Here is a 72,089-nt window from a genome sequence, read left to right on the forward strand (position 1 = left end):
TCTCTCATGAACTTAGCGAGGAATCGCTTCATCCTGAAGGTTTTGTGGGATGGCATGGCCGCACGTCCACTCTGGGAGGAGGGATCGGCCGCAGACTGGCAGCGGACCCCCCCCCCCCCCCACCGCTGTCAGATCACCCCTCAGTTCCAAAGAAAGAAATCCTAGCCTGTCCAATTTCTTCCTGTAACTCAGTCCCTTCAGTCCTGGCAACATCCTTCTAAATCTCTTCTGCACTTTCTCCAGTTTAATAACATCTTTCCTATAGCAAGGCAACCAAAACTGAACACAATACTCCAGGTGTGGCCTCACCAACGTCCTGTACAACTGCAACTTAACTTCTTAACTTCTATACTCAATGCCCTGCCTGATGAAGGCCAAAAGCCTCTTCACTGCCCTATCTACTTGTGATTCAACCTTTAGAGAACCATGCACCTGAACACCAATGTTCCTCTGTTCCACAATACTCCCTAAGGTCCGTCCTACCATTCACTGTGAAAGTCCTACCTTGATTTGACTTACCAAAATGCAACACCTCACACTTACCCGTATTGAACTCCCTTTGCCATTTCTCAGCCCAGCTGATCAAGATCCTGCTGCAATTTTTGATAACTTTCCTCACTTTCTACAATACCACCTATTTTATTGTTAAGGAGTCAAACATCTGGTAGCTGACTTTGAACCAAAGCATGTTGGGGGAGGCAAGGGTGATTAATCTCCTCTCAGGACTGGATCCTTCACTAAGTTGAGTCTAGATGCATGTATTTGCCTGGAGGTTTAATTTTAAAGATGGCAGGCAGAGTTTACCAAGACTTTGGGAAACCCAGGTTCTGAATGGAGGCAGGAAATTCCAGACGCATCAGTTAAATGCCTTTTCTTCCCTGCTTGTGGATTAGGGGGAGTGGGGAGGACCCTTAGCACATCACCTACCACCTTAGCTCATCATCTACCGATAGGGTCCCAGACCAGAACCCTGAGTTACATGAGGAAGCCAGACTAGACCCCAACAAGTTTTCTATTTTTGGCATACACATGAGGATAGGATGTTTTAATCCAGAAGTAGTTCCACTGACCAATTAGGAATATTTTATAGTAAAATAAACTTTATTTAATAGCACAGTTTAAATATAATTCTAACAAATGAAGCAAAGTAAAGTAAAGTTTATTTATTAGTCACAAGTACACTTACATTAACACCGTAATGAAGTTACTGCAAAAATCATCACAACTTAACTATTAGCAATTGAACAATATTTAAAAATGAAAGAAAGACTATTTCCTCGGGTGGATGGAGCTATTACAAGGGGGCATAACTATAGGGTTCGTGATGGGAGATATAGGAAGGATATCAAAGGTAGGTTCTTTACGCAGAGAGTGGTTGGGGTGTGGAATGGACTGCCTGCAGTGATAGTGGAGTCAGACACTTTAGGAACATTTAAGCGGTTATTGGATAGGCACATGGAGAACACCAGGATGATAGGGAGTGGGATAGCTTGATCTTGGTTTCAGATAAAGCTCGGCACAACATCGTGGGCCAAAGGGCCTGTTCTGTGCTGTACTGTTCTATGTTCTATGAAACAACTTCAATTTCTAACTTATTACTGTTTCAGTTCCAAATAAGCAACATTCCTCTTACCAACTTAAATGCCACTTTAAATACAGTTAGGACCCATAAATATATTTGCTATAATAAGTGAAAACAGCCTTGAAGCTTTCAGAGACATTTTTTGGAGCAGCTTGAGTGAGAGAACAGCTTGTAGAAAACCCCCATCTTCAAACAAACCCGAGGCAGAACTGAGAAACTGTTTCTGCTATAGATGTAACTTTTCCCATTAATCACATTATCATATGACCCTGTCAATCAACCTAATCAAAAACCCCAAGGAAAATCTTCATCTCTAAACAATGATCCATTCACTCTATCCTAAGTAAACACTACATGGCTAGAATGTGTGATTGATTTGCTCTCCCAGCAGTAGAGCTGAATCCATGCACAGCCCTCTTAAACATTATATATACAGAAACATAGAAACATGGAAGATAGGAACAGACAGAGACTATTTGGCCCTTCAAGCCTGCTCTGCCATTCATCACGATCATAGCTGATCACCCAACTTAATAGCCTAATCCTGCTTTTTCCCCATAACCTTTGATCCCATTCACTCCAAGTGCTATATCTCGCCGCCTCTTGAATACGTTCAATGTATCTGTATAGGAATTGCCGACTATCATCGCATCTCCCCCTTAAAAAAATGAACCAACAATATGAAAACATGGCTTTGTTTTCCTAAAGCCCAAGATATATTCCTTATTACGTCTAAGCATGCAAATTTAACAGTAGTATAGTCCAGTTCAGTCTTTCAGTATCGCTGATCTTCAGCCTCCCTCTCAATTCCACAATGTCTTCTCAATTCCAACTCGATGTCACATACTTCCAGCTTAGCCAGCTTCTAAATGTCGCAACACCACTCCCCTACCTGGCCTCGCCACTTCCTTCTCACCTCACTGCTATTAATGGCGCTGACAACTCTCCAACAAGTACAAGTGAACAGCGGTTACTGGATCTAAAAAGTTCATTCTCAGCTTTATTTTGGTTCCCATGTAGTAAAACATTTAAAAGTCTTTGGCTTCGGGCAACTCCTGTCCTTGGTTAATCTCCTTTTGACTTCGCTGGACAGTCTATTTGCCATTTACACTCCTGTTGGGCACAAGCTGGAACATATGGGCTAGTTAAGTCTACTGTGATAACACAGAGACTTTGTTTTTGTGCTACGGAACCTCAATTTTTTTATTTGTTCATGGGGAGTGTCACTGGTAAGGCCAATATTTATTGCTATCCCTAAGTGCCCTTGAGAAGGTGGTGTTAAGCCATCTTCTTGAACGACTGCACTCCCCTGATGCCAACACAACTTGTCATATCACCGGAATTCGTCAACAACTCACATTTGACAGTTATGTCCTCCAGCCACTCTCTCGTGTTGTCTAACTGTTCAATTCCATTTGGAAATCCGTCAGCCAAAGTCATGAATTTAGTTAGGCTCATAGCTATCTTCCTGCATTCCACAGTGGAGGACTTCTGGTGAGTTTTATTCTTCCACTTCATGCAGCCAATCATTTCAATAGCAGCAGAAGCATCAGGGCAGAGTTTCTGAGCTACAGTGATGACTTGTATTTCTATGATGCTTGAATGTAACAAAATGTCCAAGGCACGTCACAGGAGCATTATAAAGCAAAAGTTGACCCTAACCCCTATAACACGGTCTGATGAACAAACACTTGGTCAAAGTGGTAAGTTTTAGTGAGCATTTTGAGGGGTGTCATGGTGGCACAGTGGTTAGCACTGCTGCCTTACAGTGCCAGGGACCCGGTTTGAATTCTGGCCTCGGGTCACTGTCTGTGTGGAGTTTGCACACTCTCTCTGTGTGGGTTTCCTCCGGGTGCTCTGGTTCCCTCTCACAGTCCAAAGATGTGCGGGTTAGGCGGATGGGCCATGTGAAATTGACCTGAGTGTCAGGGGATTAGCAGGGTAAATATGTGGGGTTACGGGAATAGGGCCTGGGTGGTCAGTGGTGACCCAATGGGCTGAATGGCCTCCTTTTGCACTGTAGGGATTCTATGATTCTATGAAATGGATGTAGAATGGTTTGAGGAGTGAGTTCCAGAGCTTAGAGGCTATGCAGAGGAAGATCTAGCCAATAATGGTGGAGAGTTTAAAATGCCCAAGAAGCTATGGAAGGAATTCTGTTACCTTCCTGCTTACAATGATTCTTGGACCCTGGAATTAAAGAACAAAATGGACATGGCAACAGGTTATGGCTCAACCATAAATTAGTTGGTTTATGAAACAAAAAACGCCAGTACAAATATTTTTATGATTTGATTGAAACTTTCAGTCATCCATGCAGCTGATAGTTATTGGTGTTGATTGTTGGCCTGGATCTGGAGATGACCAGTCCACATCCTCCTTCACCTGAGCGCACTGTCACACTTCGATCTGGTCCTTTACTCACAGTCTCCCAGTTACACTATCAGGCATTAGGGCATTGGCATGTTGGATCCCCTGACCCTTCCCACCGTAGAAACATAGAATCCCTACAGTGCAGAAAGAGGTCATTTGGCCCAGCGAGTCTGCACCGACTCTCCAAAAGACCATCTTGCTTGGCCCTCCCCTCTGTCCTGTCCCCGTAACCCCACATAATTACCATGGTGAATCCATCTCACCCACACATCTCTTGACACTAATTCATTATGGCAAATCTACCTAATTATTGGACTGTGGGAGGAAACCAGAGCACTTGGATAAACCCATGCAGACACACCGAGAATGTGCAAACTGCACATAGACAGCCACCAAAGGCCAGAATCGAACCTGAGTCCCTGTCGCTGTGAGACAGCAGCACTTAGTCACTCTGCCATCATGCCACCTGTACCAATTTATCCTGGTCTTTTATTATTCTTCTCAGATATGCAGAAGAGCAAGGTGAGAGACAATTCCTTATCTCCTTCCCTGCTCTTTACACAGCAGAAGATAAGATGGCGATGGGCACTTGGCTCACAGCATTGTTCAGGTGTCAATGCCTCTTCCAGTCGTGCTGGAAAATGATTGTAATTCATAATTATGGTATTGTCCGTTTGTAACTGTTCCTTAAACCGATCATGAGGCAGGCTTTCTTTTAATTCATTCCTTCTGTGAATCGAGGTTAACTGTTTCATGCCATTCAACCAGGATGAGGGAAGTAGAGGTGCAGAACTGGAGGAGATCAAAGTTTATTTATTTATTAGTGTCACAAGTAGGCTTATATTAACACTGTGATGATGTAACTGTGAAAATCTCGTAGTCGCCACACTCCGGCGCCTGTTCGGGCACACTGAGGGAGAATTTAGCATGGCCAATGCATCTAACCAGCACATCTTTCGGACTGTGGGAGGAAACCGGAGCACCCGGAGGAAACCCACGCAGACAGGAAGAGAACACGCAAACTCCGCACAGACAGTGACCCAAGCTGGAAATCGAACAAAGGTCCCTGGCGCTGTGAGTCAGCAGTGCTAACCACTGTGCCCTACATTATTGGATTATGTGTCAAATTTTAAGGAGAGATTAAATAGAGCTGGTGAGTTGGCACAGCATGTGATGAAACAGGAAGAGGATAAGAAATCAAAAAATTGTAGTTTTACTAATGGGGAAAAAGTGGTAAGTGGCCCTTTAAAAGCAAGGTTTAAGGGCCTTATTAAATTAATAGGAAATTGAGTGAGGTGCATTATTTGATAAGAACGGCAGATTGAAGGAAAACTCACACAGTATGCCATGTGAATATGTTTAAATTGTATTTTTTTAGGAAAGGAAAGCCGAAGCAGGATGTGTTTTTGGTTATAACTCACACTGAAGAACCGAATCCAGATGATTCTGAATTTGACATTCCTCAAATTAAATTGGATAATGAGGAAGTTATCAAAACTTGGAATAAGTTATTGAGTTATCTTCTGGAGGAAAATCAAAATGACCTACTAAATTCACAGGGAGAGATATGTGGGAATAAGCTGGGAAGTTCTAAAATAATTGTGCATGAGATAGTTGTAGAAAATGCTGTTCCAATTGAGCAATATTTATATAGACTTTATCCTCTCAATTTGGCACAGGATCAAATGGAGAAGCTGATGTTTGCTCAATCTGATCGCAATCGAACATACATAACTGGTGACGGCGGAAAGGGAGAACCAGGTGTTGGACAATGATGTGAATAAGGAAAGTGAGCAGGTGCAGAGATAAATGCAAGAAAAGTGGATGAACTTGGAACCTGTTCCCGAGTTGTTGAAGGTACCTGAACATGAATTGCGGAATTTTCAAAATCAGCTCATCACCTTTGTGAAGGAAAACATAGATGGATCAAGAGTCATGTGTGATCTCAACATGGAAATTGAGGAGCTGAAGTATTGTACTACTGCAGACAAAAGAAGTAGACAACAATGTGGAATGAGACTGTTTGCTGAAACTGTACCATCATTCGAAATGAACTGCTAGGATAATGCATCTGATGTGGAGATGCCGGCGTTGGACTGGGGTAAACACAGTAAGAAGTTTAACAACACCAGGTTAAAGTCCAACAGGTTTATTTGGTAGCAAAAGCCACACAAGCTTTCGGAGCCTTCTTATAATTTATTATAACTTCTTATAACATTAACTTATAATGCATCTGTACAGTTGGCAGAGACTTGTATACCCAGTGAAACAGTACTGTTCGCAGCTGGTGTTTGAATAAATTACAAACATTTTCGCAATAGTGTAATTGCCACAGTGATCTTTGGAACCATGATTACAACAGGTTCTGACACCAAGGAGGACAATCTGCCATGTATCTTTGCCAAGGAGTACCTAACATTGTTCCTCAGTTAAAGAAGGACAGAAGAGACAATCCAGGAAATTAAAAGCCTTACATCAGTGTTGGGGAAATTATTGGAGAAGATTTATAGGAACAGGATATACTGGGGGTGTGGGGAAGGCCTTGGCGAGATGTTCGTCTTCATCAATGACATGTTGAAGGCTCTGGAGGAGATGCCGTAGCTTCTCCGCTCTGGGGAAGTACTGGATGACAAAGGGTACTCTGTCCACTCTGTCCCGTGTTTGTCTTTTGAGGAGGTTGGTGCGGTTTTTCGCTGTGGCGCGTTGGAACTGTTGATCGATGAGTCGAGCGCTATATCCTGTTCTTATGAGGGCATCTTTCAGCGCCTGGAGGTGTCTGTTGCGATCCTCCTCATCCGTGCAGATCCTGTGTATACGGAGGGCTTGTCCGTAGGGGATGGCTTCTTTAACGTGCTTAGGGTGGAAGCTGGAGAAGTGGAGCATCGTGAGGTTATCCATGGGCTACCTTAGGCATAGAAAGCAGAGAGTAGCAGTGGGAGGGTACTTTTCTAACTGGAGGTCTGTGACTTTGTACAGTCAATTGGCCAATGGATCATGAGTTGACGGGTGTCCATGCCAATGCTACAAGCAAGATGCAAAGAAGATAGATATTGACACGGACAGTGGGGAGACAGTCAGGTGATGGCCTTGTGGTCTTATCGCTAGACTATCAATCCAGAAACTCAGCTAATGTTCTGAGCACTTGGGTTCGAATCCCACCACGGCAGATGGCGGAGTTTCAATTCAATAAAAAAAATCAGGAATTAAGAATCTACTGATTACCATGAAACCATAAAAAAGAAGGACTTGATGGATGATGAGTCTGGGAAAGGATGTGTAGATATCTGAGTCATGTTGAGATCAAAAAGGAGGAAGTATTGGGGTTCTTGAGAAACATTAAGGTAGGCAAGTCCCCAGGGCCTGATGGGATATACCCCAGAATGCAGTTCTTTTGTTTAAGAAGGGTAGCAAGAATAATCCAGGTAATTTACAAGCTAGTGAGCCTTACGTCAGTGGTAGGGAAATTATTGGAGAGGATTCTTCGAGACAGGATTTACTCCCACTTGGAAATAAGTGGACGTATTGGCAAGAAGCAACATGGTTTTGTGAAGGGGAGGTCATGTTTCACTAACTTGATCGAGTCTTTCGAGGAAGTGACAAAGATGATTGATGAGGGTAGGGCATAGATGTTGTCTACATGGACTTCAGTAAGGCATTTGACAAGGTCCCTCATGGCAGACTGGTGCAGAAGGTGAAGTCGCATAGGATCAGAGGTGAGCCGGCAAGGTGAATACAGAACTGGCTTGGTCATAGAAGACAGAGTGTAGCAGTGGAAGGGTGCATTTCTGAATGGAGGGCTGTGACAAGTGGCTTTCCTCAGGGATCAGTGCTGGGACCTTTGCTGTTTGTAATATATATAAATAATTTGGAGGAAAATGTAACTGGTTTGATTATTATGTTTGCAGACGACACAAAGGTTGGTGGATTTGCGGATAGCAATGAGGACCATCAGAGGATACAGCAGGATATAGATCGGTTGGAAACTTGGACGGAGAGATGGCAGATGGAGTTTAATCTAAACAAATGTGAGGTAATGCATTTTGGTAGGTCTAATACTGATAGGAAATATGCAGTAAATGGCAGAACCCTTAAGAGTATTGATAGGCAAAGGGATCTGGGTGTACAGGTACACAGGTCACTGAAAGTGGCAATGCAGGTGGAGAAGGTAGTCAAGAAGGGAGACGGCAAGCTTGCCTTCATCAGCCATGGCATTGAGTTTAAAAATTGGCAAGTCATACTTTATAGAACCTTTATAGAACCTTAGTTAGGCCGCTCTTGGAATATAGTGTTCAATTCTGGTCGCCACACTACCAGAAGAATGTGGAGGCTTTGAAGAGGATACAGAAAAGATTTACCAGGATGTTGCCTGGAATGGAGGGCATTAGCTATGAGGAAAGGTTGGAGAAACTTGGTTTGTTCTCACTGGAACGATGGAGGTTGAGGGGCGACCTGATAGAAGCCTTCAAGATTATGAGGGGCATGGACAGGATGGATAGTCAGAAGCTTTTTCCCAGGGTGAAAGGGTCAATTACTAGGGGGCATTGTTTAAGGTGCGAGGAGCAAGATTTAAAGGAGATGTATGAGGCAAGTTTTTTTACACAGAAGGTGGTGGGTACCTGGAACTCGATGCAGGGGAGGTAGTGGAAGCAGATACAACAGTGACTTTTAAGGAGCGTCTTGACAAATACATGAATAGGATGGAAATGGAGGGATATGGTCCCTGGAAGGTTTGGGGTTTAGTTCAGTCAGGCAGCATGGTCGGTGCAGTCTTGGAGGGCCGAAGGGCCTGTTCCTGTGCTATAGTTTTCTTTGTTCTTTGTTCATTGCGATTGTTGATAAACCCATCTGGTTCACTGATGTCCTATAGGGAAGGAAATCTGCCGTCCTTACCTAGTCTGGCCTACATGTGACTCCAGAGCCACAGAAATGTGGTTGAATCTCAACTGCCTTTGGGCAACTAGGGATGGGCAATAAATTCTGGAGCCAGCCAATGGTGCCCATGTCCCATGAATGAATAAAAAAGAAAGTCACTGAGGCTGTGACCTCTGGAAGAGGTGAGCAATTGGCTGAGAAGAGGGCCCATAGAAACCAGAAGCCATTGCAAGAAGTGTGACCTGAGCCACACCATATGGGCAGCATGGTGGCACAGTGGTTAGCACTGCTGCCTCACAGCGCCAGGGTCCCAGGTTCAATTCTGGCCTCAGGTCATTGTCTGTGTGGAGTTTGCACATTCTCCCCGTGTCTGCATGGGTTTCCTCTGGGTGCTCTGGTTTCCTCTCACAATCCAAAGATGTGCGGGTTAGGTGGATCGGCCATGCTAAATTGACCCTAATGCCGGGGGGATTAGCAGCGTAAATGTGTGGAGTTACGGGAGTGTAGGGTCGGGGTGGGATTGTGGTCGGTGCAGACTCGATGGGCTGAATGTCCTCCTTCTGCACTGTAGGGATTCTATGACACGATACTTAGCACGGAATAGACCACCATGACTCACATTAGCATCAATTTTGAAATAACATGTGCAGCTACAACACTGTAAAGACTGCTTCAGATTGCCGGAAAACCTGTTTGCCGTAGAAATCTGATATACAGTTCAATCTGAAATGAAGCTCAGCCTAATAGAATGGCAAGGCAGCTTACGAGGGAAAGAAGATATTTGACACAAACCATTCCACGTCACCTATAGAGCTTATAAATAGATAACATGTAAACAAATATCTTAGAGCACCAGAGAGGCACTGGAATGAAATGCTAATCATTCTAATGGTGAGCTTTTTTCCTCACGATTTGCATTAATATTCAGCAACGTAAAAGAATAAATATTCCTGTGTCAGCCTCCAGGGATTAATTAAGCAGCTTAAAGATAGGAGTGCAATTAGACTCGAGATTTTTAGCTTATCAGGGATACTTCATTTACAAATTTATGTCAGATATCAAATACAAACACACAGACAAATTCAGTGATCAAAATTATGCAGATTTTGTGGTCAGTGGCAAAAGAGCCAGAGGTGAGATGAGGAGAAATTTCTTTTTAACGCAGCGAGTTAATATGGTGTGGGCGGCAGAACCACATTCAAAAGGACTTGGATAAATAACTGAAGGTGAGACAATTGTAGTGTGATGTGTAAGCTGCAGGCAGGAGTGGGAAGAAAGGGAGAGCTCTTTTATCAAGTTGGTGCAGGCACAATTGACCAAATAATCACCTTCTGCGCTGTAAGCTTCGGCACAATGGGTTAGACCTTGACTTTGAGTGATGGTGGGAGTTTGCAGCCTGTTCGATGTTTCTGCTGTCTTCAATAAGGAGAGATCTCAAGTTGAGCATTTATCGTCATCCATTTTAACAGATACTGTATCTGCCCCTATTAAAAAGCATTTTTCCAGTGTGGAATATCGCAGTGAATGATAGCCCAGAATTACTCTTCATTTGCTTTGTTTTTACCAGTGTAATTCCCCAGAAACTGGTCCAACATGTACAGATATCACAGAAATCCAATCATGGGCGGCACGGTGGCACAGTGGTTAGCACTGCTGCCTCACAGCGCCAGGGACCCGGGTTCGATTCCTGGCTTGGGTCACTGTCTGTGCGGAGTCTGCACGTTCTCCCCGTGTCCGCGTAGGTTTCCTCCGGGTGCTCCAGTTTCCTTCCACAGTCCGAAAGACGTGCGGGTTAAGTCCCTCAGTGTACCTGAACAGGCGCCGGAGTGTGGCGACTAAGGGATTTTCATAGTAACTTCACTGCAGTGTTAATGGAAGCCTACTTGTGACTAATAAATAAACTTTAACTTCATTTTAATTCTCACCAAGCATCACTCTGGAGTTTTTGTGATTCTTAGGATTGGTTTTAAAAAAAACATGGTGAAAATGGGCAAACAGCAGTAGACCCAGCCAAGACTGACATAATCAGGTGGCAGGTTTTCACCAATTGCTCCCGTTTGCAACCGTTCAAGGAGGCTCTTCAAATTTAGATTTTTATCACATCCCTTTGCATGATAATCAGCATCTCAAAACACATTGCAATCGATGAAGCGCTTCTGAAGTCTCAGAATTATAAAGCAGTAAATGTGACAGCCAATTTCTTTTATTCATTCATTAACAGGATGTGGGTGTCGCTGGCAGGGCCAGTATTTATTGCCCATCCCGAATTGCCCTTGAACTGAATGGCTTGCTCAGCCATTTCCAAGGGCAGTTAAGAGTCAATGGCATTAGCACTGCTGCCTCACAGCGCCAGGGACACGGGTTCGATTCCCGGCTTGAGTCACTGTCTGTGTGGAGTTTGCACGTTCTCCCCGTGTCTGCGTGGGTATCCTCCGAATGCTCCGGTTTCCTTGCATAGTCCAAAAGATGTGCTGATTGAGTGCATTGGCCACACTGAATTCTCTCTCAGTGATTGAATGGCGGAGCAGACTCTGTTGGGCCTAGTGGCCTAATTGTGCTCCTATGTCTTATGGTCAGTGTACCCGAACAGGCGCCGGAGTGTGGTGACTGGGGGATTTTCACGGTGACTTCATTGCAGTGTTAATGTAAGCTTACTTATGACACTAATAAATGAACTAAAAAAAAAATTGTGGATCTGGAGTCATGTGGAGGCCAGACCAGGTAAGCATGACAGATTTCCTTCTCCAAAGGGACAGTAATAAACCAGATCCATAGAATCTCTACAATGCAGGAGGAGGCCATTAGGTCCATTGAGTCAGTACCGGCTCTCCGAAACAGCACCTTACCAAGGCCCACCACCTCCCTATGCCATTAACTCCCTGCATTTACCATGGTTCATCCCTAACCTCAACATCTTGGGACACTAAAGGGCAATTTAGCATGACCAATCCACCTAACCTGCACATCTTTGCACTGTGAGAGGAAACCGGAGCACTCGGAGGAAACCAACGCAGACACGAAGAGAACGGGCAAACTTCACACAGGCAGTCACTCAACCCGGAATTGAACCTGAGTCCTTGGCACTGTGAGGCAGCAGTGCTAACCGCTGTGCCACTCAAATGACAATCCACAATAGTTAGACTTTTAATTCCAGATTTTTTAAAAAAATTCAAATTTCACCATCTGCCCTGGTGGGATTCGAACACAGGTCCCCAGATTATTTCCCTGGATCTCTCGACTAACTTGGCCAGTGACAACCTCACTACACCATCACCTGCCCCACAACAGCAATTACCCAGAAATAGCAATGTCATAATGATCAGATAATTTGTTTTCACAATGTTGAGTGAGGTCTAAATATTTGCCAGGACTCTGGGGAGAACTCACTGCTCTGTTTTTAAACAGTGGTGTGGAATCTTAAAATTTCCCCTCAGAGAATAGACTTTGTTTCACATCTGATTAGAAAGGTGGCACCTCAGACAATACGGAACCTCCTCAGTACTGCCCTGGCGTGCTGACTTAGATTTCTGTGCTCAAGCCCTGGAGTGAAACCTTGTGAATCAGAAGTCAGCTAACACATGAATCATAGCAGACAGTGTAAAAGCAGTGCTATCGCACTTAAAGTTATCAAAGAATTAATTTGCTCAGAAATTGAAGTCGCTTTAAAGCCTATTATTGAAAAATAGAAACATAGAAGATAGGAGCAGGAGGAGACCATTTGGCCCTTCGAGCCTGCTCCGCCATTCATCACGATCAAGACTGATCATCCAGCATATGGTGTCTTGGCGTTTATTGGTAGGGGGATTGAATTTAGGAGTCGTAGCGTTATGTTGCAACTGTACACAACTCTGGTGCGGCCGCACTTGGAGTACTGTGTGCAGTTCTGGTCCCCACATTACAGGAAGGATGTGGAGGCTTTGGAGAGGGTGCAGAGGAGGTTTACCAGGATGTTGCCTGGTATGGAGGGGAGATCCTATGAGGAGAGGCTGAGGGATTTGGGATTGTTTTCGCTGGAAAGGCGGCGGCTAAGAGGGGATCTTATTGAAACATATAAGATGATTAGAGGTTTAGATAGGGTGGATAGTGATAGCCTTTTTCCTCTGATGGAGAAATCCAGCACGAGGGGGCATGGCTTTAAATTGAGGGGGGGTAGTTATAGAACCGATGTCAGGGGTAGGTTCTTTACCCAGAGGGTGGTGAGGGATTGGAATGCCCTGCCAGCATCAGTAGTAAATGCGCCTAGTTTGGGGGCGTTTAAGAGATCCGTAGATAGGTTCATGGACGAAAAGAAATTGGTTTAGGTTGGAGGGTCACAGTTTTTTTTTTTAACTGGTCGGTGCAACATCGTGGGCCGAAGGGCCTGTTCTGCGCTGTAATGTTCTATGTTCTATGTTCTAACTCAATAGCCTAATCCTGCTTTCTCCTCATAACCTTTGATCCCTTTTGCCCCAAGGGCTATATCCAGCTGCCTCTTGAATACATTCAATGTTTTGGCATCAACTACCTCCTGTGGTAATGAATTCCACTCACCATTCTTTGGGTGAAGAAATGTCTTCCCACCTCCATCCGAAATGGTCAATCCCAAATCCTCAGACTGTGACCCTTGGTTCTGGACTCCCCGCCATCTGGAAAATCCTCCCTGGATCTACCCTGTCTAGTCCTGTTAGAATTTTATAAGTCTCTACGAGATCCCCCCCTCATTCATCTGAATTCCAGTAAAAACAATCCTCACCTAGTCAATCTCTCCTCATACATCAGTTCCGTCATCCCCGGAATCAGCCTGGTAAACCTTTGCTGCACTCCTTCAAGAGCAAGAACATCCTTCCTCAGAAAAGGAGACCAAAACTGCACACAATATTCAAGGTGTGGCCTCATCAAGGCCCTGTATAATTGCAACAATGCATCCCTGCTCCTGTTTTTGAAACCTCTCGCAATGAAGACCAACATGCCATTTGCCTTCTTTATCGCCCGCTACATCTGCATGCTTACCTTCAGTGACTGGTGCACAAGGACACCCAGATCCCACTGCCCACTCCCCTCTCCCAATTTACAGCCATTCTGCCTTTTTGATTTTGCTTCCAAAGTGAATAACCTCACATTTATTATTAGTGGTGTGAAAATTTCACCATCTTATCACACAACTATTTCATGGAATATTTGTTTAATCCAAGGATAAAAATAAACATTTACATTTTAATACTTTGTTCCACAGATTTTGTATTTGCGATGATGCAACTGAGTTTGAACAGAAACCTGAACCAACGTTTCACTTGGAAAGCCAGCACCCAGCTTGTCGATTTCTCCCCAGAGCAGAAACTCTGTCTGAGTTAATAATTTCTTCGCACCATTACTGCTGGTAAGTGGCATTACTCACCCAGAGTCCAGTGTTCGTGCTAAGATTCCAATGTACTTAACCTGGCCCCACTGCTTCAAGGTCACTTGGTCAAGTGCTATTGATGTGGAAGTTGTCTCAATAACTCAATAATGGAGGCAGTCAGCACATTAATACTGTCTGTGCTTAACAACTGCAGCTCACCTTTCGCCACATTAAGCCAGGAGTCAATTATAACAGGATGCCATTTATACCGTATTGAACACTTTAACTATAACAGCCAGATCAATAACTCCTCGTCCTGTGTTTATCTGTTTCAGGAGCCCTTCCGATTTCAGACAAAATTGGGTGTTCAGGCATTTTCAATTAGCTGCTCATTAGAATGCGATTACTTTCACAATGATATTTTGGATGCAAAATGTGAACAATTAGGAGAGGCAGTTGCTAAGTGGGCCTTTCAAGTGTTTGTTTCGAGCCTGTGTTGGTTATTTCACTTTTTGGCTTTGCCATCTGCTGCACGCAGCAGGCAAATCACCAACACGATCACCGGACACGATTGCAGACTGCAATTCAGGAGTAAGATGTGAAGGAGAGATCCCCAGGGATAAACCAATACAGCTAGTGGGCTGAAGTGAATGCATTTGCTATACCACTATCTGTTTCCCAATTGACAATCATAGAATCATAGAATCCCTACAGTACTGAAGGAGGCCATTTGGCCCATCGAATCTGTACTGACCACCAAGTAGAAAAAAAATGCTGCCATTGATTTATTTAAGTGAAAACACAACAAAGTGGTAGAAATTCTGCTTTTGCGCCCACTTTTCCACAATGCTACACCCACTTTAGTCAACGGGGTCGCCAATAAAAGTCTTTCTCGTTCAGTATTTTGTTCTGAACTTAAAAATCTAAAGTTCTCACCCTTGTTGAAATTCTATCAAACGTCTCACCCCATTCCATTTTGTAATCTTGCCTGGAAGAGTCCAACTCCAATGGCACTCCAGAAATTCAACACCAATGCCAGCCCACTTGATTGGCACCCCACCCACTAACATTCACTCCCTCCTTCACTGAAACACAGTAGCATTAGGTGGACTATCTGCAAGAGACACGGTAGGGACTCGCCAAGGCTCTTTATTCAGAACTTTACAAACCTACAACCGCTATCTTCTAGAAGAACAAAAGACAGCAGGTAGATGGAACGGCCCTCCAAGTCACTCACCATCCTGACTTAGAAACATATCTCCATTCTTTCACTGCCCCTGGGTCAAAGTCCTGGAACTCCCTCCCTAACAGCACTGTGGGTATACCTACACCACATGGACTGGGAAATTAGGAATAGGGACTAAATGCTGATCTAGCCAGTAATGCCTACATCCCACGAATTAATTTTTTTTAAAAATCTCTCCAGCCTGACAATTCCCTGAGATACCTGTACTCCTTTAATGTTGGTGCCGAGAACAAAACCAGATTTTCACCATGACACCATTGCTGGCCCCGGTTCAACTACCTCGGCCTTAAGCTCTGTTATCCCCGTTAAGCTTCCCCACCTCTCTTCCCTCTGCCAAGACACTCCTTAAAGCCTATCGCTTACACCGTGACTCGAGTCAGCTACTCCAATTTGTCTTAGTGTCAATTCTTTTTGTCTGATTAGACTGCTGTGAAGTGCCATGGGGTCTTTTACCACATTGAAGGCACTATATAAATGAAAACTAGTCTTGAATTAGCGACCAATTGTCACAGTTTTATGGAACAACCAAGTAATTGGCTTTACTAAATACTTTGTACTTGTAATTTATTTCAGACCTATTCTTAGGAATCAAGATTCATGTGTAAATTTTAAGTTAATTTATTTCAAATCATAATTCGACATCCTGTAGAATTAAAAGTGGCTAATTAGGAATATTTATGTCAAACCCCGGTGAAGAAATAAACCTATTCACTAATACACCAGACTAACGAACCAAGATAAAATCCAGAGACCAGTGATTATAACATGTTGCTGAAGGATAATTTTGAAAAAAACATAATTAGCTCAACATTCTCGTGGCATTGAGAAGATGTAATCGAATTTACATGTCTATAAAAAGGAAGAAATGTTATTCTCTGTACCATTAAACATGGCATGAGGTGAAATGGAAACAAAGCGATCCATTATCATATCCTCAGAAAACAAAGATATTTGGAATTTTTCCACTTAGGTTAGATGTTGGAAAGGTGTACTTCTGTCTGGCAACTTTCAAGGTTATATGGGGCTTGTTAAATCCTGTTGCACAAGAGGCTTCCCCTCAATAACTGCTCCAAAGTCAGGCATTAAGGAAAATTATTCAGTCTACTGGCTCCACGTTCCAAACGTTGACTGCCTACACAGGACGGTTCCCAACCAGCTCACCCTATACCCCAGGTCACATAACGCGTTCCCTTAAAAGGGCTATGTCCCAACATACATAGTAGGGCTGTTGTTTCTTTTCCTGAAGACACATGTATTTATCACAAGAGTGCCTTTAAAATCAATGCAGATATATGTGGCTCAGTTTTTTCCGGCCCAATAGAGATGATGTTGTAGGAATGAGATAAATAGGTTCTTGATTAACAGGGGGATCAGGGGCTATGGGGAAAAGGCAGGAGAATGGGGATGAGAAAAATATCAGCCATGATTGAATGGCCGAGCAGACTCGATGGGCTGAGTGGCCTAATTCTGCTTCCTATGTCTTATGGTCTTATGAATGGTGCCGGGAAAGTAGAAGGGATCTAAATGGGTTGGACCCCCAATGCATTGCTGCCTCTGGAGGCCCATTTGAGACCAGGAAGGGATCGACCATGATCTGGTTGCATGGTGGAGCAGGTTCGAAGGGCTGAATTGCGTACTTCTGCTCCTAATTCCTATGTTTCTATGTTCCTATCCCACAGTGGGCACCAGGATTTGCTGCTCGCTCCTCAGAGATGGGCAAGCAATAAAGGCAATCTCTTTGTGTCCATTTGGTAATGGCACCGGTACATCCCCCCCACAATCAGTGTGGTCTCCAGGCATGTGCAGAGGTTGCCAGCTCTATGGAGGCTGTTTCCCGATAGCAGGCCGGTGGGGTGTCACTGGAGCCAAAGGCACCTTGTCCCGTTGATCACGGTTCCAAAGGTGAAAGGCTGCAAATGCGTCCGTCATGACACTCTTGTTGAGGGGTTTCCATCCCAATGGCCCTACCGGCTTCTCTTTTTTCAGCCTACTCTCAAGGCAACCAGTTGAGGTGTCCTCCCAATTACCTGCCTGCCTCAGCAGCACCCACAGTTCCACAGGGGTTTTAATTGATGGTATTTATTATTGTCGTATGTATTGATAGACGGTGAAAAGTTTCTGTGCACTATACAAACCATACCATACATGGAGAGGGAAAGGAGAGGGTGCAGAATGTAATGTTACAGTCAGAGCTAGGGTGGAGAGAAAAATCAACTTAATATAAGGTAGAACGAGTCAATCAAGTGTCCAATGTGATACTTCTTCCGTTCTGTCCCTGTCTAATTTTGCTCCGTTCTACTTTTCCAGAAGTAACCTGATTATTTCTGCTCTGATTTTGGGAGTGTTAATGAGGCTGTTTTTGATGGCTTCAAACAATTTGTGAGCAGCTTCTGCCCCCGCCGCCCACCCCACAAAGATATAAGGTTCTAATAACCTCAGGGGGAATAAGACACATTGAGCTTATTTCATCTTTGCTGCAGTGAGGATCATGAGGCATCAATGGCAGGCAGCAGGAACTCAGTCTTCTTTATGTCATGTTGTTAATCTGCATCCTTCTTAATGTCAAAGTATTATTGGTGAAGGTGCTTCAGAGATTTCTCCTTTCCCTTATCCAGAGACTTCACATGGTGACATTTACATGTGAAATTTGATTTGATTTGATTTGATTTACTATTGTCACATGTATTAGTACAGTAAGAAGTCTCACAACACCAGGTTAAAATCCAACAGGTTTATTTGGTAGCAAATACCATAAGCTTTCGGAGCTTGCTGCTCCTTCGTCAGATGGAGTGGACCACTCCATCTGACGAAGGAGCAGCAAGCTCCGAAAGCTTATGGTATTTGCTACCAAATAAACCTGTTGGACTTTAACCTGGTGTTGTGAGACTTCTTACTGTGCTTACCCCAGTCCAAAGCCGGCATCTCCACAACATGTATTAGTATACAGTGAAAAGCTTAATTTCTCATGCATGATACAGACAAAGCATATCGTACATAGAGAAGGAAAGGCGAGAGTGCAGAATGTAGTATTACAGTCAGAGCTAGAGTTCAGAGAAAGATCAACTTAATGTGAGGTAGGTCCACTCAAAAGTCTGACAGCAGCAGGGAAGAAGCCGTTTTTGAGTCGGTTGATACGTGACCTCAGACTTTTGTATCTTTTTCCCGACGGAAGAAGGTGAAAGAGAGAATGTTCGGGGTGCGTGGGGTCCTTGATTATGCTGGCTGCTTTGCCGAGGCAGCAGGAAATGTAGACAGAGTCAATGGATGGGAGGCTGATTTGCGTGATGGACTGGGCTACATTCACGACCCATTGTAGTTTCTTGTGGTCTTGGGCAGAGCAGGAGCCATACCAAGCTGTGATACAACCAGAAATAATGCATGGTGCATCTGTAAAAGTTGGTGAGAGTCGTAGCAGACATGCCAAATTTCCTGAGAAAGTAGAGGCGTTGGCGGGCTTTCTTAGCTATAGTGTCGGCATGGAGGGACGAGGACAGGTTGTTGGTGATCTGGACACCTAAAAACTTGAAGATCTCGACTCTTTCTACTTCATCCCCATCGATGTAGACAGGGGCATGTTCTCTTTTCCACTTCCTGAAGTTAATGACAATCTCCTTCATTTTGTTGACATTGAAGGAGAGATTATTGTTGCTGCACCAGTTCACCATATTCTCTGTCTCTTTCCTGTACTCTGTCTCGTCATTGTTTGAGATCCGACCCACCACGGCGGTGTCATCAGCAAACTTTAAAATCGGCTTGGAGGGGAATTAGGCCGCACAGTCATTGGTGTATATGGAGTAATAAGGGTTGCCGGCCATGCAAACCTCGGGATCCTGCCCTCCTGTCATTAATGGAATGGTGAGTACGGAGACAGTCAATTAGGAGACCCACTCCAGGAAGGTTGTTGCGAGAGTGAACACAGAAGATCAGGGCCCCGACACCGACCGGAACTTCAACACATAGCTTTCAATTCACTGCTCACAGAGGGATTTTCATTCCTATTTTCATGACTGCATTTTCCATACAAAAAAATGGAAGTTGCTTTTGGGACAAATTTTAAAAATAAAAATTTCCTGCAACGCAACTTCTCAAATTGCAAATCGGCACACAACTTATGATTGGAATAAATTTAATCAGATAACGTCATTAGATACTTTGCAAAATAATTAAATTGGTTTAAAGACTGATGGTGTGCTCCTTGCAGTTTGGCAGAGATAGATTGCTCTATGATACCATTATGTGTCTATGTGTAACCTATTTTAATACCTCGTACTCTTTAATTTGACTGAATAAAACATCAGTGGAGGCAGCTTTGAATCCTGGGCCTTTGTTAGTGCATCACATGAAGATAACTGATAACAGTTTGGTTCCTAAAAAGAAGAATTTGAATTTCTATACCGCCTTTAACCATCTCAGAAAATCCCAAAGAGCTTTGCAACCAAGGCTCTCAATTGACATTTAGTCACCATTGCAATGCGTAGGAGAGTGACACAGTGGCACACTGGTTAGCACTGTTGCCTCACAACACCAGGGACCTGGGTTCGATTCCTGGCCCAGGTCACTGTCTGTGTGGAGTCTGCACGTTCTCCACGTATCTGTGTGGGTTTCCTGCGGGTGTTCCAGTTTTCTCCCACAGTCCAAATGATATGCTGGTTAGGTGCATTGGCTATGCTAAATTCTCCCTCAGTTACCTGAACAGGCGCTGGAGTGTGGCAACTAGGGGATTTTCACAGTAACTTCATTGCAATGTTAATATAAACCTACTTGTGACACTAATAAATGAACTTTAAGCAGAATTTGGCAGCCAATTTTCAGACTGCGAACTCCCCCAAGCAGCAAATGACAAATAAAAACAGGAAAATGCTTGAAAAAAACTCCAGCATTTCCTGTTTTTATTTCAGATTTCCAGCATCCGCAGCATTTTATTTTTATTCCAGCAATGTGATAAACTGGTGTTGATTGATGGAGGAGAAGATCTTCTGAGCTTTTAATCGGAACAGTGCCATGGCATCTTTACATCCAGCCGAGAGGATAGTCAGGGCCTTTGTTTAGCATCTCTGCACTAAGGCACAGCAGACGTGCCATGCTAGAGCGCCCTCGTTGCTGGCACTGGGAGAATCGCCCCAGATGTTGCGCTGAAATCTCTGGAGAATAACTCCAAACCAGTAGCCATCCAATCAGAGGTGGGAAAACCACCCATGGCTGACAGGGTAACTCAGGATAACTGGGAATGGGGATTCAATGTTGGATCACCTAAATCATCAACGTCCCACAAACAAATAGGAGGAAACAGGTCCGTTTAAAGCAGACTAAATAACTCAAATCAATTTTTTTCCCCTGCATCATAAATTTAATGGTGGAAACTTGTGCCATGCCCATTGGTGGGTTTGGTGTCAGGATGACTTTCTCAAGGGCAATTTGGAATGGGCAATAAAGCCTACACCCTCCATGAAAGAATAAAATAAAATTTAAATTGTCTGGGAAGGACGCTGCCGAAGTTCCAATTCCACTCCGATTAAGTCCCGGGAAAGAAGGCCTCTGGGCAGCCTTCTCACCCCACTGCCAATCAAAACCTCCAGTTGGGAAACTCGTGATGGCCATGGTGCCCAGCGGGAAACCCGCAAAACGGCCTCCGCTGATGTCTCCCAGCCCATTGCACTGTTAGAGCAGCACAGCAGCCTGGGAGAATCGCCCCCATTTTTTTCTCCCTGCACTTTAAATTTAAGGGTGGAAACGTGTGTCCTGCCCAGTGGCAGGCTTGAATCATAGAATCCCTACAGTGCAGAAGGAGGCCATTCAGCCCGTCGAGCCTGTACCGATCACAAACCCACGTAGGACCTATTTCCGTAACCCCACATATTTACCCTGCTAATCCCCTGACACTCGAGTCAATTTAGCATGGCCAATCAACCTAACCCGCACATCTTTGAACTGTGGGAGAAAACCATTGCACCTGGAGGAAACCCAAGCAGACACGGGGAGAATGTGCAAACTCCACACAGACAGTGACCCGAGGCCAGAATTGAACCTGGGTCCTTGGTGCTGTGAGGCAGCAGTGCTATCCACTGTGCCACCGTGCCGCCCAATGCCACTGTGCCACCGTGCCATTTGGTGTCAGGTTGACATTCTCAAGGGAAATTTGGAATGGGCAATAATTTCTACACCCCTGAAAGTTTAAATAAAATTTAAATTGTTCAGGGAGGACCCTGCCATATTCCCTCTTCTACTCTGATTAAGTCCAGGTTAAGAAGACCTCTGGACAGCCTTCCCATCCCACTGTCAATCAAAACTTTCAAAGTGGGCATTTGATGCCCACTTAAGGGTCTATCCTGTCACTGCTGGTGTTAACCTCATGGTAGGTGGGGGGATTACCATGTGGAGAGTATGACAAGGAAACCCTGGCACATTTGCTGGAGGAGTCCCCATGCAAAGGCACTCTGTCCCTGATCGGAGCCCAGCACAAGGGAAGACTGGCCTACTGAGGGCCACCACCTACCCTTACTGCTGACCCACCCCCTCCCCCCCCCCATCCACCCTCCGAAAACCCTCAATCTGCAAACCTCTTCCCCATATCACTTACCCATGCCTGAATCCCCATTCCATTCGAAGTCTTGGGTAGGTGCAGCACGAGCAACGACCAGTACATCCCTGATGGCATTGCTGGGCACAAAATAGCTACCAGACTCTGACTGGCCAGTGATAATTGCTCCATCCCCTGACTTCTCGATCCCAGAGGAACATTCGTCAATGGTCTGTCAAGTGCCCAAGTGGCACAAGATGTGGTGGATCTTCCCACAAAGAACAAAGATCAAAGAACAAAGAACAGCACAGCACAGGAACAGGCCCTTCGGCCCTCCAAGCCTGTGCCGATCAAGTTGTCCTATCTGGACCAACCACTTATATCCCTCTATTACCCGTTTGTTCATATGCCTATCAAGATAAATCTTAAATGTGGCTAACGTGTCTGCCTCAGCCACCTCGCTTGGTAGTGCATTCCAAGCCCCCACCACCCTCTGTGTAAAAAACTTCCCCTGTACATCTCCACTGAACCTTTCCCCCCTTATCCTGAACTTGTTCCACTTTGTAATTGTCATTTCTGCCCTGGGAAAAAGCTTCCAACTGTTCACCCTATCTATATGTACCTTGCATAATTTTATAAACTTCTATCAGGTCACCCCTCAGCCTCCGTCTTTCCAGGGAGAACAATCCCAGTTTATTCAATCTCTCTTCATAGCTAATGCCCTCCATACCTGGCAACATCCTGGTAAATCTTTTCTGCACTCTCTCCGAAGCCTCAACGTTCTTCTGGTATTGTTGTGACCAGATTTGGACACAGTATTCCAAATGTGGCCGAACCAATGTTTTGTACAACTGTAACATAATTTGCCAACTTTTATACTCGATGCCCCATCCGATGAAGGCAAACATGCCATATGCCTTCTTCACCACCTTTTCCACCTGTGCTGCCACTGTCAAAGATTTGTGGACCTGTACTCCCAGATCTCTCTGTGTCTATGCTCCTGATGGTTCTGCCATTTATTTTACAGCTCCCACCTGAATTGAATCCATCAAAATGCATCATCTCACATTTGTCCAGATTAAATTCCATCTGGCATTTCCCTGCCCAATTTTCTAGCCTATCTATATCATGCTGTATTCTCTGACAACGTTCATCACTATCCGCAACTCCACCAATCTTAGTATCATCCGCAAACTTGTTAAACAGACCAGCTATGTTTTCTTCCAAGTCATTTATATATATTACAAACAACAGAGGTCTCAGCACTGATCCCCGCTAGTTACAGACCTCCATTCAGCGAAACACTTGCCTCTGTCTTCTATGGCCAAGCCAGTCCTGAATCCATCTAGCTAGTTCAACCCCGATCCCATGAGATTTAATCTTTTGCACCAGCTTGCCATGAGGGCCCTTGTTGAATGGTTTACTAAAATCCATGTAGACAACATCCACAGCCCTTCCCTCATCAATCATTTTTATCACCTCCTCAAAAAACTCAATTAAATCAGGGAGACATGACCTCCCTTGCACGAAACCATGCTGTATATCGCTAACAAGACCATTCAGTTCCAAATGCTTTAGATCCTATTCCTAAGAATCTTCTCCAACAATTTCACTATCAGTGACATCAAGCTCACTGTCCTATAATTACCCGGGTTATCCTTGCTACCCTTCTTAAATAACAGGACAAAATTGGCTATCCTTCAATCCTCTGGGACCGCGCCAGTGGCTAACGAAGAAACAAAGATTTCTGTTGGAGGCCCAGCAATTTCATCTCTTGTCTCCCTCAGTAATCTGGGATAGATGTCATCTGGCCCTGGGGATTTGTCTACCTTAATGCTTTTTAATTCACCTAACACTTGCTCCCGCGTAATAATGACTTGTTCTCCAGGATTTACACACCCCTCCGAGACACCATCAATCGACTTTTCCCTCTCCTTTGTGAATGCCGAATAAGTGGTGATGCAGAGGTCTCTCCAGGTGGATTGTCAATCGTTATTGCCATCTCTAGATTCTATCTTAAATACCTAACTTGACATCAGCCAAAAGTAGCAACTAATAGCTTCATATCTGGGGCATTGCTTAGCACATAACATTAGCAGATACCGAGATGAAAATATTTTATTTATTATTATTTAATTATTGAAAACACAAGCAGTTCCCCAAGGTTTTATTTCTTCCAAAATAAAGTGTTGTGACATTGCTAGTTTTAAACAATTAAAATGTCCTAGGTTTGGAAAAAAATACATATTCAGAGCTTTTTGAGAAAGTTTTGTGTCTGCACCCTTGATAAATGTGATTAAATATGCATGCTTTAGCAACATTTTCTGATACATTATACATCAATCTGATTCAGTTATAGAACATAGAACATAGGACAGTACAGTACAGAACAGGCCCTTTGGCCCACGATGTTGTGCCGAGCTTTATCTGAAACCAAGATCAAGCTATCCCACTCCCTATCATCCTGGTGTGCTCCATGTGCCTATCCAATAACCGCTTAAATGTTCCTAAAGTGTCTGACTCCACTATCACTGCAGGCAGTCCATTCCACACCCCAACCAGTCTCTGCGTAAAGAACCTACCTCTGATATCCTTCCTATATCTCCCACCACGAACCCTATAGTTATGCCCCCTTGTAATAGCTCCATCCACCCGAGGAAATAGTCTTTGAATGTTCACTCTATCTATCCCCTTCATCATTTTATAAACCTCTATTAAGCTCTATTATTATACCATTTTCTTCTGAGTCAAAAATGATATCCTTTCGGATACCCCTCAGTTGAGGGCGGCACGGTGGCACAGTGGTTAGCGCTGCTGCTTCACAGCGCCAGGGACCCGGGTTCAATTGCAGCCTCGGGTGACTGTGTGGAGTTTGAGTGTGCTCCCTGTGTCTACGTGGGTTTCCTCCCACACTCCAAAGATGTGCAGGCTAGGTTGATTGGCCATGCTAAATTGCCCCTTAATGTCAGGAGATTAGCAGGGTAAATATATGGGCTTATGGGGATAGGGCCTAGGTGGGATTGTGATCAGTGAAGGCTCAATGGGCCGAATGGTCTTCTTCTGCACTACAAGGATTCTATTAAAAAAAAGGGGTGACACAGTGGTTAGCACTGCTGCCTCACAACGCCAGGGACCCAGGTTCAATTCCGGCCTCAGGTAACTTACTGTATGGAGCGTGCACGTTCTCCCCCTACCTGCATGAGTTTCCTTCGGGTGCTCCGGTTTCCTCCTACACTCCAAAGATGTGTGAGTTAGGTCGACCGACCATGCGAAATTGCTCCTTAGTGTCAAGGAGACTAGCAGGGTAAATACTTGGGGTTACAGAGACAGGGCCTGGGTGGGATTGTTGTCAGTGCAGACTCAAAGGGCCAAATGACCTCCTTTTGCAAAGGGGATTCTATGATTCTATATATTCAAGGCTAATGCTTCAATGTAAAGGTAAGAAGGAAACTTGCCATCGTCACAGATGATCATAGGCCGATCTCCACTTTGAGGGGGAGAGCTGACTGGTGGTGATTTAACCTGAGGGTCACCACACTTCTGGCAAGGGGTAAGGCTGAGCAGGCGGGGCCTTCATAAATGTATGGTGTGGGAGTTCTATCTTTAAGATTAGATGTTAAAATGAAGCTCTTGCTCCTGGGTCAGGTAGACTTAAAAGATATTGATGCACTATTTCAAAGAAATGCCAGCATTCCTTCTTAAACCAATACACCAGAACCAGTTCATCATTAATTTGCTGTTAGTCTGACCATGCTAATTATTGGTAAGATGTGCATGTTTCCAATCCAAGATACAATTCCTGAATCGAACTTTATGAATAACACTTTGCTTGGTTCCTTGAGCTCTTGAAATTGGAAACAATCAGATCCTGAAGATTCTTTTGTCTTAAGTCCCATTATTTTCTTCACTACCATCGGGCAGCACGGTAGCACAGTGGTTAGCACTGCTGCTTCACAGCTCCAGGGTCCCAGGTTCGATTCCCGGCTCGGGTCACTGTCTGTGTGGAGTTTGCACATTCTCCTCGTGTCTGCGTGGGTTTCCTCCGGGTGCTCTGGTTTCCTCCCACAGTCCAAAGATGTGCGGGTTAGGTTGATTGGCCAGGTTAAAAATTGCCCCTTAGAGTCCTGAGATGCGTAGGTTAGAGGGATTAGCAGGTAAATATGTGGGGGTAGGGCCTGGGTGGGATTGTGGTCGGTGCAGACTTGATGGGCTGAATGGCCTCCTTCTGCACTGTAGGGTTTCTTTAACTCATTAACTGCCACTGAGTTCCACCCTGTTACTTAGTTTTAGGATTTGTTGTACCACTGGTAATTAGTCCTCTCCCCACACTGTGAAAACATTCACAAAGTAAAGTTAATGTTAAAGTACTTACATAAGGCATTATGTTATTATCCATTATATTGTCACCTGCACCTGCTTTTAAGGACCCAAGGGGAGGTGATGGTCTAGTGGTATTATCGCTAGACTATTAATCCAGAAACTCAGCTAATGTTCTGGGACCCTGTTCGAATCCTGTCACGGCAGATGGTAGAATTTGAATTCAATAAACAGTACCTGGAATTTAGAATCTACTGATGACCATGAAACTATTGTCAATTGTCAGAAAAACCCATCTGGTTCACCAATGTCCTTTGTGGAAGGCTGTCCTTACCTGGTCTGGCCTACATGTGCCTCCAGATCCACAGCAATGTGGTTGACTCTCAACTGCCCACTGAAATGGCCTAACAAGCCACTCCGTTCAAGGGCAATTAAGGATGGTCAATAACTGTTGGCCCAGCCAGCGATGGCCACATCCCATGAACGAATGAAAAAAAAGCATTTCTCTCTTCTGTGCTTATTCTCTTGGTTTTATTTTGCTCTGACTTGATCCCGGTGAGATTCCCAAAATGTTGCTGATCTGAACGAGACCCCTTGATTCATCACAGGCCAACTGGGATATCCCTACAATGCCAGAAACCCGGGTGAGAAGGGACGACTGATTCCCTCCCCACAGCAACCACCACCACCATCCCTTCTGGCAGCAACAGAGATTTAATTTAACAACTAATAAGGTTCCTCTTCCATTGGATGCTAATTATGATGGGCCGAAAGGGCACAGGGGATCATCAATAGATCTCCCTATGGGGAGTACAAAACCCCTCACTGAGCCAACGGACACTTGCCCAATGGGAAGTGAGCAGCAGGGAGGTTACAACCCAGTGCTTCAACCCTGACTGATCTTCTGTCGGTATTGATCTGATTTCTGTAAGCTGTGGGTGCGGCACTTTGTGTTATCATTAAGGAGTTGTGGTGATGGAAGCCTGGCCTTGGTGGAATTATTACAGGTATCTTTTCTAGACCCAGTTCTGACAGAGTCATCCCAAACTCGGAAAGTTACCTCTATTCTCTCTCCACAGATGCTGTCAGACATGCTGAGATTTTCCAGCATTTTCTGCTTTTCTTTCTTGGGTTAAGGTAGAGTAAGGTTATTAACTGGTAAAAAGGTAAAGAGAAATGGTAAGACACATGCATCGACATGCATACAGATGGAGTCCAATAGTGCATAAAAATAAATAAAGTTATGTGGAACGGTCCTTGAGTTGTGTTGAGTAAGTGATGATGTGTGCAGCTCTTATAGATTGATTCCAGAATAACTGCTCACCAGTATCGCTGGTGAGCAGTTGATTCTTTGATCCCAGTATTTTCGAAACAGAGTTTTCAGTTCCTTTTCCAGCTGCGATCCTTCTGCTGGCTGATTGGCTTCCACAACGAGAGAAGTAATTATTGTTTCGTACACCTTCAGCATGGGAAGCTGTGCTGAAGTTTCCCATGTTCTGGGACCCATGTGCATGTGCACACACACACACACACAAACTAGCTATTAACCCCTTCTTGTATATTCCAAGAGGAAACTGGAATACACCCAGTTTTGCCTCAGCAATTATACCCAGTGTCTTCGAAATGGGATGGCAATTATGTTCCTGTGTCTTTGCCAGAGATAGTAGAATCCCTCCAGTGCAGAAGGAGGCCATTTGGCCCATTGAGTCTGTGGTAAACCACTGTTAAGTTATTGCCTGTGTGTGTGTGGCATGCTTGGACACACCCCTGCTGGCCCTTCGTGAGACTCCTCCCCCCCCCGGGTATAAAGGTGACTGCTCCTACCCCCCTGCTCAGTCACCGGACCAGTTCTGACCAGTTCATCAGCATGGATGTGCTCCATGTCTTTCTTTTGTGAATAAAAGCCTGTTTGTTTTCGCGTACTCACTAGTCGTCTCATAATTGATAGTGCATCAGAGTCTACGTCGACCACAATCCCACCCAGACCATATCCCCATAACCCCATGCTTTTACCCTAGCTAGCCCCCTGAAACTAAGACGCAATTTAGCATGGCCAATCCACCTAACCCGCACATCTTTGGACTGTGGGAGGAAACCGGGGCACCCGGAGGAAACCCACATAGACATGGGAAGAACATGCAAACTCCACACAGACAGTGACCTGAGGCCGGAATTGAACCCGGGCCCCTAGTGCTGTGAGGTGGCAGTGCTAATCACTGTGCCACCGTGCCGCGTTTTGGATGCTTCTGGAAGAACCTTGTTTGGAAAAACAGGGAAGGGATCCATTGTCACCCTGCAGCCATTCCAGTTAATTGCTAACTGCAAAAGATTGACAATCCTCAGGGTGCGTGCTTATTTTGTAAATATCTGAGTTTTATATTTTGAAGTCCAATATTTCAGTGTATAATTCCATGTTTTCTTTCCTCTATCATAAGACCATAAGACACAGGAGCAGAATTAGGCCACTCGGCCCATCGAGTCTGCTCCGCCATTCAATCATGGCTGATATTTTTCTCATCCCCATTCTCCTGCCTTTTCCCCATAACCCCTGATTCCCCTTACAATTTACAAAAGTTTTGCTGTGAGGCGATATCGCTTATAAAGTTTTAAATTCATATTTCCTTTGTGCAACTCCTCATTGTCTCTCTCTGTTGATTTTCAGAGCTCCTGCAGTGCACGGAATTTCTACATTTCCTTGAGTGTGTGTAATCTCATATTCTATCCATTCATTATTTTCATTAACTTCTCATGTGATGTATAAAATTAACAAAATTCTTAGATGCCTTGTTGTTTCTCTTATGAACTCACACTGCTTATCCGTAAATAATTAACAATACGTTGCATTCATATAGTACCTTTAAAATGTTCCACGGTGCTTCACCGATGCATAATCAGTTCAAAGATGCGAAAGTTAAATGGATTGGCCATGCTAAATTCCCTCTTCGTGTCTCAAGGTATATAGGTTAGGGGGTTTGGCCATGCTAAATTGCCCCTTAGTGTCCCAAAGTGTGTAGGTAAGGGGGATTAGTGGGGTAAATATGCGGGGTTATGGGGTTAGGGCCTGAGTAAGATGCTCTATCAGAGAGTCGGTGCAGATGGGGTGAATGGCCTCCTTCTGCAATGTAGGGTTTCCATGAAAAGATGATGCCAAGCCAAAGAACAATAGGTTAGGACAGGTGGCTAAAAGTTTGATCAAGAAGATAGATTTGTAAGGAAGGGCCTTAAAGCAGGAAATTGGGGTGGAGCCAGAAAGCTTGAGGGAAGAAAATCCAGAGCCAGCTGAAGTAAAAGGGACATCAATATGGAGCGGTGGAAATTGGGAATGCTCAACAAATCATAATGGGAAGGACAGAGCTTTCGGAGGACTATTGCGTTGAAGCAGTTTTCAGGGATAGGGAAGGTCAAGGTTATGAAGAGATGTTTGGCAGATCATCCCACAATTCCATGGTAAGTTTTTGTATGTGCAATGCTGTACCAGCAATGAGGGGCCTCAGACTCTTTTGTCCACAGACTTGGCCATAACACAGGTAACCAACATGAAACATTTCACTATGAAGATATGTTATGCTGTGTTATATGGAGTCCATATTCTAAACTTGCGCTCAGGACGCAGACTAGCTGCGAAACTCTGCCAAGCAATTTGCATCTCCACATCATGCTGTATTATTCCAGAGGACTAAGTGATAAAGGTAAAAAGCCAATTAGATGAACAATTGACAGTAGCATTTGCGAAGGCAGGGACACAATCTGTCAAACTACTACTGAAGCATTCATTATGTGCATAAACTGCAAATGCTGGCCATTGAAATTAAATTAGGCTTCTTAGTGTACATTTACGAGAATTAGTTTCTGTAAGATGAATGGGGAATGCTGTAACAGATATACTCTTTTAGGTATATTCAAGTTGCATATTAAAAACTGAAGGTTTGTGCAGGACAGGTAAAGACCATTTCCATCAATCTGGAACCTAAAAACCAAGTACACAGTTCACAAACCAATATGACTCAATTGATTTTCTTGTCAAGGGCCGTCCCAATGCCTTCTTAAAATTATGGATGTTAGCAGCCTTAATTGTCTCCTTTACGAGTCTATTCCAAACATTTAAATCATCCTCTGTATAAAGCTATGTTTGATTAGACCTTTCACCTTCCCTTTGCAGTTTCATCCAAATGTCTGAATGCTATTTGATTATTGGATCAAACTAATTGCATTGTGGTTACATCAACACAACATGGCCTGCAGCAGTTCAAGAAGGTGGCCTACCACCACATTCGTAAGGGTAATAAATGCTGGTCCTGCCACCAACACCCACATCTCATGCACAAATGTGAAAAAACACTGCTTACCATTTGGCTAATGGACATTATGGGTTCACTTACCACTAAGGCTAGTAGAGATTTGGTGACATGAGGGTTGGAAGGCACCCAGAGATTGTCTTAACACCCCACATGAAAGATTGTAATTTAACTATGAATATTTAACACCACCATTGAACCTCCTGCTGCTATTTTTTGAAAGCATGTGTTACCGCAAATATCATTGATGTGTTGAATTATTCACCACTTCACACATTGTCTGATTACATTCATGTCACGGCTTTGGGCTGGACATTTTTGCCAATATCACCATTACTCTCATCCTTGCTGCTTGTGTCCCCTACACTCTAGAATATATCTTTATCTAACCCAAAATTCGAGGTAAACGTTAACTAGAAACTGAAAAAACTCACAGTTCAAGACTTACTGGAGTCTATCCAGTGATGTCAGGGGATTCTGCACTCCTTCAAAGGGGGACTGAAAGAAAGATTTATTGGACTTTACATTTTGGGTTGGTGAAAGAAGCAAAGCAGAAGCATTAAATGACATTAATGAATCCCAAGCTGGTCGAGGGACGAAACGAGACACTCATTCTTTTCCTGCTAATAGATTTATTTCTGGAGAACAGCATTACGTGCACCTACTTCCCATCAACTTTATTTTATTTATTAGTGTCGCAAGTAGGCTTACATTAACACTGCAATGAAGTTACTCTGAAAATCCCCTAGTCGCCACACTCCGGCGTCTGTTCGGGTACACTGAGGGAGAATTTAGAACGGACAATGCATCTAACCAGTGTGTCTCTTGGACTGTGAGAGGAAACCGGAGCACCCGGAGGAAACCCATGCAGACACGGGGAGAATGTGCAGACTCAGCACAGACAATGACCCAAGCCGGGAATTGAACCCGGGTTACTGGCACCATGAAGCAGCAGTGTTAACCAATGTGCCACCATCTATCCCCATAGCCCAGAAGCTTCTCTTTGTACTCTTTTGAGTCCCGGCTTAACAAATTGGCTATTTTGTAAAAAGCCAATCAGGCCAATTGATTACCCTTTAAAGGACATGAGGAGGACATTGGTGAACATGGACTTCCATTGGATTGGTCCATGATTATGCTGGGCAAAGTACTGCCTTTGCCTTCTTCAGTATGGCTGAGCAGGAAACTCTCCCACTCTTATTGCCTGCCGTCAGATGTATTGAAAGGATTTACAGGCTAATTATCAACCTGTTTGGCCACATTATGAATGCACCTTCCATGGCCATCAAGTCCTGGAGTGGGACTTGAACCAAGAGCTACTGGCCCAGAGATAGGGATGATACCAAGTAGAGCAGTAAATTTACATGTTGCGCGTGATCTGCTGGTTCTTCATGATCCAACGGCACCCCTGCCGGCGATGGATTTTCATAGGTCATAGAATCTATGATAGAGTCTTCACAGTTCAGAAGGGGGCCATTCAGCCCATCAAGCCTGCACCGACAACAATCCCACCCCCGCCCTATGCCCATAACCCCACGCATTTACCCTGCTAATCCCCCTGACATTAAGGGGCAATTTAGCATGGCCAATCAACCTAACCTGCGCATCTTTATAGTGTGGGAGGAAACTGGAGCAGCCGGAGGAAACCCACGCAGACACGGGGAGAATGTGCAAATTCCACACAGTCACGCGAGGCCAGAATTGAACCAGGCCCTTGGCGCTGTGAGGGAGCAGTGCTAACCACTGTGCCACCGTGCCATCCACACTTTCAGAAGGCACTTAAAGTTCCATGCAGGAGGCTTGCTGAGAAGGTAGAAGGCTGTGGAATTAAAGGATAATTATGGCCTGGATACTAAATTGACTCAGTGATAGGAAGCAAAGCTGGTGATGGATGGATGTTTTTCAGATTGGAAGGTGGTTTGCAGTGCAGTTTCCTTCATGGATAATCTCGTGCCTGTTAATTTTTCTCTTTCTACAAACAATCCAGACAGGGGTTCAGGGAGAAGCATTGTAAATTTTGCAGCCAATGCAAAACTTGGCAACACAGCAGATAGTGACAAGGATATTTATAGACTTAAGGATAACATAGGCAGGGTGATGAAATGATTAAAAATACAGCAGATAGTGTTCAATACAGGAAAGTGTGAAGAGATTCACTTTGCAAGGACTAACCGGGAAAGACAATATATCATAAAATGGAAGAATTTTGAAAAGTGTAGATGAACAAGAGACCTTGGTGTCCATTTGCACAAATCCTTAAAGATGACAGGGCAAGTTGAGAAGGTGGTTAAGGAAGCATATCAATTACACTGGTGTATGAACAGAAGAAAAGAAAGAGTTATATAGCACACTTCATGACTGCAGGCATCCCAAAGCACTCACAGTCAATGCAATACTTTTGAAGTTTTGTCACAGTTTTAATGTAGGAAATGGGTGGCACGGTGGCATAATGGTTAGCACTGCTGCTTCACAGCACCAGGGACCCGGGTTCGATTCCCGGCTTGGGTCACTGTGTGAAGTCTGCACGTTCGCCCCATGTCTGCGTGGGTTTCCTCCAGGTGCTCTGGTTTCCTCCCACAGTCCAAAGATGTGCAGGTTAGGTGGATTGGCCGTGCTAAATTGCCCCTTAGTGTCCCGGGATGCATGGGTTAGAGGGACTGGCGGGGTAGATGTGTGGGATTGCGGGGATAGGACCGAGGTGGGATTGTTGTCAGTGCAGACTCAATGGGCCGAATGGCCTCCTTCTGCGCTGTAGGGATTCTATGCAGCAGCCAACTCGCACAGCACACACCCAGAAAGAGTAATGTGACGGTGAGCAGGTAATCTGCTTTGACCATCTTGATTTCAGGATAAAATTTTGCTAAGGCACCAGAACCGTCCACCTGAGAGAACACATGAAGCCTGAGTTTGATGTCTGAACAAACACCACATCTCATCCGACAGTATCGTACTCCCTCAGTACAGCATTGAAGTGCCTGCCTAGCTTTGATTTATTATTGTCACATGCATTAGTATAGAGTGAAAAGTATTGTTTCTTATTCGCTATACAGACAAAGCATATCGAGTATAGGGAGAGAAAGGAGAGGGTGCAGAATGTAATGTTACAGTCATAGCTAGGGTGTAGCGAAAGATCAACTTAATATGAAAGTTTATCAAATTTAGAGCTTTAAAAGCATAAAATGAGAGTAAAAGATAGAATTAGATGGTATGCTGGGTACAGCTTGCAAGAAGTTGCCATGCTTCAGTACCATCTTGGTATTCTGTTCTCAAGTCCTGGAGTAGGATATGAACTCACAATCTTCGATTCAGAGGCAAGATCACTCCTCACAGGCTTCCACACAGAGCCAGAGAATATAAACGAAAAGAGATCATGCTAGATGTTTAAATTTGAACAAGCTCTTCCAACATTTGAGGAAAGAGATGTGGAAGCATTCTTTATCTCATTTGAGGAGATAGCTGAACAGATGAACAGTTTGTACATTGATATTACAGAAAGGTTGGTAGGTAGAGCGAATGAGGTATATGCATCACTGTCAGAGGAAATATTTGGGGAATACGATGCAGTGAAAAAAAGCTGTTCTGAATGCATATGAGCTGGTTTCAGAGGCACACAGGCACAAATTTTGAAATGCAGGAAAACAGCCAAGGTGAACTTATATTGAATTTTAAAGAGTCAGCTACAGCTTAGAAATGGACCCAGAACCCTTCACAACAGCCATGAGTTCATTTCTGAGTTATACCCCAACTCTCTCTTTGACAGCAAATGCTGGAAAATCTCAGCAGGTCTGACAGCATCTGTGGAGAGTGAATAGAGCCAACATTTTGAGTTTGAATTTGGCTCTATGCTCTCCCACAGATGCTGTCAGACCTGCTGAGATTTTCCAGCATTTTCTGTTTTTGTTTCAGCTTCCAGCTTCCGTAGTATTTTGCTTTTATCGCTCTTTGACCTCCAGTATTGAGGATTCCACTGCAAAATTACATTTTTCAAAATGGCAAAATACAACAGTACGACCATCAGCTCTTTGACCTTGCTTTGCCATTCATTAAGATCAGATCTAATGGCAAGAATGATCATATCCAGGGCAGCACTGTGGCACAGTGATTAGCACTGCAGCCCCACAATGCCAGGGACCCGGGTTTAATTCCAGCCTTGGGTGACTGTCTGTGTGGAGTTTGCACATTCTCCCCGTGTCTGCGTGTGTTTCCTCCGAGTCGTAACATTTCCTCCCTCACTCCAATCATGTGCAGGTTAGATGGATTGATCATGCTAATTGCCCCTTAGTGTCAAGAGGGTTAGCAGGGTAAATACGGGTATAGGTTACGAGTATAGGACCTGGGTAGGATTATTGTCGGTGCCACTCGATGGGCTGAATGGCCCCATTTTGCACTGTCGAGATTCTATGATATCTAATTAGTGCTCCAATATCTCACTGGAACCTGCAAAATACTTAAATGAATAGAGAAGGTAGATGCTGGTTAGATGTTTCCCTTGGTTGGGGAGTCGAGAATAAGGGGGGGAAAATTTCAAAATAAGGCCAACTTATGGTTGTGAATCTTTGGAACTCTCTACCCCAGAGAACCATGGAAGCTTAGTCATTTAGAATGTTTATGGTAGAGATTAATAGATTTCCAATAAATAACACATAAAGGGTTGTGGGGATGGTGGGGATAAAAGGCATTGAAGTGTCCAATCAGCGATGATTGATTTGAATGGTGGACCAGGCTCGATGGGCTGAATGGCCTACTCATGTTCCTATGTTCCGATGCCATTTCTTCCTTTATTTATCTTTGCTCTCTATTCTTTACCTAGAGAAACCTATCGGCCTCAGCCTTGCTAATTTCATTTGACTCAGCATTAGGGAGAGATGGTGGAGCAGTGGTAATATCACTGGGCTTGTAATCTAGAGACCCAAGGTAATACTCTGGGGACCTGAGTTTGAATCCCACCATGGCAGATGGTGAAATTTGAATTCAATAAAAAACTGCAATTGGAAAAGTCTAACCATGAAATCATTATTGATTGTTGCAAAGATCCATCTAGTTCACTAATGTCCTTTCGGGAAAGAAATTTGCCATCCTTACCAAGTCTGGACTACATGTGACTCCAGAGCCACAGCAATGTGGTTGATTCTTAAATGCCCTCTGGGAAAGAGCATTGAGGGACAGGCAATAAATGCTGACCAACCGGTGATCACCATGTGCCGATTAATGAATCTTTGAAAAAAATGACAGCATTTTATTTATCGATTTATTTATTAATGTCACAAGTAGGCTTACAGCAGCACGGTGGCACAGTGGTTATCACAGCGCCAGGTACCTGGGTTAAATTCCGAACTCAGGTTACTGTCTGTGTGGAGTTTGTACATTTTCCCCGTGTTTGCGTGGGTTTCTTCCAGGTGCTCCAGTTTCCTCCCACAAAGATGTGCAGGCTAGGTTGATTGGCCATGCTAAATTGACCCTAGCGTCAGGGGGATTAGCATGGTAAATATGTGGGGTTACAGGAATAGGGCCTGGATGATATTGTGGCCGGTGCAGATTCGATGGGCCAAATGGCCTCCTTCTGCACTGTAGGGATTCTATGATTAACACTGCGATTAAGTAACTGTGAAAATCCCCTAGTCGCCACACTCCGGCACATGTTCTGATACACTGAGGGAGAATTTAGCATGGCTAATGCACCTAACCAATGTGTCTTTCGGACTGTGGGAGGAAACCGGAGCAGCCGGAGGAAACCCATGCAGACACATGCAGGCTCCGCACAGACGGTGACCCAAACCGGTAATCAAACCTGGGTCCCTGGCGCTGTGAGACAGCAGTGCTAACCACTGTGTCACCGTGCTGCCCTGTGGAAAAGGGAGACAACTGTTCCTCAACGATATAAACATCTCAGTGATATCAGGGGATATTTGGGTTTTGTAAATTCTGAGTTTTCTCAGACCACCTTCCAATCTAACCTGCTGATGGACACGTGGGTGAGCAGTACACGTTCCTCTAATTGTCTTCACTTAAAGCTAACAGTGAAGTCTACCTTGTCAGACATTCAACTTGCTGGATCTTGTGTCTTGCAGCTTCATGCTAATCCCTCAGTGAGCAAATGGAAAATGAGCTACTGCTTGAGTCCTCTTTCTCTCCAAAGTCCAGGGTCTAGTAGGCTCCTCCGACTGCTGCCCTGGCAGAGATCAACCCACCCGATGAACACTTGAGATGATCTTGTTCTGTATGGCTCAGCATCAGAAACAAAAAAATGATACATTCACCCAATTAAATGGCCACAGTTAATCGCCCATTGCACATTTTTATTAAAACAGGAGAACAAACATTCGACGATAAATGAAGCCCAAGCTCACAATGCAAAATCAAACAATTTGCAACAGAAGCTCCCATCTTCAGACTGATGAACAAGTGGCAGCTCTACACCTGGTGCTGACACCACTATGAAAATTAAAAGGCAACAAATTCAGCCAGATGACATGGTTGGCGCTGAGCCACGTTCTGAGCAAGGTCACAACAGATTTCTGATTGCAATTTTGGCATGAGTTATTTTGACTTCAAGCAGACATACATCACTAAAGGGATTGGATTTAGCAAATTGTTTAATCCACTTAGGTCTCACTGTTAAGACACTTTTATGTGTGCACTTGGAAATTGCAAAATATCGTGAGGTAAGACTCCCTCAGCCATGGATGCGTTGGCTATTGAAGGCAGAATTGCTGAGGGGCTATGACCCCAGTGATGGAGGCCAAGGAGACAGTTAAGAGCACCTCTCAACATTTCTCTGAAGGTTTTTGGTCCAAATGGTGTTCAACTTATTCGGACAGAAGAAAAATAGCTCTGCAATTATTCAGGGCATCCCAAGGAGCTTTACACCCATTGAAATATTTTTTGACATGTAGTCACTGTTGTAATGGAGGAAACACAGCAGCCAAGTTGTGCACAGCAAGCTCCCACAAACAACATTGCAATAATGCCCAGTACTCTGTTTCCTGGTCTCTTTGTTTTTCAAGGAAGTGACGAAGATGATTGATGAGAGTAGGGCAGTGGATGTTGTCTACATGGACTTCAGTGAGGCCTTTGACAAGGTCCCTCATGGCAGACTGGTGCAGAAGATGAAGTCGCATGGGATCAGAGGTGAGCTGGCAAGGTGGATACAAAACTGACTCGGTCAAAGAAGACAGAGGGTAGCAGTGGAAGGGTGCATTTCTGAATGGAGGGCTGTGACAAATGGCGTTCCTCAAGGATCAGTGCTGGGATCTTTGCTGTTTGTAATATATATAAATGATTTGGAGGAAAATGTAACTGGTTTGATTAGTAAGTTTGCGGACGACACAAAGGTTGGTGGATTTGCGGATAGCGATGAGGACCATCAGAGGACACAGCAGGATATAGATCAGTTGGGGACTTGGGCAGAGAGATGGCAGATGGAGTTTAATCCGGACAAATGTGAGGTAATGCATTTTGGAAGGTCTAATACAGATGGGAAAGAAACAGTAAATGGCAGAACCCTTAAGATAGGCAAAGGGATCTGGGTGTACAGGTACACAGGTCACTGAAAATGGCAATGCAGGTGGAGAAGGTTGTCAAGGAGGCATACGGCATGTCTGCCTTCATCGGCCGGGGCATTGGGTTTAAAAATTGGCATATAATGTTGCAGCTTTATAGAACCTTAGTTAGGCCGCACCTGGAATATAGTGTTCAATTCTGGTCGCCACACTACCAGAAGGATGTGGAGGCTTTGGAGAGGGTACAGAAAAGATTTACCAGGATGTTGCCTGGTATGGAGGGCATTAGCTATGAGGAGAGGTTGGAGAAACTTGGTTTGTTCTCACTGGAACGATGGAGGTTGAGGGGTGACCTGATAGAAGTCTACAAGATAATGAGAGGCATGGTCAGAGTGGATATTCAGAAGCTTTTTCCCAGGGTGGAAGAGTCAATTACTAGGGGGCACAGGTTTAAGGTGCGAGGGGCAAAGTTTAAAGGAGATGTACAAGGCAGATTGTTTACACAGAGGGTAGTGGGTGCCTGGAACCCATTGCCGGGGAGGTAGCGGAAGCAGATATGATCGTGAGTTTTAAGGGCATCTGGACAAATACATGAATAGGATGGGACTAGAGGGATATGGTCCCCGGAAGTCAGGTAGCATGGTCGGTGCAGGCTTGGAAAGCTGAAGGGCCTGTTCCTGTGCTGTAATTTTCTTTGTTCTTTGTTTGTTCTTTGATGTAGATAGATTGGAGACTTGGGCACAGAAGTGGCAGATGGAGTTTAATCTGGACAAATATGAGGTGATGCATTTTGGCAGATCAAATTTAGGTATGAATTATATTGCAAATGGCAGAACCCTTAGGAACATTAACACGGAGAGGGATCTGGGCGTGCGGGTCCACAGTTCCCTCAAAGTGGCAACACAGGTGGCCAAGATGATTAAGACGTCATGTGGCATGTTTGCTTTCATCAACCAGGGCATTGAATACAGGAGTTCGGAAATCATGCTACAGCTATATAAAACATTCGTTAGGCTGCATTTGGAGTATTGCGTGCAGTTCTGGTCACCACCCTATCAGAAGGATGTGGAAGCTTTGGAGACAGTGCAAAGAAGGTTCAACCAGGATGTTGCCTGGTCTCAAGGGTGTTGGCTGTGAGGAGAGGTTGAATAAACCAGGATTGTTTTCAATGGAAAGATGGAGGCTGAGGGGAGACCTGATAGAGATCTACAAAATTATGAGGCATAGACAGAGGCTTTTTCCAAGGGTGGAAGTGTCAATTACCAGGAGGCACAGGTTCAAGCTGAGAGGGGAAAGTTTAAGGGAGATGTGCAGGAGAAGTTTTTCACACAGAGAGTGGTGAATGCCTAGAATGCACTGCCAGAGGAAGTGGTGGACGCAGGCACATTAGCAACATTTAAGATGCACCTGGATGGTTACATGAAAGGGAGGAAATAGTGGGATACGGACCGAGTAAGGGCAGAAGGTTTTTTTTTTAGTTCGGGCATCAAGATCGGCACAGGCTTGGAGGGCCAAAGGCCTGATCCTGTGCTGTACTTTTCTTTGTTCTTTGTTCTTTAAAGAGAAATTCATGTCTGTGGGGGATACTGCCAAATTGGAACAATAGAGATAGCTAGCTGTTAAAATTTATGCTTTGCCATGTGTATGTACTGTAATTGGTAAAAGTTATGCAAATTTTTTTTTGTTACATTCCAACTCTGTTCTTAAATAACGTTTGTTTTGCTGAAAGCTTCCTATTGGGTCACTTGCATCATACCTGGAGTGAAACACCTTATGCTCGTACTAATGCCAAAATCAAATGTAAAATTTTGAGTCCAGGCAACATCATAAAACACCTTGGAGTTTCTGATCTGGTTCTTAACACAGAGCTTAAGAGCAGCTGGGAAATTTAGAAGTTGGCTTCGCATTTATAATAGATTACAGTCCTGCAAAATGCAGTGCTTATGCAATTACACTGTAATGTGGTGAATAATGTGTCGTGACTGGACTTGATATACCCGTCGCAATAAGATTATAGGTGCAAAAGTTTGAAAAATAAGAGTTACTCAACACATAACTGCCCTTTTGCAATTTTCATCTTAAAACCATCTCGATAGGGATGAGAATTGGTGGACCAAGGAAAAGGCTCCAAGCAGAATGACTCCTGCTTGGGAGTCAGTCTGGAAACTGGAACATTCCGGAAAGGGGAAGGACTGTATGAGGTCAAAGGGGCAGAAGGAAGCCAATTATTTTGAAGGAGGAAGATCTATTACATGGAGAGGAAGAATATGAAAATTCGCATTTCATCCTTGAAAATGTGCATAACAAGAGCATACGTGCTTCTATGTTTCAGTGGTGGTTATATAACTACATCATTTGAAATTGTTTTCCTTGCTGATGGTGTTATCCTGTTGAGTATTAGGAGATCCGCAGGGTAGGATCCCTGGCTCTGAATCAAAAGGTCTGGCTTCGTGTCCCACCTCACAACTTGATGGCCACAGAGGGTGTGGTCATATTGTGGTAAAACTGGGTGATTGGTTGCTAAATCTTTCAACATGCTCTATGATGAGCAAGAGTAATTCCTGGTCAGCCATGCTTTAGTTTCTAACCCCGGTGGATGCCGAAGGTTTAGAACAAAGAACAAAGAACAGTACTGCACAGGAACAGGCCCTTCAGTCCACCAAACCTGAGCTGAATACGGTGTCCTATCTAGACCAACCGCCTGTATCCCTCAATTCCCCGTCTGTTCATATATCTATCCAGATAAGTCTTAAATGTGACTAATGTGTCTGCCTCAACCAACTCACTTGGCCGTGCATTCCAGGCCTCCACCACCCTCTGTGTAAAAAGCTTCCCCTGCACATCTCCACTGAACTTTCTCCCCCTTACCTTGAGCTTGTGCCCCCTTGTAATTGTCATTTCTGCCCTGGGAAAAAGCTTCCAACTGTTCACCTTACCTATACCCAGTTAGCGACACGAAGGGCATCTGGCTGTAAAACCAGCCGCCATATCCAAACAATCATGGCTGTAATTAAGGTGATCAGCAAGCATTGTGGTGATCTCATGTAGCACGGGGTGGAGAAGATCGAACCTATGAGCATTGACTGTTTTTGGTGCTACTCAAGTCAAAAGAAAATAGTCATCTTTTTGAAACATTTTACGGGTACTGTCACCCCTTGCTTCTGAACACTGAGAGGAACAGAAGAACACATTTTGCAATGCTGTCAACAAAAGCACCAACGAAGCAGAGCTGACGTGTTGGGATGCTTTATTATGCTGCAGTGGTGCCATGCATGATCGTGGGAGAAGGAAAATGAGGGAGTGGGTGAGTAAACGAGTGAGAGAAGGCAAGAGAAAATGAACAGATATAGAATGAGAAATAAAAGATACTACTAACAATAAGCTACTGGAGAGCTTCCATCATCCCTGTCCCCAATTCTTTCTACTTCCTCCAGGTCTTAAATCACCTTCTTCTCATTGGGGGGGGTCAGACGTTGTAGGGTAAATGACATTATTAATATGCCGCAGCTTGCCATTCGCAAAATGTTCCTCAAACGCACACTAAAAATAAGGATTGGTGCTCAAATAGTGAATCCATTAGCCACCTTAGGTAAGTCCGTGAACTAATTGTATGTCTTGTATTTGCAGCTATCATGGACAGTACACAATGACCTTCTAAAATATGGCCTGTATACTTGGAAAGTGCATGTGTGAGTGCCAGAATACTAAGTAATGCTTCCTTGTAAGGTCCAGAGTTGTTAAGGTGTCTTAGAGGCAAGCTTATAAAAATTAATCAATATGTTTGCAGCACTTATCAGAGCAACAATCTTCACTTATTCCTATTTTTGATGCCCTCTTATAGCCATGTCTATCTGGATTGCTCTGTTCATTGACTATTAAACTTTTCCAGCTTACCTTCAAAGCTGTTGCATTGAATGGTCGTAACCAGCGCCCTATTCTATTGGACCAAAGGTTGAGGGGACCGTGTCACAGTGACTGTGGAAATAATCCAGCCTCCCCAATGAATGCTCTGGAGAGATGGGCCTGAATTCTATCCTCTCCCGCTGGTAGGTTTATTTTTATTCATTCATGGAACATGGACTTTGCCGGCTGGTTAGCATTTATTGCCCATCCCTGGTTGCCCTTGGAAGGCAGTTGACAGTCAACCACATTGCTGTGGCTCTGAAGTCACGGCACGGTAGCACAATGGGCGGCACGGTAGCACAGTGGTTAGCACTGCTGCTTCACAGCTTCAGGGACCTGGGTTTGATTCCCGGCTTGGGTCACTGTCTGTGTGGAGTCTCCACATTCTCCTCGTGTCTGGGTGGGTTTCCTCCGGGTGCTCCAGTTTCCTCCCACAGTCCAAAGATGTGTGGGTTAGGTTGATTGGCCAGGTTAAAAATTGCCCCTTAGAATCCTGAGATGCGTAGGTTAGAGGGATTAGCGGGTAAATATGTGGGGGTAGGGCCTGGGTGGGATTGTGGTTGGTGCAGACTCGATGGGCTGAATGGCCTCCTTCTGCACTGTAGGGTTTCTATGATTTCTATGACATGTAGGCCAGATCATGTAAGGATGGTAGATTTCCTTCCCTAAAGGACATTAATGAATCAGATGGGGTTTCTAGGCAAGGAGGGTGGGTGGGACAGCATCAAAATGAAGGAGTGGGCTTCCCTCTGGGATGCCTCACACCCTGAACTTGCAGCAATTGTATGCTGGGCCGGGAAAGGCCTCAGAATGACCATGCAGCTTTTCCCTATCTGAGGCCCATTTCCCACCCAGTCTCAACTTTTAAACTGGCAAGAGGGTTTTCTGGGCCTGGGGGAAGCCCAAAGATGGTTGGGTGTAGGCCTCTGGTGTGATATGGGGTGGGGATGGGAAGACCCCTTCTGACTTTGGTCTCCCAGCCCATTTAGGTCCAGTGGCTGCTGGACCACCCTCCCATCCCCAACTTTTGGCCTTTCCCCCAACACCCCATTTGCCCACTTTCCACTCGGTTTACTAATGACTGTCAGGGGATGAAATTCTTACCTGGTTTGGCCTACAGGTGACTCCAGACCCATAGCAATGTGGTTGACTTTCACCTGTCCTGCGAAATGGCCTAGCAAGCTAATCAATTGTAGGGGACTCACCACCATCTGCTCAAGGGCTATGGCCCACTTCCCAGGTAAAAAGAAAAAGATGTAATAATTCAGTTTATTCCTCCCTGAAAGCATTCTTTTGCTTCTTGGCCATTTGCGTTTTGCCTTGCACCCTCATTCCCTTCTTTTTATTCGAACGAGGGATATGGGCGTCGCTGGCTGGCCAGCATTTATTGCCCATCCCCAGTTGCCCTTGATCACTCCTGTCTTCCAACACATCACAGACCCTTTTTTCTTGCCCCATCCCCTTTCTATGTCTCTGTCTAAATACTACTAAGGCTGAGATTTCCCAGTGCTGTTGTGTTGTGGGGCCCACAGTGGGAGATTCAACAACCTAACAAAAAATCCATGGACTTTCAGCAGGACTGGATTATCCCGGATTGTTAGCATTCATGTCAAGAGGGCTAGAATACAAGAGCAGGGATGTACTTCTGAGGCTGGAAAAGGCTCTGGTCAGACCCCATTTGGAGTATTGTGAGCAGTTTTGGGCTCCATATCTAAGGAAGCTGGCCTTGGAAAGGGTCCAGAGAGGGTTCACAAGAATGATCCTTGGAATGAAGAGCTTGTCAAATGAGGAACAGTTGAGGACTCTGGGTCTGTACTCGTTAGAGTTTAGAAGGATGAGGGGGGATCTTATTGAAACTTGCAGGATACTGCAAGGCCTGGATAGAGTGGACGTGAAGAGGATGTTTCCACTAGTAGGAAAAACTAGAACCAGAGGGCACAACCTCAGGCTAAAGGGATGATCCTTTAAAATAGAGATGAGGAGGAATTTTTTCAGCCAGAGAGTGGTGAATCTGTGGAACTCTTTGCCGCAGAAGGCTGTGGAGGCCAGGTCATTGAGTGTCTTTAAGACAGAGATAGATAGGTTCTTGATTAATAAGGGGGTCAGGGGTTATGAGGAAAAGGCAGGAGAATGGGGATGAGAAAAATATCAGCCATGATTGAATGGCGGAGCAGACTTGATGGGCCGAGTGGCCTAATTCTGCCTCTATATCTTATGGTCTTATCCCAGCAGTGGACAAGGCTGGAAAATCCAGGCCCAGAGTATTTCTAGCATTTTCTGCTGTTCGTTCAATAGATCGCATCCAACTCATTTCAGTTCATTTCATTGGCTGTTTTTACTGATGATGAAACCACGGAGGGCACACTCCTCCCACCTCCAGTCCCTGTGACATCACTGAGGACAACACTGGGGAGTTTTTGTTGATGGGATGTGGGCATCGCTGGCTGGGCCAGCATTTGTTGCATTTAAGAGTCAACCACACTGCTGTGGGTCCGGAGTCACATATCGGGCCAGACCAGATAAGGACGGCAGATTTCTTGCTCTAAGGAACACTAGTGAACTAAATGGGTTTTTATAACAATTGAGAATGGTTTCATGGTGTTGTAGGGAAAAATCCCTTGTACCAGTGCATTCAAGGAGGTCGAGTCGCAAGGCAAAGTTCAAAGCATTTTTCTTTATTGTACAATTACTGGGAACCCAGGGAGACCCCCGTAACCAGCTCCGAAACAGTGGCTTGGCCACGTTGATCTCAATCCTTTCACATCAGCTCTGGATCTTTATAGGGATCCAAATTCGAGCGGGAACATTTGATTATGCATTTTTACAATATGTATAAAGTGGTCTGTCAGGTCAGGAAGTTCTCTGGGAGGCTTGTCAATTTGCATTTGTATGGTGTGTGTTTGTGTTAATGGGACTACCTGTTCTTGCCCCGGTGTTTTAATGTGTTTCCCATTATCTGAATTGACCTCATTGTTTTGTGTCTGTGTTCCCTGCTTGCGAGATTAGGTGTTAATGTCATTTTGTCCTGCTGTGTGTAGGGAGATTTAATCTAATCTTTTATTCCTTTTACCCTAGTTTGTTAAGTTTCTTTGCCTGCCTTGGCCATTTTATTCCTGTAATATTTTATTGATAGTCTGGTTATGCCATATAGCCCACTCTCGGTCTTGACTCGCAGATATCCCGATCTTCCTTGGCCAAAGCCCGGTTTAAAATGCAGCTTTGCGCTGTTGCTGGGCAGAATAAGGGTCTTTCGTTGGCTTTGAAATTTAAAGGTCTCTCAGCTGTGCAGAGGGGGTTTGAACGAATATCCATCCGGTGTTCCCCTCTGCATTGTAGGCACGTTATGAATGGTGCCAATATGGCTTTTGGAAAATTGCCTACTTCAATGGACTTTTAATTCTGGATTTTTTTATCGAATTCAAATTTCATCAAGTGCGGTGGTGGGGTTTGAACCTCGGACTTCAGAGCATTACTCTTGGTCTCTGGATAACTAATCCAGTGACAGTGGCATTACACCACTGTCTCCTGAGTTGCTTCTTTCAGAGATGGTTGTGATCAAACAAAGAGAGAAAAGAACACATAAGACTGTTCTTGCTCCTTCATGCGCCTCCTGCTGTCATCTTCGGTTCCTTCCTGCCTCCCCACGCTCTCTTCCACCTGCTTCTCTCTGATCTTTTCATCAATCCCTCCCACCTCCCACCTCCCACCCCCTCTCTCCCTTCAGCAGTTCCCTTTGCCACTTCCTGATTATTTCCGCCCCTGCTCTCTTTGCCAATCCCTCCATTATTCCCTCCTGCTTCCCCGATGTTCCCTTCATCGCTCCCGACCTTACTCCCTCCAGCTTCCCCATCATCCTCCCCCCCACTGTGCCCCCCCCCCCCCCCCCCCCCGCCCCACCCCACCCACCATCCTCTCTGTGGGTCTGGACAGTCTCTTCACAGTTCAATTCACCCCTCCCTCCCACTTGGCTGCAGCATTCCAGAGATGGCAATCTCATCAAGCCTCTTCCAGGACCATCTTATTCACATTTCTTTTAAATATTCTGTCACACGGTGCGCCTCAGAGTGTGCAAGCCTCCTTGTTTGTGTTGGCATTTCTGCTAATCCTCTATCCCAGCAAATCGAGGTAACAGCTTGTCAAGTGTGAGAAAAATGTGAGAAGCACAAAAGGTGATGATTTAAGTGAAACCTCTCAAGGAGATTCAACTTCTGTTGGAAGAGGTATCACGCTTAACTATCACTGACAACAACAGAGAGGAAAATACAGTCCCCATTGATTTATTTGATTTTCAGAAAGCTTTTGACAAGGTTCCACGGTAACAATTAAAGGCCACCATAATGAAATAAAAAGCAAAGCCTGACACTGAGAGATAAAAATAGTGCAGAGTGGAAGCTATCAGTGGCAAATTTTTTGAACTGTTAAGGCATGATGAGTTAGTTACATTTGTCAGTGTCAACTGTGGCTCAGAGAAAGAACTCACATCTCTGAGTCACAAATCCATGGGCCAAGTCACGCTCCCAAACTCAAGAGAAAGGTCTAAGTTGAGAGTTCAGCGCCGTATTGAGGGGGTGCTGAACCAATGGGGTGCTGATGAGATGGTAAAGCCCCATTTGTTCCATCAGCTGGATGCAAAAGATCCCATGACATGAGTTTGAAGAGCAGGATAGATCTTTTAGTGTCCAGACCAACATTTTTCTACAATATCCCTCAGTTGGGTTATCTGTGGTTGATATGGAACTGAAACAGCTCAATGGGGTTAACTTATAAATCAGGCAGCTCTATCTAATTGGCTGAGTGAGTGGGCGAGGATCTGGCAGATGGAGTATAACGTTGACAAATGCGAGGTTATTCACTTTGGAAGAAATAATAGCAAATTGGATCATTATCTAAATGGAAAAAAATTACAACATGCTGCTGTGCAGAGGGACCTGGGGGTCCTTGTGCATGAGACGTAAAAACCCAGTCTGCAGGTGCAACAGGTGATCAAGAAGGCAAATGGGATGTTGGCCTATATCGCAAGGGGGATAGAATATAAAAGCAGAGATGTCTTGATGCACCTGTACAGGGCATTGGTGAGGCCGCAGCTGGAATACTGTGTGCAGTATTGGTTTGCGGAAGGATGTATTGGCCTTGGAGGGAGTGCAGAGAAGGTTCACCAGGTTGATACCAGAGATGTGGATTACAGGGTCAAAGGTAGGGTTCTGAAGACTGTAGAGGAACAGAGAGATCTTGGGGTCTATATCCACAGATCTGTAAAGGTTGCCACTCAAGTGGATAGAGCTGTGAAGAAGGCCTATAGTGTGTTAGCTTTTATTAACAGGGGGTTGGAGTTTAAGAGCCGTGGGGTTATGCTGCAACTGTACAGGACCTTGGTTAGACCACATTTGGAGTATTGTGTGCAGTCTGGTCACCTCACTATAAGAAGGATGTGGAAGCACTGGAAAGAGTGCAGAGGAGATTTACCAGGATGCTGCCTGGTTTGGAGGGTAGGTCTTATGAGGAAAGGTTGAGGGAGCTAGGGCTGTTCTCTCTGGAGCGGAGGAGGCTGAGGGGAGACTTAATAGAGGTTTATAAAATGATGAAGGGTATAGATAGAGTGAACGTTCAAAGACTATTTCCTCGGGTGGATGGAGCTATTACAAGGGGGCATAACTATAGGGTTCGTGGTGGGAGATACAGGAAGGATATCGGAGGTAGGTTCTTTACGCAGAGAGTGGTTGGGGTGTGGAATGGACTGCCTGCAGTGATAGTGGAGTCAGACACTTTAGGAACATTTAAGCGGTTATTGGAAAGGCACATGGAGTACACCAGGATGATAGGGAGTGGGATAGCTTGATCTTGGTTTCAGATAAAGCTCGGCACAACATCGTGGGCCAAAGGGCCTGTTCTGTGCTGTACTGTTCTATGTTCTATGTTCTATGAGGGGTGTTGATTATGAGGAGAGACTGAGCAGATTGGGTTTGTACTCGTTGGAATTTAGAAGGCTGAGGGGGGATCTTATAGAGACCTATAAGATAATGAAGGGGCTGGATAGGGTAGAGGTGGAGAGATTCTTTCCACTTAGAAAGGAAACTAGAACTAGAGGGCACAGCCTCAAAATAAAGGGGGGTCAGTTTAGGACAGAGTTGAGGAGGAACTTCTTCTCTCAGAGGGTGGTGAATCTCTGGAATTCTCTGCCCACTGAAGTGGTGGAGGCTTCCTCGTTGAATATGTTTAAATCACGGATAGATGGATTCCTGATCAGTAAGGGAATTAGGGGTTATAGGGATCAGGCGGGTAAGTGGAATTGATCCACTTCAGATCAGCCATGATCTTATTGAATGGCGGGGCAGGCTCGAGGGGCTGGATGGCCTACTCCTGTTCCTATTTCTTATGTTCTTATGTTCTTATGAAGTAAGGCAACCCAATTGGGCTGAATGGCCCAATCCTGATTTTCTATATAAAAGCAAATTGCTGCGGATGCTGGAATCTGAAACCAAAAGAGAAAATGCTGGAAAACCTCAGCAGATCTGGCAGCATCTGTAAGGAGAGAAAAATGAGATGACGTTTCCAGTCCAGATGATCCTTTGTCAAAGCTAAAAGGCATAGAAAGTTGGAGATATTTATACTGTAGGGTGAGGGAATGAAAGATAAGTCATAGCCACAAAAACCAGGGGAAAGGCTGCTAATGGCAGTCCATCGAGAGAATAAAAGTTGTGAATGGCCAAATGGCAGAGAAACTGAAACCAGAGGGTAAACTGTGACAGATGAAGATTGTGTGGGGGGTCGGGGGGTGGGGGGGGGGGTGGGGGGGGGGGGGGGTGGGGGCGGGAGGGGCGGGGGGTGGCAGGGGAGATTTGGGTGGGAGTCTTTGGAATGCGAGTCTTTTCAGGTAATCAAGTAGTTACAGGTAGACAATGTGAGTGGAGAGAGAGAAATCATAAGTTAAAGTGGTGTGGCTTGTCTCGAGCCAGGACAGTTAGTCGGATTTTGTAAGCCCAGGCCAAATGGCGGGGGTTGCATGGTGTGGCATGAACCCAAGATTCCAGTTGAGGCTGCCCCCATGTGTGCGGAATCTGATGAAGGAGCAGCACTCCGAAAGCTTGTGACTCCAAACAAACCTGTTGGACTTCAGCCTGGTGTTGTGAGACTTCTTACTGTGCCCATCCCAGTCCAATGCCGGCATCTCCACATCATAATTATAGAATGACGCAGCAAGAAATGAGGCCACTCAACCTATGGCGGATTGTGTCAGCTCATGGTGCAGCTATCCAACATGTCCCACTGTGCTGCTCTTCCCCCTCACCCGGCTTATTTTTGCATCATCTATTTATTCAATTCTCTGCTGAATCTTAATCTTGAATCTGCTTTTTTTCATTCATCCCTGGGATGTGGTCATGGCTGGCTACGCCAGCATTTACTGCTCATCCCTACTTTCCCTTCAGAAGGTGTTGGTGAGCTCCTTTCTTGAACCTCTGCAGTCTATGTAGTGTAGGTACACCCACTGTGCTGTTTGGAAGTGAGTTCCAGAATTTTGACCCTGCAACATATACGGCAATATATTTCCAAGTCAGGATGGTGAGTGGCTTGGAGGGGGACTTCTAGGTGATCCCTTTCCCATGTGTCTGCTGCCCTTGCCCGTCGAGATTGTAATGGTTGTGGGTTTGTTGGTGCTGTCTAAGGAGTCTTGGTGAGTTCCTGCAATGTATCTTGATTTTTAATATTTGATTTGATTTATTATTGTCACATGTATTAACATATAGTGAAAAGTATCATTTGTTGCGCACTATACAGACAAAGCATACCATTCACAGAGAAGGAAAGGAGAGAGTGGAGAATGTAGTGTTACAGTCATAGCTAGGGTGTAGAGAAAGATCAACTTAATGCAAGGTAAATCCATTCAAAAGTCTGCTGGCAGCAGGGAAGAAGCTGTTTTTGAGTCGATTGGTACGTGACCTTAGACTTTTGTATCTTTTTCCCAACAGAAGAAAGTGGAAGAGAGAATGTCTGGAGTGCGTGGGGTCCTTGATTATACAGGCTGCTTTACCGTGGCAGCTGGAAGTGTAGACAGAGTCAGTGAGTGGGAGGCTGGTTTGCGTGATGGACTTGTAGAACTCTGAGAAATGTTCCATGTCCCAAAACAATTATTCCATACTGTACAACTCCATGAGTCAAAATCAGCAAATAGTTTCCACCCACGATTATCTTTAAGTTTAGGGAGTCTTCTGTTTGGTGTAGTTTTTCTCCAGGGTTTCCAAATCAGCAGTTTCCTCCTCTTTCTCCTTTCCTCCTCTCCTGCCAGTACAGAGCTACAGAGTCACTGATATACCATATTTCTCTTTTGATATCCTCCTATCTAAATGACTCACCACAGAATCCAGGTTCTGAGCATATACATGAGTACCATTATTTCATGTGTCCATTTGCAGCTTTAAAATTCTGTACTTTACTGTCCCTCACTTCACCTCAGTAAATATCTATTAGCCTTGCTCCTAAGCGAATTTGCATAGAAACAGCCCTTCACACAGCTGCACTCTTATCGATTCCTCTTTCATCCATATTGCAAACTTTATTTTATCCAAGCTTCTTTAACCTTTATTTTATTCCATTCTTAAATCTTTACTTTATGCTCTTGACAAGTCTTTCCTTATTTATGCTACCGAAGCTATCTTTAATATGAAGCAATTGTATCAGATATCCTCTTAACATTCTCTGCTTTGTGGAGAACACCCTCCATTTTTCTAGTGCTTCCATAAATGTGACATCACCACATTTCAGTAAATCTCCTCAGACCTTCTCCAAGGCCTTGGCATACTTCCTAAAGTATGAAGCCCAGCTTTTCCAGAGCATGGATAAGAATGGGGAAATGGTGATCTCGTGGCAATGTCACCAGACAAACAACCCAGTGGTGGCTAATGCTCTGGAGAAACTGGTTCCAATCTCACCACAACAGCGGGGAGGAATTTAAGTTCAATTAATAAATCTGGAATTTTAATCTAGTTGCAGTAATAGTGAACAAGAAACCATTACTAATTGTTGTAACATGGTTCACGAATGCCCTATGTCCACCTGGTCTGGCCTAGATGTGACTCCAGGCCACAGCAATGTGCCTCTGAAATGGCCTAGCAAGCCATACAGTTCTATCAATTTTAAAGCAAAAAGTCACAAAGGAATGAAATAGACCACCTGGCATCAAACTAGGCAACAATGACAGCCTGTCATCCCTGGATAGTCCTCCTCATTAACATTTGGGCACATGCTACAAAATAGGGGAGCTGTCCCACAAACTGTGCAACCAACAGCCTGATGTAGTTATACTCACAGAATCATTCCTCACAGATAATGTCCCCCATGCAATCATCACCAACCCTGGGTGCACTGGGTGCCATTGGCAGGACTGACCCACTAGAAGTGGTGGCACAGTGGAATACAGTCGGGAGATAGATCCCAGAAAGTTTCACGGCATCAGGTAAAACATGGGCAAAGAAACCACCTGCTGATTAGCGCCAACCATGACCCATCAGCTGATGAATCAGTACGCCTCCATGTGGAACATCACTTGGATGAGGAACTAAGGGTGTCAAGGACACAGAGCCTAAAGTAAAGTAAAGTTTATTTATTAGTCACAAGTAAGGCTTACATTAACACTGCAATGAAGTTACTGTGAAATTCCCCTAGTCGCCACAGTCCAGCGCTTGTTTGGGTCAATGCAGCTTACCAGCACGTCTTTCGGACTGTGGGAGAAAACCGGAGCACCCAGAGGAAACCCATGCAGACATGGGGAGAACGTGCAAGCTCCACACAGGCAGTGCCCAAGCTGGGAATCGAACCCGGGTCCCTGTCAAGCAGCAGTGCTAACCGCTGTTCTACCGTGCCACCCCATGTACTGTACTCTGGGTGGGTGGGAGACTTCAATGTCCAAACGTACTGGTAGCATCACTACTAACTGAGCTGGCCAAGTTCCAAAGGCACAGATACTTGACTGAGTCTGCAGCAGGGGGTGAAGAGGGAAAAAAACCTACCTGATCACATCCTCACCAATCCACTTGTAGCAGATGCATTTGTCCATGATACTATTGGTAGAAGTGATCACTTAACATTCCTTGTGGAAACAAAGGGAGTCGATTCTCCGCAAAAGGTTCTAAGTGCTGAACTCGCGGGAAAGCTGGTGTAAATCATGATTGTTTTTTCAGTGGCAGTTCACACTAGAATCTCCCACACTCTGTGCAATGCAGAGGTCACAATCATGAATATCATTAAAAGCTTGGGGCCGATTCAAACCAAAGGCTGACAGTTCCGGAACTCTGCGCATGCGCAGTGGCCCTGAACTGTCAGCCTGCACTTTGGTGGCCAGGTCAATTGCTGGCCAGCCCGGGATCCCCCACAGTGCTGCCCCTCCCAACACGCACACAGCCCGATTGTGGCCCCCACGACCATTCTTGGCCAGGGTGAAATTGCCCCCCCACTGTCCTGAAGCAACCCGATCTCCAGCACCCCCCCCCCCAACAGCGACGTTCCCCCTGCCCGCAGATCCTCCCAGCAGATTCTCCCCTCTCACAGGAGGCAGACCCCCCTGGCAGACACCCCCACCCCCTGCAGAAATCCCCCCTCCATGGGAGGCAGACACCCCCGGCAGATAACTCCCTGCCCAGCCCACCCCGATCACTGGCCTCTCTCCAGCCGCTTTCGATCCCAATGCAGAGTGGCAGCAGGAAACCCCACCCCCACCGATCGCCACCTAGGCCCTACACCCAGCAGGCCCTGCCCCCAAGACTCTGCACCAATAGGGCCCGCCCCCTTGGCACTGCCCCATGCCCGATGGACAGTGCCAAGGTGCCCCCTGGGCATGGGTACTTTGCCCCTTAGGCAGTGCCAGGGGGCACAGACTAGCACTGCCAGGGTGACCATGCCCAGGGGGCACCAACGCTCCACGCCCAATTCCCTGGGGGGCTAGATTGCCCCTCCTTCATTCCAGCAGGGTCATCCTGATTGTTCCCCAAAAGTGGGTAGCTAGTCTGAACCCCGGCAGGGTGAAATTGTACTGGAGGGGTGGGAGATGCTCGCGGGCCCAGAGACTTCAGTCCCAATCACCTTAAAATAAGATTCAAAATAGATTTAAATCACTTACCTACTGTTCCTGCCAGTGTCCAGCGTGGTCCCGACTCTGCCGGATATCCGGCGCTGGGAGATAGATGTGTCAGGAACGCATGCGCGAATCCCGCAAATCGGCCAACATGCGATTCTCACGGCCTGACACGCTAATAAATGAGTGCGGCGGGATGGGGGAATCGCCCCCAACATCCTGTATTCAGACTGATACCCTCCATTGTGTTGTGTGGCATTACCACCATGATAAATGGGATAAATTTCAAACAGATTTAACAACTCAAAACTGGGTATTCACGAGGCACTGTGGGCCACAACAGCAGCAGAATTGTACTCAACCCCAATCTGCAACCCAATGGCCAGGCAAATCCTCAACCACCAAGCCAGGGGATCAACCCTGGTTCAGTGACGAGTGCAGGAGGGCGTGCCAGGAGCAAAACCAGGCATAACTAAAAATGAGGTGCCAACCTGGTGAAACTAAAATACAGAGTATGGGCGGAATTTTATGGCCTCGCTCGTCTGAAAACTGTAAAATCCTGCCCGAGGTCAACGGACCTTCCCATTGTCCGCCTCTCCCCTGCTCCGATTCCCGTGATGGGGGCAGTAGAATTCCAGCCTATCTGCGTGCCAAGCAGTGCAAGCAGCAAGCGAGGGAGAGATTTAAACAATTTCACAAGAAATGAATCAGATCTAAGCTCTGCAGTCCTGCCATATCCAGCCGTGAATAGTGGTGAATAACTCAACAAATTACTGGAGGAGGAAGCTCCACAAATATCCCAATCTGCAATGATGGGGGAGTCCAGTACATCAGTGCAAAGGATAAGCCTGAAGCCTGATCCATGTCGGCCCCCTCCTGAGGTCCCCAGCAGTACAGATGCCTGTTGTCAGCCAATTTGATTCACTCCACGTAGTATGAAGAAATGGCTGAAGGCACAGTGTAGTGCAAAGGCTATGGACCCTGGCAACATTCCAACAATAGCACTGGAGACTTGTGTTCCAGAATTAGCTGTGCCCGCAGTCAAGCTGTTCCAGTACAGCTACAATGCTGACATCTAGCCAGCATTGGGAAAAAGTGTAAGATACATCCTGTACACAAGAAGCAGAATAAATCAACGCAACCAATTACCACCCCATCAATCTACTCTCTCGATCATGATGTTGAGATGCCGGCATTGGACAGGGGTAGGCACAGTAAGAAGTCTCACAACACCAGGTTAAAATCCAACAGACTTATTTGGTAGCACAAGCTTTCGGAGCACTGCCTCTTCATCAGGTGAGTGAAGAGTTGGGTTCACAAACAGGGCATATATAGACACAGACTCAATTACAAGATAATGGTTGAAATGCGAGTCTTAACAGGTAATCAAGTCTTTGCAGGTGCAGACAATGCAAGTGGAAAGAGGATTAAGTACAGGTTAAAGAGGTGTGAATTGTCTCACGCCAGGACGGTGAGTAAAATTTTGCAAGCCCAGGCAAGTCGTGGGGATAACAGGTAGTGTGACATGAACCCAAGATCCCAGTTGAGGCCGTCCTCATGTTTGTGAAACTTGGCTCTCAGTTTCTGCTCAGCGATTCTGCATTGTCGTGTGTCTTGAAGGCCACCTTGGAGAACGCTTACCCGAAGATCGGAGGCTGAATGCCCGTGACTGCTGAAGTGTTCCCCAACAGGAAGAGAACACCCCTGCCTGGTGATTGTCAAGCGGTGTTCATTCATCCATTGTTGTATCGTCTGCATGGTCTCCCCGATGTACCATGCCTCGGGACATCCTTTCCTGCAGCATATCGGATCGACAATGTTGGCCAAGCCGCAAGTGTATGTACCGTGTACCTGGTGGATGGTGTTCTCACATGAAATTATGGCATCCGTGTCGATGGTCCGGCACGTCTTGCAGAGGTCGCTGTGGCAGGGTTATGTGGTGTCGTGGTTGCTGTTCCCGTCGAGCAGAAACCGATAGCCAAGTTCCGCACACGTGAGGATGTCCTCAACCGGGATCTTGTCACACTACCTGTAACTCCCACGACTTGCCTGGGCTTGCAAAATGTTACTAACTGTCCTGGCTTGAGACAATTCACACCTCTTTGATCTGTGCTTAACCCTCTCTCCACTTAGAACATAGAAACATAGAAAAACTACAGCACAAAACAGGCCCTTCAGCCCCACAAGTTGTGCCGAACATATCCCTACCTTTTAGGCCTACCTATAACCCTCCATCCTATTCAGTCCCATGTACTTATCCAGGAGTCTCTTAAAAGACCCTATTGAGTTTGCCTCCACCACCACTGACGGCAGCCGATTCCACTCGCCCAAGACCCTCTGTGTGAAAAACTTCCCCCTGTATTGTCTGTACCTGTAAAAATTTGATTACCTGTTAAGACTTGCATTCCAACCATTATCTTGTAATTGAGTTTGTGTCTATATATGCCCTGTTTGTGAACCCAACTCTTCACTCACCTGATGAAGGGGCAGTGCTCTGAAAGCTCGTGCTACCAAAGAAACTTGTTGGACTTTAACCTGGTGTTGCGAGACTTCTTACTGTACTCTCTCGATCATCAGCAAAATAATGGAAATTCTCATCGGTCAAGGGTTGATTTCAAGCAGCCCTTACTCAGCAGTAACCTGCTCACTAATGAGTTCCAGCAGGGTCGCTCAGCTCCTGACCTCATGAGAACTTTGGCTCAAACATGCACAAAAGGGCTGCACTGAAGAGACTGCTCTTGACATCAAGGCAGCATCAGCCTGAATATGGCATAAAGAGCCTGAACACAACTGAAGTCAATGTGAGTCAGGGGGAAAACTCTCCACTGGTTAGACTCATACCTGGCACAAAGGAAGATGGTTGCGGTTGTTGGAGGTCAATCATCTCAGTCCCAGGACATCTCTGCAGAAGATCCTCAAGACAATATCTTAGGCCCAACCATCTTCAGTTGCTTCATCAATGACCCTCCCTCCATCATAGGGTCATGTCGCTGGGAAAATGAGACACTTTGACCAGTTTACGTTAAAACTCATTTACCCAGGTGCCCTTTTTCACGAGATTAATTAAAGGGCAAGACTCGGTTCGCAGTTCAACCCAATGTTTTTAACAAGCTCAATAATTATTAGCAAACAGTTAATTTTCACAAATTATCTTCACTCTGTTTGCCTAGGATTCTAATATTACTCATACTGATGAACTTGCCTGAGCCCCAGGTCCAATTCTCTGATCCTCTGCTGTCTCAGTGTCCTCGTCTTTCTCATACGCCCTCTTCTGTCTGTCTCTGGGTTTCTCACTGAATCTTGCCTGGAGTCTTCTTTACTGTGGGTCATGTCGAGTCTTCGCTGGTATAGCCCCCAGGTGTCTCTTCTGATAGAAATTATAGAAGAAGTCATAGAATCCTACAGTGCAGAAGGAGGCCATTCGGCTCATTGAGTCTGCACTGACAGCAATCCCACCCAGGCCCTATCCCCGTAATCCCACATATTTACCCTGTTAATTCCTCTAACCTACGCATCCTGGGACACTAAGGGGCAATTTAGCTTGACCAATGCACCTAATCCGCACATCTTTGGACTGTGGGAGGAAACCGGAGCACCCAGAGGAAACCCACACAGAAAGTGCAAGCTCCATTCAGACAGTGACTCGAGCCGGGAATTGAACCCAGGTCCCTGGAGCTGTGAGGCAGCAATGCTAACCACTGTGTCACCGTGCCGCCCTTATCCTTATCCCCCTCTTCACGCCCTTCCAGAAACCTCTCAGCTTTCCAGTCAATGAGGTTACTCAGCAGGGGGGTCACAGCACCCAATGAGGTTGCAAATCCTTTATTTGAATGACGTTCAATGCATCCTTGGTGGCCATCACCAGATGTCCATACTCCACGTAGCCCCTTTCCAAATCAGGTCATGGCAGGAACCCACAACCCAAGGTGCCAGAGAGTCCGGCCAAAAGCAGGGAATACACAATGGCAGCAGATACATGGGCAGTGACATGTGGTGGCTACTATTCCTCCCTTAACAAAGAAAGATAGCCAGGCCCTGGTTCATTTACCATTGCAATGCTTTCATTAATCAGAGTCAATCTGGCTGATTCAAATTTCAACAATAGCTTTGACTGTTAACTGCTTCATTCACCATAGCAATGCCTTAACCAATCAGAGTCCACTTGCCAACCAATCAGTGCTCTCATGCTGTACAAATTGTTGTTCCTTTCACCGCTGGTAATCTTGCCATCTGTCCTGATGAGTGCAAGACAAAAAGCTTTGACAGTATGTCTCACTTTTCAGCAAGTTCTGAACTATCAAAGGATGGCTTAAATAACTATTTGTTCGTTTTTTTAATTTTACCTTTCTGTGTTTCTATAGATAAAATATACTTACAGGAAGAATTGCTGTGGGATGTTCTGCAAATATGAAAGGTTTGGGGGGATTCAGCTGTTCCAGTGATATATGAACCTGGACAATAGTCAGTTACATAAACACACTGTGGTTCATAAATCAATAGTGGCTCTTCAACAATTCACATGAGTATCAAGCCCATCAGTAGCTGCAAAGAACCTTTTAAACTAAGGATTCCAGCATCAAGTCAGGAGTGGTTACCTCCTTAATAGTTCTTGAAATGTCTTCCTCTTGTGCCCGGCCACCCTTCCTCGAAGGCTCCACTGTGTGCAGTAAAGAATTTACCGCCATTTTTATCATTCACTGTTGCATTAAATGGGCTCTCAAAATTGTGCAAATCCAGACAAACCCATTCTATTTGTGAAACTCTCCGACAGTGACCGAATAAAACATCTGGAGCCTCCTGTCCACTTGGAAACCAGGTGCTGGACTCCTAGTGGCCTTCCCACTCATTGCATGTTGTTGAAGATGTTCTGTTTACCACACAATGGGTTACTAACTGCACCAACAATCACTTTAAGATAATCATAGCATGACACTTTTACATTTTCCAGAAACAACATACATTCATACGCAATCTTTCTTAAAACTATCTTCAACCACCAAAGCCATACACGGTCCACACCTGATGCTCCAGAGCGTACAACACATCCATGGCCATCACCGTTTTGCATAAGTGTAAGTGTTCAGTGTAAGTCACCGAGTACCTGAAGACATTTTCCAGGGAAACCTTCAGGATCCCAAGGACCTTCCCATAGATCCGCCCAGAGATACGCTTGACGCCCCCATGGCAAGCCAGGCGGCAAATTTTTTTATTTATTTCAAAAATATACTTTATTCACAAAAACAAAACTCTCCAATAAAACATTGCAAAATGACAGATCCAAAAGTCATAAACAGTGCAAAAAAGAATCATTTTTACAGTACAACACAGTGCTTATTTACAAAACATTACATTTCGTTACATTTCGTTTCTTAAAACTATATACATGTGTCAGAGTTTACTGTGTGCCGTTATTTTTCAGGTTGGCACACAGTTACGCAGGCCGAGGGTATTCTGCAGTTACCCGGCCCTCGGTCTGCCTCGGTTGAGACGCTTTACACGGTGGCCTTTCCCCATTGTGCCTTGGCGGTGGCTGCCCCAAGCTTGAGCGCGTCCCTGAGCACGTAGTCCTGGACCTTGGAATGTGCCAGTCTGCAACACTCGGTCGAGGACAATTCTTTCAGCTGGAAGATCAGCAAGTTTCGGGCGGACCAAAGCGCGTCCTTCACCGAGTTGATGACCCTCCAGCAGCAGTTGATATTTGTCTCGGTGTGCGTCCCCGGAAACAGCCCGTAGAGCACAGAGTCCTGCGTCACCGAGCTGCCCGGGACGAACCGCGACAAATACCACTGCATCTCACTCCAGACCTTCTTTGCAAAGGCACATTCCACAAGGAGGTGTGCGACCGTCTCATCAGCCCCGCAGCCGCTTCGAGGGCAGCGTGCGGTGAGGTTGAGCCCTCGGGCGTGCATAAACGATCTGACGGGGAGTGCCCTTCTCACCACCAGCCAAGCCAGGTCTTGGTGCTTGTTTGTGAGTTCTGGTGATGAGGCATTCTGCCAAATGACATTGACAGTCCGCTCAGGGAACCATCCGACAGGATCTGCCGTCTCCTTTTCTCTCAGGGCCTCAAGGACATTACGTGCTGACCACTGCTTGATAGCCATGTGGTCAAAGGTGTGTTTCCGGAAGAATTTCTCCACGAAGGACAGGTGCTGCGGTACGGTCCAACTACTTGGAGCATTCCGCGGCAATGTGGCCAGACCCATCCTCCGCAACACTTGGGACAGGTAGAACCTCAAAAAATAGTGGCACTTGCTGTTACTGTACCGAGGATCTACACACAGCTTGATGCAGCCACACACAAAGGTGGCCATCACGATGAGGGTGGCGTTGGGAACGTTTTTCCCTCCGTTCTCTGGAGATTTGTGCATCGCCTCCCTCCAGACACGATCCATCTTTGATCTCCAGATGAACTTGAAGATGGCCCGGGTCACTGCTGCTGCGCAGGACTTGGGGAGAGGCCACACCTGCGCCACGTACAACAACACGGACAGAACCTCGCATCGGATCACAAGGTTCTTCCCAGTAATGGAGAGGGAGCGTTGCTCCCACAATCCCAATTTTTGTCTGGCTTTGGCGATGCGCTCCTCCCAGTTTTTGGCGCATGCCCCTGCCGCTCCGAACCATATCCCCAGCACCTTGAGGTAGTCTGCCCTAATGGTGAAGGGGACAAAGGATGTGTCAGGCCAGTTCCCAAAGAACATGGCCTCACTCTTACCCTGGTTGACTTTGGCCCCCGAGGCCAGCTCGAACTGCTCACAGACTCGAAGAAGCCTGCGAACAGACGGGGGGTCCGAGCAGAAAACAGCCACGTCATCCACGTAGAGGGAGGCTTTTGACTTGCATCCCTCCGCTGCCTGGGATTGTAACCCCTTTGATGCCTGGGTCGCTTCTGAGGGCCTCGGCAAAGTGTTCAATGCAACACACAAAAAGGACGGAGGAGAGAGGGCAGCCCTGCCTGACTCCAGACCTGATTTGAAACATATCTGATTCCCACCCATTGATTGAAACTGCGCTACTGATGTCTGTGTAGAGCAGTTGGATCCAATTGCAGATTTCCTCCCCAAACCCCATTTTGGACAGCACATCCATCATGTAGCTGTGCGATATTCTGTCAAACGCCTTCTCCTGGTCTAGACTGATGAGGCAGGTGTCCACCTGCCTGTCCTGCACGTAGGCGATCGTATCCCTGAGTAGCGCGAGGCTATCAGAGATCTTCCTGTCGGGTACAGCACAGGTTTGATCAGGATGGATTACTGACCCCAGAGCAGACTTGACCCGGTTGGCGATGACCTTGGCCAGAATCTTGTAATCCACATTCAATAGTGAAATAGGTCTCCAATTTCTAATTTCTTCCCTTTCCCCCTTCTGCTTGTAGATGAAGGTAATGATGCCTTTCCTCATGGATTCTGACATGCTGCCTTCCAGAAGCATACTCTCGTATACTTCCAGGAGGTCCGGGCCCGTCAAGTCCCACAACGCCGAGTAAAGTTCAGCCGGTAGGCAAATTTTTAAAAAAATACTTTTCCAATTCAATCAAATCAAATCCAATTCAGAGTCTCAACAAGTTGAGACATTTCCGATCCAGGCTGACAAGACAGGGCAAGCGACCAAACCACCCTGTCCTGGGCCCGATCTACATGAGCCAAGCTGATTGGAGAAGGGGGAGGTTCCTCCTCCAAGACTTGGGCTCATTTGCATCTTAGCCAAAAGGCCGAGATACCGCTTTTAAAAATTGCTTCATATGAAACATATGAAGCTTCAATGTAACCTAATGACCTCAACCAAGTGCAGCATCCTCTCCATACTACACTTGATCTTAGCCAAAAGGCCGAGAAGCTCAGCCAGTAGGCAAATGGCTGGGTTGATGGTGCCCTCAAAGTTGTCATAGGGCACTTTGTGGTGCCATTTGACGCCACCTTTGCCCAGCCCCTTACCACCTTTCCCTCTACCTGACATAGAGTCACTGGGGGGGATTTTAGGGCCTCACTCAGGCGAGGTGGTAGGGTTTCAGCTATAGAGTCATAGAGGCTTACAGCATGGAAATAGGCCCTTTAGCCCAACTTGTCCATGCTGCCCAGTTTTTACCACTAAGCTAGTCCCAATTGCCTGCTTTTGGCCCATATCCCTCTGTTCCCATCTCACCCATGTAACTGACTAAGTGCTTTATAGAAGATTTGCACTGAGAAGTCAATATGAATGGAAACCCATTCTTTGAAGACCAAAGGAATATGTTCACGCTTTGTGCCTTGTGTAATTAACCTGTTAGCATGAGGAGCTTGTAGTTTGCCCTGCCTTCTCCATAGGCAATGCCGCAGCCAATCAGAGATGACTTGCCAATCCTTCCCCTGTAGCATGAATTGTTCTGACTGTTTGAAATTTGGTATTCTTGTGTTTTTCCTGATGAGTGCAAGACAGAAAGCTTCGGCAACATGTTTCTCTTTTCAGCAATACGCTATGGTACTGCCAAGCCACTGTTAGAACTGTTACGGTAAGCTTATTATCAGCATACATTGAGGAGGAGTGGGTGGAGACTCATGTTGAGTCATAAATGTACGTATTCACTAGTTGAGCCAATTGGCCTGTTTGTGTAGCTCGGCGTAAACATGCAAACCTATACATATTCGGAACTTATCTGCAATTAGATGTAAATCTGCAAAATTCAAAGGCCAGCTGACATTTTCAATGATAGACTGATTCACAACTCAAATCTTTGGTTTTCAAACAAAGAACATGCCTGCTTATGGGAAATTTGTTTTGGGTACACCTGAAATGTCATATTTTGGGTGCATTTAGTTCTTTTGAATATGTTTGCATTGATATAGTGCCGTCTCCTCAGTATATATCAAAACATGTTATTTATTGTTTGATGGGATGTGTGCATTGCAGCATTTGTTGTCCATCCCTAATTGTCCTTAAAATGAGTGGCTTACTCAGCTACATCCAAGGGCAGTTAAGAGTTAACCACATTGCTTTGAATCTGGTGTAGACCAGATCATGCAAGGATGGCAGACTTTTCTTTCTGTCAAGTGCAACAGTGAACTAGATGGGTGTAATGACTTCAATGAGGCTCATGAGGTTGGCCTCTTGGTGAATGAACTCCCGGATAGAGGTATCACAAAAAGTTATCCCTGATAGAGGTAATGATTGCCTGCCCAATCAGGGAGTCTCACTGTATGTACAAATATATATCTTGAAGAATGTCAGGGCTACTGACACTCTGGACTCTGACTGTGTACCTGAAGCACTCTATGGGTGGGATTTTCTGGCCTTGCTCATCCCGAAACAGTAAAGTCCAACCCGAGGTCAACGGACCTTTCCATTGTCCGCCCCTTGCCCGCCCCAATTCCCGTGGCGGGTGGGGCGGTAAAATCCCGGCCTATGAGTGGAATAGAGTTTGTAAAAAAGGAACCTGGTGAAGGGACACCGGCCTCTGAGGGGTTATTTCAATGGGTTTTTGCAACGATCAATGATAATTTCATTGCTTGTAGTTCTAGATTTAATTAAACTGAATTTAAACTCCATCACCTATATGGTGGGATTTGAACACATGCCCCCAGAGCATTCGCCTGGGTTCCTAGATTACTAGTCCAGTGACATTACACCATCATCGCCCCTTCATAAGCTTCACTTACAACCAATTAAGGACTTTTTAAGTGTCGTCACTGCTGTAATGTAAGAAATCCTGGCAAACAATTTGTGCACAGTAAGAGCTCACAGGCAGTCTTTTGATAATGATGAAATAATTTATTTTTAATAGTGTAGGTCGCAGGATAAATATTGGCCTGGAAACCATGGAGACCTTCTCGGCTCTTCTTCAAAACAGTCTTTTACATCCAGCTGGCAGAGTGCGTGGCAGTTCAACATTCAAAAGATAGCAGGAGTGGGTTTACCAGCCATTCCCACAGGTGGAACCTTCTGGATTCACTGACAGAGACCGCCCGCCATGGGTTTCCCAGCAATGGAGGGTGTGATCAATGGGAAAATCCTGCTGACAATGGCAGGACCGGAAGATCTCACCACCGGCCAATGGCAGACTGTCTCCGCTGCCACAAAACATGCCACGGGGGGGAGCGGAAACTGCCGTCATTATCTCTAACACTGTGCCATTTTGGAAATACTGCAATGCAGCTAGGATTTTACTCTCAACGTTCCAGAGTAGGGCTTCCAACCCATAACACGCTGACTCAGAGGCCACAGCACTCATAACTGAGCCACAACTCACAGAAAGCAGCAGTTATCAGAAATAAATAAGGAACGGGGAAAAAGCTACACAAAAGCTTTCCAGTCTTAAAAGAGAAGACCCTTGAAGGGTCATCAAGACTCGAAACGTTGGCTCTATTCTCTCCCTGCAGATGCTGTCAGACCGGTTGAAATTTTCCAACATTTTCTGTTTTTGTTGTGATTGGGAAGCTTATCTACCTATACATTCCTGAAAGGAATTATCTAAAACTCTTCCATTTCACCAGATAATTCTCAAACATACTATAGTCTAATCGTCAAGAAAAATGTTGCACATAAACAGAATTTCATGAAAAAAGAAACATCCCATTCTTTATTATATTCTCCCTGTCAACACTCTGTACTCTATATTGGGTGGCATGGTGGCACAATGATTAGCACTGCTGCCTCACAGGGCCAAGGACCTGGGTTCGATTCCTGGCCTGTATGGAGTTTGCATGTTCTCCCCATGTCTGCATGGGCTTCCTCCGGGTGCTCCGGTTGCCTTCCACAGTCCAAAGATGTGCAGGCTCGGTTGATTGGCTGTGTCAAGAGGACTAGCAGGGTAAATGTGTGGGGTTGCGGGAATAGGGCCTAGGTGGGATTGTGGTCGGTGCAGTCTTGATGGGCCAAATGGCCTCCTTCTGCACTGATGATGCTATCCCAGCAAATGTTCCTTCTACGCATGCTCACTGCTTTACCCCAATCCCCAATCCCCATGGTGTCATGGAATGCTTAGGTCTGACAGCACAGTCCAGCAGGACCACATGGCTTTTGCATTTTCCTCTTTCTTATAGAGTTGTTGACATTTAGACCACATAAAGACCTTTCAGCCCTTAATTACTGTGCCAAACACCTTTCTAATCTCAAGCCATTTTCTAGTACTTGATCTGTAGCCTTGTATGCTATGATGTTACAAGCGCTCATCCAAATGCTTCTTAAATGTTGTGAGGGTTCTCGCCTCTACCACCCTTTCAGGCAGCAAGTTCCAGATTCCCACCACCTTCTGGGTGGCAAGGTTTTTCCTCAAATTCCCTCTAAATCTCCTGCTCCTTACCTTGGTTATTAACCATTGTACTAAGGGGGGATGTTTCTTCCTATTTACCCTATCTTCCTATCTAACCTGTCTTGCTATCTATTCTATTTTCCTATCTATCCTATCTCCCATATCTTCCTGTCTACCCTATCTTCCTATCTACCTTATCTTCCACTCTATTCTATTTTCCTATCTACCCTACCTTCCTATCAACCCCATCTATACTATGTTCTGTGTACTTAAACTTAGCTTGTTGGTGACTCCCTGGGGCCATCCCATCTGTGGATACATGTTGTTAAGCCTTCAGTGCCCTGCACAAGAGATTCCTCAGCTTCTTGGTGTTCCCATTGTGGCAGGAATAAGGATTTTATTCATTCTCACGAAGTGGCCATCACTGGTATTACCCATTCCTGGCTGCCCTTGAGAAGGTGGTGATGAGCATACTTCTTGAACAACTGTAGTCAAAATTGAGGTGAAAATGTCCCTTGGGAGGCCCCAAAGACTCTGGTTTAATGAGTCTCCCCCACTCTGTTTTTCCAGGTCGCTAAACAAGTGCAGTAGACGTTCCCCATGGGATGCCTCAATCACTATGTTTCAGAACAGCATGTTGTGTGCTTTTCTATGCACCAAATAGTGGCATTATACATGTTCAACTTTCAGTTCAAGAACTGACAGAGTCTTCTGCAAAGGGATAAAGATTTGGAATCCACATCTGTATCTTCCTGGCTTGCTGTCTTAATGCCACCTTTTCTATTTTGGGTGCTCCCTGCTGTCTCTCCTGCACCATGATGAGATTGACAGTCAAATGTAATCTTGCTCTTGTAAAGAATTTTAATGTCACTCAGTTTCTGCAATCATTTCCCTTCTCATTTGATGTTTGAACAATGATAAATAATTGAGGAATGTATGTCAATACAGCATGACATGCCAAGGTGTGGACGTATTCTCTGTGGACCTTAGTAGTGCTACTTGTCAGACCTAGCTGATATATATATATATATATCTCAACCTTTCCGCACCTTAATGGTGCATAGTTCAGACTTCCATCTGTTTCTGTCGCTAATTATTCCTGGAACAGGTCTCGAAGTCTGTCACCAGGGGCTTATAGCTTGAGGGACACTACACCACATCAAGCATAGCCACACTCATGCTATATATACATATATATATATAAAATATATATAGCATTAATGATGTTACTGGATTAGTAATTCAAAGGTCCAGGTCAGTGCTCCGAGGACAAGTTCAAATTCCATCATGCAGCTACAGTAATTTAAATTTCATTAGCAAATTTGGAGTACCGCAGGATTATCAATAAAATAATCCATTTGGTTTACAAACACACTTCAGGGGACAATATCTGCCATCCTTACCCGGTCTTGCCGACATGTCAATCCTGATCCACAGGAATCTGCTTGTTAAGTATTCCCCTAGCCAGCCTCCAAAATTGTGTAGCAAGCCAGATGTTATATCAAACTGCCAAAGAAAAAAATCACTGTGTGTGTCCCTACAAATCAAGGACTGCAGTGGTTCAAGAAGGAGACACACCATCCCCTTCTTAAGGGTATTTAGGGTTAGGCAATGAATTTCAGCTTTGCCCTGTGGCACTTATCTCCCAAGGATGAATAATTTAGAGAGAGAAAGAGAGAAAATATAACCAACATTCCTTCACATTCAATGGTGTTGCTGAATCCTCCACTATCAACATCCTGGGGGTTACCATTGATCAGAAGCAGAAGTGAACCAACCAAAAACACTGTGCCTACAAGAACATGTCAGAGGCTGGGAATTCTGTGCTGTCTCACTCACTTTCTGACTCCCCAAATACTGTCCACCATCTACATGTTTCAAGTCGGAGTGTGATGAAATACTATCTAATTGTCTGGATTAATGTTGGATTAACAACATTCAAGAAGTTTGATTTGATTAAGGGGAGACGATGGCCAAGTAGTATTATCACCAGACAATTAATCCAGAAACTCAGCTAATGTTCTGGGGACCCGGGTTCGAATCCCCCAAGGCAGGCTAGGAATACTGTGGCAAGTAAGTCACCTCCTGACTCCCCAAAGTCTATCCATCATGTACAAGGCACAAATCAGGAGTGTGATGGAATACTCCCCACTTGCCTGGATGAATGCAGCTCCCAACAACACTCGAGAAGCTTGACACCATCCAGGACAAAGTAGACCACTTGATTGGCACTACATCTACAAACATCCACTCCCTCCAACACTGACGCTCAGTAGCAGCAGTGTGTACTATCTGCAAGGTGCACTGCAGCAATTCACCAAAGATCCTTAGACAGCACCTTCCAAACTCACGACCACTTCTATCTAGAAGGACAAGGTCAGCAGACACATGGGAATGCCATTTGCAAGTTCCCCTCCAAGCCACTGACCATCCTGACTTGGAAATATATCACCATTCCTTCACTGTCAAAATCCTGGAAATCTCTCTCTAATGGCATTGTGGGTCAACCCACAGCATGTGGACTGCAGCGACTCAAGAAGGCAGCTCACCACCACCTTCTCAAAGGCAAGTAGGGATGAGCAATAAATGTTGGCCAGACAGTGACACCCATGTCCCACGAATGAATATAAAAAATCCAGGCTAAAGCAGCCTGCTTAAATGGCATCCCATCGACAACCTTCAACATTTGCTCACTGCACTGATGCACAGTGGCAACAGTGTGTACCATCTTCAAGATATACTGCAGAAACTCACCAAAGATCCTTTAACAGCACCTTGCAAACCTTACAAGGTAATCTCTACCACCTAGAAAGACAAGAGCAATTGGAAGAGCATGAGCTGCAAGTTCCTCTTCAAGCCACGTACCATCCTGAGTTGGAAATATATTGCTGTTCCCTGAATGTCACTGGGTCAAAATCCTAAACACCCTCCCTAACAGCATTGTGGATGTATCTACACCACATGGACTGCAGCGGTGCAAGAAGGTGGCACAACACTTTCTCAAGGGCAAAAATTAGGGATGGGCAATAAATGTTGGCCTAACCAGCGATAGACAAATCCTGTGAAAGAATAAACTTTAAAACAAATATCCATCTCGTCTTTTGGACCAGCCTCTTAAGAGAACGAGCTGTCAATGGAATTAAGGCTAGGTACAGCTCAAAGGTCAAGTACCTTATTTATGGATTACTCATGAGCACATTTATAGGCCATTAGGCTGATTATTATGCATCATTACAACATAGAGTTTATTCGACAGTTACGTTTTTCACCGCCCAATTGGTTTCCAACAAAAAGATTTAATTTAATCTATCATAGAATTGCAGGCTAATGCACACAATTTAGATAAACACTGTTAACCTATTGTCTACTCTTATTGAATTTGGTATATGTGTCAGTCATGTTTCAAGTGTTGTGCATGGCAAAGCCTTGAATATTTATTACCAGAATTATGTAGAATTAACAGCACGGAAACCAGTGACTATCACATATCTATGATCTCTGGTTCTAATCTCCCCCAGAAATAGAAACACCCCTGTCGACCGCTCCCCAATCAAACCCCTTCAACTTTTTAAAGACCTCTATTAAATCACTTCTTATTCTGCTCTTTTCTGGAGAAAAGAGTCCCAGTCTGGTCAGTCTTTCCTGATAGTAATATCTCTCAGTTGTAGTATCATGTTTATAAATATTTTGTCACCTTCTGCAGTACCTCTGCATCTTTTATTGCTACGTGGAGACGTGAGGTACAGTGCTCCAAGTATGAACCAAATCGAGGTTCTGAATGAGTTTAACATGATTTCTCTATAAGTGTAACATATCAGATCAATGGTAAAATTGACCATACGCTATCACATATTATCATTTTAGCTGTGCTTAGTATGTTATTAAAGTTCCCAATTATTGTTTCCTTGGTTAGTCTTAATCTATAATGGACTCATCAATGATAGAAATAATAGGAACATAAGGACATACGAATTAGGAGCAGGATTAGGCCATTCGGCCCTCAAGCCTAATCCTCCATTCAATCAGAATATGGCTGATCTTATTTTGGCCTCAGCTCCAAATTCCACCTACCCCTACAACCCTTAGCTTCCTATTAGTCAAGAATCTATCCACCTCAGCTTTAAAAGTATTCAATGACCCTGCCTCCAACATTCTCTGGGGAAGAGATTTCCAAATACTCAGGTGAGGAAAAAATTCTTCTCATTTCTGACTTACAATTGGAGAGCCCTTATGTTCAAACTATGGCCCCTCATTCTAGTCTCTCCCACAAGGGGATCCATCCTTTCAGCATACACAATGCCAAGTCCCCTCAGGATCTTCAGTACTTCAATAAGATCAACTCTCATTCTTCCAAGTGGGTAGATGCAGGGAAGATGTTCCCGATGGTGGGGGAGTCCACAACCAAGGGTCACAGACTGAGGATTCAGGGTAGACCATTTAGGATGGAAATGAGGAGACATTTCTTCACCCAAAGAGTGGTGAGCCTGTAGAATTCATTGCCACAGGAAGTGGTTGATGCCAAAACATTGAATGTATTCAAGAGGTGGCTCGATATAGCAGTTGGGGCGAATGGGATCAAAGATTATGGGGAGAAGGCAGTATTAGGCTGTTGAGTTGAACAATCGGCCATGAGCGTAGTGAATGGCGGAGCAGGCTCGAAGGGCCAAATGGCCTCCTCCTGCTCCTATCTCCTATGTTTCTATGTTAAACTCCAATGGATACAGGCCCAACCTGTCCAACCTTTCCTCATGAGATAGCTCCCTCATCCCAGGTAACAGTCAAGTAAATGTCCTCTGATCTGCATCTAATGTAATTATGTCCTTTCTTAAATAAGGAGACCAAAACTGCACACAGTACTCCAAGTAAAGCCTCACCAATGCCCTGTACAACTGCAAATGAAACATCCCTACTTAAACATTACATTCACATTTCATTCAATAGCAACATTCTGTTTGCCCTCCTGATCACTTACTGCACCTACTTTTTGTGCTTGCTTTACCAGAACACCCAGATCCCTCAGTACCATTGAGTTCTGCAATCTTACACAAATAATATGTTGTTTTCCTTCCTGCTGAAGTGGACGAGTTCACGTTTTTCTACATTATTGACTCCCCTTGATTGCAATGAGATTTTTTAAGTGCCACACAATAAATTCCAAGGCATCTGAAACCAGTTGACCCTGTAATGTCCTCCTTACTAATGCCTGGGGACTTGTGCCAAATTTGGAGTGCTGCCTACGGATTAGCTCCCCGGTTGGTCCGAGAATGTGCTACACTGTATGATAAACAGTCTGTGAAATCAACATCAAGGTACCTTTGCCAATCTGATTCATCCAATCTATATGTAGATTAAAATCACTCATTACTATCACCATTCTGGGGCTGCACAGTGGCACAGTGGTTAGCACTGCTGCTTTACAGCACCAGGGACCCAAGTTCAATTCCAGCCTCGGGTCACTACGTCTGTGGACTTTGCACATTCCGCCTATGTCTGCGTGGGTTTCCTCTGGGTGCTCCGGTTTCCTCCCACAGTCCAAAGATGTGTGGGTTAGGTGGATTGGCCATGTTAAATTGACCCTAATGTCAGGGGGATTAGTGGGGTAAGTATGTGGGGTTACGGTAATAGGGCCTGGGTGAGATTGTGGTTGGTGCGGACTCAATGGGCTGAATGGCCTTCTTCTGCACTGTAGGGATTCTATGACCATTTCTTTTTCACAAGCCCCCATTATTTCTTCCTGCATACCCTGTAATACAGCGTGGTTGCTGTTCGGGAGTTCATAAATCACTCCCACAAGTGACTTCTTATTATTTCTCAACTCTACCCAGCAGTGACTCTACCCAACTTCACAATAACTTCATTGTAGTGTTAATGTAAGCCTACTAGTGGCATTAAAAAATAAACTTCTAAAAACTTAAAACTTTGAAACTGGTTCTACATTTTGATCTCCAGAATTAAGATAATTTCTCTCCATTGTACTAATGTTACCCTTAATTGACGGAGCTACACCTCCATCTTTTGCTGCTTCTTCTCCTACCTAAATGTCATGTGCCCTTGAATATTCAGGTCTTTGATTTAAAGCCCTCTCTACCCCTTGCTATCGACTCACCAGAACACTTGTTCCAGCATGGTTCAGGTGAAGAAAATCCCAACAGCACAGCTTCTACTTTCCCCAGTACTGGTGCCAGTGCCCCATGAATTGAAAACCATTTCTCCCACACCAATCATCAAGCCATGCAGTTAACTCTCTAATCTGATTTACCCTACTCCAATTTGCTATGGCTTCGGCAATAATCCAAATATTATGACCTTTGAAGTTCTAAGTTTTAACTTAGCCCCCAGCTGCTTACACTCCCTTGGGGAGACAGTGGCGTTGTGGTATTGTCACTAGACTGGTAATCTAGAGATCCGGGGCAAGGTCTGGAGGACCAGGATTCAAATCTCGCCATGGCAAATGGTGAAATTTGAATTCAATAAGATCTGGAATTAAAATTTTAATGATGACAATAAATACAATGTCGATTGTCGTAAAAACCCATCTGATTCATTAGTGTCCTTGAGGGAAGGAAATCTGCCGTCCTTACCTGGTCTGGTCGACATGTGGTGCATCTGGATTTCCAGAAGGGACCTGACAAGGCGCTGCACCAAAGGCTGTTGTATAAGATAAAGGCGCACGGTGTTACGAGTAATATATTAGCATGGATAGAGGATTGGTTAACTAACAGAAAGCAAAGAGTGGGCGTAAATGGGTGTTTTCTGGTTGGCGATCAGTGACTAATGGTGTGCCTCAGGGATCAGTGTTGGGACTGCAATTGTTTATGATTTACATAGATGATTTGGAGTTGGGGACCAAGTGTAGTATGTCAAAATTCGCAAATGACACTAAGATGAGTGGCAGAGCAAAGTGTGCAGAGGATGCTGAAAGTATGCAAAGGGATATAGATAGTCTAAGTGAGTGAGCGAGAGTCTGGCAGATGGAGAAAATGTTGATAAATGTGAGGTCACCCATTTTGGTAGGAATAACAGCAAAATGGACTATTATTTAAATGGTAAAAAATTGCAGCATGCTGCTGTGCAGAGAGACCTGGGTGTCCTTGTGCAGGAATCTCAAGGAGTTGGTTTGCAGGTGCAGCAGGTAATTAAGAAGGCAAATGGAATTTTGTCCTTCATTGCTAGAGGGATGGAGTTTAAAAACAGCGAGATTATGTTGCAGCTGTATAAGGTGCTGGTGAGGCCACACCTGGAGTACTGTGTACAGTTTTGGTCTCCTTACTTGAGAAAGGATATATTGACACTGGAGGGGGTGCAGAGGAGATTCACTAGGTTGATTCTGGAGTTGAGAGGATTGGCTTATGAGGGGAGACTGAGTAGACTGGGGCTATACTCATTGGAATTCAGAAGAATGAGGGAAGATCTGATAGGAACATATAAGATTATGAAGGGAATAGACAAAATAGAAGCAGGGAAGTTGTTTCCATTGGCAGGTGAAACTAGAACTAGGGGGCATGGCCTCAAAATGAGGGGGAACAGATTTAGGACTGAGTTGAGGAGGAACTTCTGCACACAAAGGGTTGTGAATCTGTGGAATTCCTTGCCAGTGAAACAGTTGAGGCTACCTTATTGAATTTTTTTAAGGCAAGGATAGGTACATTTTTGAACAGTAAAGGAATTAAGGGTTATGGTGAGCGGGCGGGTAAGTGGTGCTGAGTCCACAGAAAGATCAATCATGATCTCATTGAATGGTGGAGCATTCGAGGGGCCAGATAGCCTACTCGTGCTCCTAGTTCTTATGTTCTAATGTTCTTATGTTATGTGCAACATCAGATCCACAACAATGTGGTTGACTCTCAAATGCTCTCTGAAATGCAGGGCAGTTAGGGAT

Source organism: Mustelus asterias, chromosome 4 (assembly GCF_964213995.1).
Source record: "Mustelus asterias chromosome 4, sMusAst1.hap1.1, whole genome shotgun sequence".
NCBI lineage: Eukaryota > Metazoa > Chordata > Chondrichthyes > Carcharhiniformes > Triakidae > Mustelus > Mustelus asterias.